At 36.9% G+C, this 71,591-nt stretch overlaps 2 protein-coding genes across 2 annotated transcripts; both read right to left on the reverse strand.

The window, feature by feature from the left end:
• Window positions 1–36,907: 36,907 nt before the first annotated feature.
• On the reverse strand, window positions 36,908–44,247 carry LOC141631685 (protein FAR1-RELATED SEQUENCE 9-like). Its single transcript, XM_074444323.1, has 4 exons — window positions 44,123–44,247; window positions 43,863–44,022; window positions 37,288–37,564; window positions 36,908–37,134 (listed from the first exon to the last, which is right to left on the reverse strand). The coding sequence occupies exons 1-4, from the start codon at window positions 44,245–44,247 to the stop codon at window positions 36,908–36,910; spliced, it is 789 nt and encodes a 262-aa protein (XP_074300424.1).
• Window positions 44,248–59,399: 15,152 nt separating this feature from the next.
• LOC141631687 (uncharacterized) lies at window positions 59,400–60,685 on the reverse strand. The gene is made up of 3 exons (XM_074444324.1): window positions 60,481–60,685; window positions 60,296–60,394; window positions 59,400–59,804 (listed from the first exon to the last, which is right to left on the reverse strand). Exons 1-3 carry the CDS (start codon window positions 60,646–60,648, stop codon window positions 59,400–59,402), a joined length of 672 nt encoding a protein of 223 aa, XP_074300425.1. The 5' UTR covers window positions 60,649–60,685.
• Between the last annotated feature and the right edge of the window lie 10,906 nt (window positions 60,686–71,591).

Genomic DNA, 71,591 nt, shown 5'->3' on the forward strand with positions numbered 1-71,591 from the left:
GACAACATTTGTAAATCTCTTACAGGTTCACAAGGGTATACTTCGTATATTTAATCAGTTGATTAACGTTTATTTAATAACGGTTGGCATGCTAGAAAGTTTGACGTTATTATCATACAGATGGCGGTGATCAACTGGTCCCTAAAGGTCACACCTATAGGACGTGTTTGAGAAATGTGGTTATAGAAATATAATTACATTGATGCCCAAAATGACTAAAAAGTTAGTCAATGTGTTGATGAGATAATTATATAATGAAAATTAAATAATATTAAGTTGAGACGAATTAACTGTCAATTCGTAAATTAAATATAATAAGTTATATTTAATTAAATATATATAATGTTAGCTTGGACGAATTAATCTGTTAATTTGTAATTAAATATAATCAGTTGTATTTAATATCAACAAGCTGAATGTGTCATAGTGGTAATAGTGAGGGTACACATACCAAGAGGTCATGGGTTCGATCCTCACTAGTTGACAATTCAACACATATTATATATTTTTGGAAAGACCAAAATAAGGAGAATTTTAGTCCTTATTTCGGTCAGCTTGGCCGAATATTAGGAGATTTTTGTCTTTCCTAATTGACTCTAAGTTTCGGTCTGTATAAAAAGAAAGGTAGAGAATTATTTCTACCCTAGTGCTTTTTCTTGACCTTGCCTTCTCTCTGTCATCACAAGAACACAAAAACCAACTAAATTTTACAGAAAATTTTAGATCGATTCTAGCATAATCGAAGGGCATATCACAGATCGTCTTGGGTGCAACTAATAGGCGAATATCAATTTTGATATTGTTCTTAGGCCATATTTGCTAGGACCGAAGGTTATTACTGAATCTTTTACTTTTGTTTATGTATTTTATTTTATGACCTTAGATCATCTTTGTTAAATCGTTATAATCCTTCTAAATTAAGGGAAGTATACAGATTATTTCCCACAAGGAGTGGCTACATGATCCGCGCATGTCCCTCGGGATTTACAAAGCTCTATTCAACAATTAAGAATTTTATTTACTAATCTACCCTTGCTTAACCTAATGATGTACCACTATATATACTCCATTTGTAATAATCAAGAGGGCAAGCTTCCTTAGATTAGATTAAGCCTTCATTAGGAGTTGATTAGAATGGATTAGTCTTTAATCTTTCCACAAATTACACATTAATCTTTCCTCAACAATTTCTCATACAATCTTAGATTTAGCTTGGTACTTGAATAATTCTTGGGTTTGTATTGGGGAATTGACAACTCTCCACCATTAATCAAAGGGTTTCTTCTATTGTTCTTCCGTTTCCTTTGTTCAATTCAAGTTGTTTACATTTGGATCTCTTAGGTATGTATTTGAAGATTAAGTGACAAGTCTTCATCTTTATTCAAGGATTCATCATTATTTATATTAATGTTTACTCTCCAAGTTGGTAATACTCTTAATCCCTTTTTATTTACTTGTTAATCTCTTGTTTATTGACTTGCTTAATCATCATGTTCACTTGTGTTGTGATGTTTGACACCATTGCTAGCATAATAATCATGATGATTAGTGAGTAGTCTCTTAACTAGGATTAGTGGGGGATTAGGGGAGTTAATCATGGGATAGATTTATGCTTAATTAGTTCATATGAATGCTTACTTATTGTTCTTAAACTTATGCACATCTCATGTTTGATGAAATGCTAGACTATGAAACCTTGCATTTTTTACCCATCTCTTATCTCTTCAATGAGCCTTGTAAGATATAAACCAACTCAAGCCTTATTAGACCATGCATATATTTGAATAGGGATAACCCAAGTTGACTTGTAGGTGTTTTAAAGTCTTAACCGACTCGGATCCGAGACGTAAGTTTCCCTAGGATTTGGTTTATCATGCATGTAGTTTAATAGGAAGAATTAAGTTGACTTGTAGGTGTTGTAAAGTCACAAATAACTCGGCTCCGAGACCCAAATATTCTTATGAATTATATGACATGAACTAACTTAATTCCAACAATAATAAATTGCTTGCATCTATATAACTCATTTATGCTATCTTACCATGATTCCCTTATGACCCCATGACATCTTAGTATCCTTTATTATTTGTTTACATCTTCATTTGCTTTATTGCTTGTTTTACTTTATCGCTTCCATTAGTTTAGAATTATCAAACCCAAATCAATTGTGACAACCCTTAGCACAACTACCATTAGATTGAATAATTTGAATACCCCCGTCCCGTGGATCGACCCCGACTTGCTTTCTATGCTAATAGTTGGGTATAAATGTGTTTGAGGGAGTACAACGACAGGTTCATCAAAACTGTCCAGGATACACTACACCCCTTACTCGGCCGAGTAGGCCATACTCGGCCGAGTACAAGCTTAGGAAATCCGTAGTATTAAAGTCTTCCCTCCTTAAAAATAACTTCGTCACAGAAATTCACACTATACACACAAAACAAGACGAACAAGCTCCCAACACAACCAACCAAATGACCCAAACATAGCTAAACTAACACAAAGCATCACAGAACATCACTAAACTGACTCAGGCTAACTCAAAAACAAACATGAGACCATCTCCTACCCCCCTAAAAAGACAACGGTTACGTCCCCGTAAACAATCATACCTGATAAAAAAGGGTGGGAAAACGCTCTCGCATAGCCTCCTCGGGTTCCCATGTGGCCTCTTCCACATTTTGATTAGACCAAAGCACCTTGAGTAAGATGGTCTCACCATTCCTTGTCTTGCGTACTTTGCGGTCTAAGATCTCTTTAGGAACCTCGGCAGAAGATAAGTTCTCATCAAGTTCAATGCTCTCAACCTCAAGCACATGTGACAGGTCGCTCACATACTTCCGGAACTGTGAAACATGTAACACGTTGTGGACTCGATCCAAAGCTGGTGGTAAAGCTAACCTGTAAGCCATCTTACCATCACGATCCAAAATCTCATATGGACCGATAAACATCTGGCTTAACTTACCCTTCTTCCAAACCTCATCACTCCTCGCATTGGTGACACTTTCAAAACGACTTTGTCACCCACTGCGAACTCAATGTCCCTGCGGTGCAAATCAGCATAACTTTTCTGGCGATCCTGAGCTGCTTTCATCTTTTGACGAATTAGCCGAACTTGTTCAACCATATCCTGCACCATCTGTGGTCCTTAAACCAATGCCTTTGCACTGTCATCCCAACAAACTAGACTCCGGCACTTCCTGCCATATAAAGCCTCGAAAGGTGCCATCCCGATACTAGTATGGTAGCTGTTGTTATACGAGAACTCTATCAAATTCAGGCTGTCCTCCCAACTTCCATCGAACTCCATGGCATAAGATTTCAACATATCCTTCAAGGTCTTGATAGTCCTCTCAGTCTGACCATCTATTACAGGATGAAAAGCTGTGCTCATCTTTAGGGTAGTACCCATCAATTCCTGCAACTCTTGCCAAAATTTCGATATAAACCTCGTATCTCGATTCGACACTATATCCTTAGGTATACCATGTAACCGGACCACATGTTTCCTGTAACTCAAAGCTAGATGTATCTTAGTCCAGGTATCCTTCATTGGAACAAAGTGAGCTGACTTTGTTAACCGATCGACGATCACCTAAATCATATTTTTACCTTGCTGTGTCCTTGGCAACCCCACGATAAAGTCCATAGAGATCGACTCCCACTTCCACTCAGGTACCTCTTGGACTGGGGGTAGATTTATGCAATGAAATGTTCCACCTAGCACAAAATGCTTCTGTTTTATTTCCTTGTGGTCTCCGTTGAATCTTACCTTGTGGTCTCCGCAGCTCACCCTTGACCCTCTGGCATGTCAAACATCTAGCCACGAACTCAACCACATCCCTCTTCATATTAGGCCACCAAAAAGTTTTCTTGAGGTCTCTATAAAGCTTGTCACCTCCCGGGTGAACCGAATAAGGAATACAATTAGCCTCTGACATGATTACTCTCCTCAAGTCTGCATCATCAGGAACGCACCATCTCCCATCAAAACGAACACTCCCATCTGTATGGATAGCAAACCTGGAAACTGTGCCACTCTCTACTCTCGACCTCCACTCTTGGATCTTAGGATCAAGCTCTTGTTCTCTCTTGATATTCTCATACAAATCTAGCTCGATCGTCAAATCCCCGATGGTATCCCCTTTTCGAATCATATGGATCCCCATCTTGGACATCTCATCCCTCAGCTTCAGCAAAGACATAGCTGTACACAGTGAATGAACACTCTTCCTACTCAAAGCATCTGCAACAACGTTAGCCTTACCCTCGTGATAGATGATCTCCATTTCATAATCCCCGATCAGCTCCATCCATCGGCTCTGTCGCATGTTAAGCTCTCTCTAAGTGTAGATATATTTCAGACTCTTATGCTCTGAAAACACCTTAAAGGTTGCCCCGTAGAGATAGTGTCTTCAAATCTTAAGAGCAAAGACAACTGCACCCAGTTCCAAATCATGAGTAGGATAGTTCTCCTCATATGGCTTCAGCTGCGTCGACGCATAAGCTATAACCTTCCCATTCTGCATCAGGACACATCCCAAACCATTCTTTGATGCATCAGTATATACTTCAAAGTTCTCGCAACCCTCTGGTAACGCTAGGATATGAGTTGTGGTCAAACGCTCCTTTAAGGTCTGGAACGCCGTCTCACAACTCTCATCCCTTCGAAAACTGGTCTCTTTCCTCATCAAAGCGGTCATAGGTCGTGCTATCGTAGAAATGTCCTTCACGAACCTCCTGTTGTAACAAACTAGCCCCAAGAAACTCCGAATCTCAGCAACATTCTTCGGTGATTCCCACTTGGTCACTGCCTCAATCTTGCTAGGATCCATGTACACACCGTTTTTGGATATCACATGACCCAGAAAAGCCACTTCCTCCTACCAAAACTCACACTTGGATAGCATGGCATAAAGTTGATTATCTCGCAAGGTCTGCAAAACTAACCTCAAGTGCTCCTCATGCTCTTCCTTAGTCTTATAGTTGACTAAGATGTCATCAATGAAGACGACCACAAACCTGTCCAAGAACGGACTAAAAACCCGGTTCATCAGATCCATAAACGCTGCTGGTGCATTCGTCAAACCAAAAGGCATCACTACATATTTTGACACGGCTGTCGCAACCCTATCAAAAATAAACCAAACGGCTCAACTAATAAATATAGTAGAGGTAAGTCGGGTATCGTACTCCACAGGGAGGATATTGTATCTACCTGCTATCTAAGTCTGTCACGGAAACAATTGGGTGTTTTTATTTGTTTTCTATTCAACTAAATGAGATTAAGGCAAGAGAAATAAGGCAATAAGAATAAAGAGAAATGAGTTGTGATCAAATAAAGAGAGGAAATGCTAGGATGTTTGTTAACTATGCTAACTAGTCAATTCAGTCATAAATAGCTCAGTCGGTCTAATGTGAGAAGGGTAAAGGAAAGGTCTTCTCGGTCCACTTTCTGCCCTAAAATACAACTAACTTAGCTCTCGCCCTCATTAGTGTAGTCTTACTGTTCATAACAGGTCTATTCATTCCAATCTCTCGATCTAGGTCTGAATTTAACCAAATTAACTGATTTAGAAGCGTGCACTCAACTAAACGATTACAATTATATTATTATAAAACAGTTCTCACAATCATACCAACTAATCTATTTACAACATCATCTATTCACTACCATGGCTCGGCTAATCCTAACATAGAGGGAATTAGCTACTCATGCTTATGATGAAACTAATAACAATGATAGATGAAATAGCATAAGACATGATATAAAGATTAAGAGAATGAAATTGCATAAACTTATAGCAACAATTAATTAAAACAGTAATTAAAAGACTAGTAATTAAGGATGCAAAAGATGAAATTAAATTAAGTATATAAAGAGTAGAGAAAGATTACAAAACTCGAGATCCGGCAAATGAACAAGGCAACGTAGCAAAAGGAGAGAAGAAAATCAAAGCAGTAATTAAGTTTCAGAGATTAAAGAGTGATTAAGAGATTAAGAGATGTTTAAAACCTAATTACGTCTTCCCTTATATAAGAAAGATATTTATTAACATAACTAAACTATTAAATAAGTCTACGCGAAATAAAAATCCCGTGTAAAATAGAAATCCACTTGATCGAGGAACTTCAAACACCTCGATCGAGCAAATCTCCAGCCAAATCCTTCGATCGAATAGAAAGCACGTTCGATCGAGGACCTTCAAATCAGCATACTTCGATCAAGTTCAGCACGGACTCGATCGACCATCTTGGACCACCATACTCACTCGATCGAACAGAAAGACTAGGAAAAGTCTTCGATCGACTGCTCAGCTACTGAAACAGCTCGTTTTCATCATTGGTTAGTTTTCGAGACTCCTTCACACTTCCCGAGGCATAGTACTTCTGCTCAGAACCTTCCATCTCCGTAAATGCATGCTAAAGGGACTAGAAAAGGCATGATTCCGCTACTTTCGGGTCCAATCCTACAATTAAGACAAACCAAACCAAAGTAGCCTATTCGGGGCATTTTGCAATACAAAACTACGAGAATGATACGGAAATGTGTGCAAAAGAGGCCAAAAAGGATTGTATAAAATGCATGTATCAAATCTCCCCAAACCGAACCTTTACTCGTCCTCGAGAAAACTAAATGCAAACTAATAGAATGGAAACGAAAGCTAAGAGCTAACTATAAGTAGTCCAATTAAACCAATTTAATGCAAACAAAACTAACACGTACAACCACAACAGTCAAGTTGAAACGAGTTGTAGGATGTTTGTAAATAAGATGAACTGTCGACCTTGCAACACCTTTAAAAATGGACTCTCACGAGTCACTCTTCTCTAATGAAACAAAGGGTAAGTATATATATGTAAGAGAAGAAGAGAAATAGCCACTCACCTAGAATACGACCCACATAGACATGCATGCAGCTAGTATGATAGACAATTCTAACTACCAAGCATACATTCTAACCAACAAGGTCCGTCACAGCCGAGGGCTTACAAAAGATATGGGAAAGTGAGGCGATAGGATAAGAAAAGGTAAAACAGTAATGGGAGTGTGAGGTAATAGTCAAGCTAGCTACCTAACGAAACCATACTAAACATATCCGATTCTCAACCATCTCAAGATTAAGCACAAGCTCCTCATGTTTTGGCACAAAACTTACTAACCAAACAACAACTAATCATAAAATATAGATAAGGCATAGGAGCAAAAAACCGTCACAAACAAACCTTTTTTTTCTCTTTTTCACACGGTTTTTTATTTTTTTTTTCTCATTTTCCTGTCCACGTTTTTCTCTTCTTCTTTTTTTCATGTTTTCAATTTTTTTTTTCAACAAACCTCCTTTTACTCTTTTCTACCAACTGCAAAACAACATAGAACGAACCAAACTCGGCACAATGAACTATATACTGCAAAACACACTAAACTAGCTTGACACGCAGGCTAAATTTGGATGTAGTTAAGGGCCAAAAGGCTAATTTGGCTAATGTAGAGCTAAATGGGTAAAAATGAAAGAAAGAGGAAAATTGTAAGCACCTCCCTGCATGTGACACCAACCACTAACCCGAATGTATGTAGGAAAAATTAATCGAATTTCATAAATGTGCAAAATAATGAAACATGTTATGCAAGGAGTATACTACTCTCAATTCCTACATGAACTGGTCATAAATGACACCAGCTATATGGCTCTAAAACTCAGAAATTTTTAAGTAGGTTGCCAAATTTATCAGGTCAGGTCTATTTGATCAGCTGTATTTTTAACATTAACTCGTAGAATATGCAAATGACAAAGCTAATAAAATGACAGTTTGTTGCAGGGCTTAAGTGCAATGATAAGTTATAGTGCAATATCCTCATTGAAATCTACCATTCCGACTCGACCTAAGTGCAAAAATAAGCGTGAGATATTTTGAAATTATTCGAAAATTTTGATTTTTATGGATTTTTCATTATTTTTTTAAAATTAAAATTCAGTGCAAGCAGAAATAAAGTAAACGTGAATGCAAAACAAATTTAAATGCAGAGTCAAAGGATACAATACCCTCCCCAAACCAAAGCGGACAACGCCCTCGTTGTCCTCCAGCATACACCAGCAGAATAAATGCAGAAATGGGAAAATTACAACCAATATAAACAAATGAAATAAATGAAATAAAAGAAATAAAAGCAGAAAATACTTACAATATATACGAACTTCCCCAAACCAGCCAGAAAACTGGGGAAGTGAGTACACCAGAAGCTACTCGTCAGCATCCTCCTCCTCATCAACCACCGTGTAGGTGGGATCACTCTTCTCCTCTCCTCTCCTCCTCTGGCAACCTCCAGCAGTGAGGTCAGCTCTGACCCTCTCCTCCTCTCAGCTGTGTCCTCCTCGCCATCAGGAACAGGATGCCCTCTCCGCATGTAGTACTCATATAGAGGGAACAAGGCATGTGCCTGATCCCGCTCTATACGAGCCACTTTACTTCACATCTCAAGAAGCAAAACGTCACGACGCCCTTGGTCTCTGACCTCAGGCGCCGCAAAAGGAGTAGGAGCAACAAAATTAGCCGGCAAAACCGGCTGGGGGACAGAAGGTTTAGGTGTAGGGGTCGGGGTAGGCGTAGGCGGGGACGTCTGCCTAGCCTGAGTCTGAGTCGGTGTGGACCCCTCACCGGCCTCCCCAACAGCAGTGGGAGGCCTCTTCCGCTTCTTAGAAGTGGGAGGAGCAAGAGTAAGGAGGTAAGAAGGTGGAGGTGGAGGCAACCTACCCGACACAGAAGTCAAGGGTAAAAGACAAGGCAGGTCGGGTGAAGGTAAGGTCACAGACATGGAACCACAAATCTTCCACGTCCGTTGGTCCTTTTCTAACCAAAACATGGCCAACATGGCCTGAATATCTATAGCATTGTCCCTATCTACATGTGTAAGGACGCGGGTAAAATCGGTGAAAAGGCTACGGGCGATGTGGGTCGCCAACCCGCCACAGGAAATCGGGCTTTTCACCTTCTGCCCGATAACGTTAAAATATTGAGCCATCAAGTAAGAAATGTTAAGGACAAAAGGGTCACCGCAGTCGATGTTCAAGTAACCCGCTAAAATCGACAACTCAACGTTGTTAACATTGTTAGGCTCGTGGCGTCCAAATATCGTCTCTCCTAGGAGATGTAAGAAGTAACGGGCTGGGGGAAGATGGACGTGAGGACGGAGCTTACTGTGAGGCTCCTGAGGACCGTCACTAGTCAAACATAACCGCCTCCCAAACTCAGCTAAGGTCCAGGTGAAGGTCGAGTTAAACAGTCTAAAAGAAACACAGGTACTCCCTGGGTCAGTCTTATAAGAAACGGGTGAAAAGGTGAAAGAGCTAAAAAATTCTAAGGTCACTTGTTCATAAGTTAGCTCTCTCATAGAGGTCAAACCCGACATCCCAGTCCCGTTTCATAACTGAGCCACGGGTTCGAAAATCCCCAATTTTTCCAATGAAGGCCGACACAAAAAATGTGTAGAAGTAACGTCACAATCCATCAATTGCATAAATCGAGTTAGATGAAGCGGGTTAATGAAACGTACCTATGGAAACTTTGGAAGAGAATCCAGTGAAGTGTCGGCAGTAAACCTGGTGGCGGTACGTTCAGCAGGACCCGCTTCCCTCCCCCCTCGTGAACCTGAACCTGAAGCAGCAACAAGCACAACAGCAGCGAGCCTAGGAGCTCGGACAGAAGGGGGTCTCTGTACTGCAAGGGTAGAGGACGTAACTGTGACAGCCGGTGTCGACACATCAGTGGTCGACACCGTGATAGGGACAGGCGCGACAGTAGTAACAGTAGGGTTAGTAACAGTAGCAGTGGTGGTGACAGTGGTGGTGGTGACGGTGGTGGCAGCAGGGACCATCGTCTTAGTAACAAACGAAATAGTAGAAGAACAAGAGGCAGAAACAGTGCTACTATCCATCCTATTAATCACAAGACAAGTTCTAAAATCAAAAGGCAATTAGGACAACCGATTCTTCCCCCAATTTCCCAAACCCGAAAACCCTAATTTCGAATTTCAAGAACAAAAACACAATTAAACAGTAAAGATTGGAGGAAAGAACTTACTTGTGACGATTACCCAACAGAAATTACAATCAAACCAACAAAAAGCACAAATCAATCAAGCTAAATCCCGATTTTTCGCAAAGCCCTAACCCCGCAAATAACTTCAACCTAGTCAAAATTTTAAAGGGCAAATAGAGGGGATTAGTTTAATTGATGTTAAGGATTTAACGTGGGTAATTAATTTGGTAGATTGGGAAAGAAAACAAGGGATTTGGGGTTGCTTAAGGGGTTTATCGCAAAAGAAAGGAAGAATAAGGGTTGACGAAATGAAGTAGAATAGGAAAAAGAATACTCCCTTGCGTGTTTATCACCTGGTGTTACTCGATCGAATGATTTGAGACCACTCGATTAAGAGCTTTCCTCGCCTTTTTACTCGATCGAGACCTTTGAAGCTGCTCGATCAAATGTTTCCTCCTTTTCCTTGGACTCTACTCAATCGAGAACATTGAGTTGTTCGATTGAGTACTTTGGCTCTTCAATTCTGCTCGATCGAGTACATGATAACTCGATCGAGAAACCCTTAAATATGACCATTCAATCGAGTACATTAGACCACTCGATCGAACGTTTTACCTAGGCAATTTGCTTGATCGAACACAAAAAAGGTCCGATCGAAAGCTTTTCCTTTGGCACGCATCCCAATGATCAACTATCTTCCCCAAACCTGCATTAAAAACACAAAAAATACTTTCCGAAAATACCGAATTCACAGCAGCAGTCTATATTCGGTCTTACAATAATTAAAACTAATTAATCTACGCTAATGTCTAAAGGCAACTAAAGTGTCTAAAAAAATCCAAATTACAAATTATTTTTACGACGGGACAGCTCCCTATTTATCTTCCGAAACACTTCAATAGCCCAAAAGAGGGCTTCTGACTGGAGGAGGTCCCTTCAGCATCGCGGACCGTCCTTCTTGATCTCCATGAACTTGAACTGGTTGAAGAAGAGTAATTTGCGTCCACATACGCCTTCACTTTCTTCTTTTCTTTGTTCCGACCTTTATCTTTGGCCCCATTCCCATCAGTGAGCTTGAATTTCATTGTACCTTTATCAACGGGATCTCCTATGTCTACTCCGCATATACCTGTAGCAATAGAAACGACAGAGTGGTCCTCTATATTGCTCTCAGACTGAGGCGGAGGTATTAAAATCGCAGCACATGATTCAATATTATCCATTGGAGGATTCGTGTCATGGTCAGTAGAGGTTAGTGCGTTGTAAGGTTGGACCTGCATAGGAGTCATGCGAACGCCGGACTGATAAAAAGTTAACTCTTCATCGCCCACCTGAAAGGTTAGAGGCTTTCCCCAACATCTATTACTGTGGAAGCGGTAAATAGAAATGGTCGTCCTAAAATAATAGGAGTGTAAGAGTCTTCGGGGATGTCCAAGACTACAAAATCAAAGGGAATAAAGAACATCCCGATCCTAACAGGTATGTCCTCTAAGACACCCAAAGGCCATGATAGAGTATGGTCGGCCATCAGCACAGTCATATTAGTATAATGAAATTTAGTCAAACCGAGTCTCTTAGCGAGAGACAACGATATAACACTCACACTAGCTCCCAAACCACATAATGCATTGTCAATTAAATGGGTCCCTATATGATATGGAATAGAGAAGCTACCCATGTCAGATAATTTAGGTGGAGTCTTATTTTGAATTAGGGCAGAGCCCTCTTCGGTTAAAGCCAATGTCTCGTAATCATTAATGTGCCTCTTACGTGTTAAAATTTCTTTCATAAATTTCATATAAGAGGGTACCTGGGTTAGCAGCTCGGCGAAGAGAACATTGACATGAAGGCTCTTCAATATTTCAGCAAATTTACCGAACTGTTGCTCGGCTTTCTTGTTTTGCAATCGCCTCGAGAATAGGACCGTGATGGGAATAGCTAGTCCTTCATTTCTTTTTGCCAAAGAATTCTCGTAATCAGCATCAGGTTTACTCGATTGAGTATCAATTCCTCTTGATCAAGTAACATTCTCAGCAACTTCACTCGATCGAGCATTTTTAGTCACTCGATCAAGAGTGCCCTTTTCAACAGTGCTCGATCGAGCAATATCACCATTCGATCGAGTAACTTCCACAGCAATTCCTCTCGATCGACCTCCAGATATCAAACGATCGAGTACTTTTCTTGGATTTAGCAATATTTCGCCAGATGACGACTGTTTCTGCACAGGAACTTCAACTTCCGGGTCTAATTTATCATTTTCAGTCGGCATTTTGGGTCCCTCATAAGAAAGACCACTCCTCAAATTTATCAAATTTACCGTCTCGTGATGTTTCTTATCAGGTTGGGACAGTAAATGACCCGGTTGCCTCGAAGCTTGATTGGTAGCTAGTTGAGCTATTTCTGATTCGAGTGACTTAATAGAGACATAATTTTGTTGGTCACTTTTCTGCAATTGGATAGTCAATAACTGTATCATTGATTTCAACTCAGCTACATCACTTACGCCACTAGAAGAGGCACCTTGTTGCGGTGGTGGAAAAGATGGAGGCTTTTGAAAGCCTTGTTGAGCGTTATGGGGTGGTACATAAGCTTGTTGTTGCTGCGGTGGAGGTGTCGAATTTAAAACATTTTGACTCGTCCAACTCAAGTTAGGATGGACTCCACCTTGATTGTTGTAATAGGATCCTCCTTGCCTGAATTGTTGAAAGGCAAAAACTTGCTCCTTCTCAGCTAGACAATCCACAGCAGTGTGACCGTCATTACCACCACATTTCTCACATGAAACGGTTTCTTGCCTAGTCAATAAGTGAACCGTCTGTCGATCTCCCGTAGCCTACAACTCAAGTTTATCAAATCTGGCATTCATGGCTTCCAGCTGAGCCACAAGTGCATCAACACTAGAAACCGTTCTAATGCCGCCTCTTGGTTTCCCATATTCAGCACAATGGGTGGCCATCTCTTCAATGATTTCCCAAACTTTGTCATCATCAATATTCTTCTAGAATCGACCGTTGACTGCAGCATCCAATATGGCACGGTGGTCATCATACAACCCATTATAGAACTGGTTGCATAAAAATCACTGATTGAAACCGTGATGAGGGACGGACCGAACCCGCTTTTTGAACCTTCCCCACGCCTCATACAAGTTCGCGTCTGAATTTTGCTTGAAACTTGTAATATTTCTCCTCAATTGATTAGTTCTCTGTAGAGGAAAGTACCTTTTGTAAAAAGCCAGGGCCAGGGTCTCCCTGTTGGTAATCCCAGCTGCAGTCCTATTAAGATTGGTGAGCCACTCTCCGGCTCCATCAGTAAGAGAGAAAGGAAATAGAACCTCCTTAATCTTGTCTTGCGTCACTCCCTTAGTAGGAATAGTAGAACAATAGTATGTAAAGACCTCCATGTGCTTTCGCGGATCCTCACCAGATACTCCATGATATAGATTTCTTTCAACCAAATTAATATAAGATGGTCGAATATCGAATATATTCCCATCTTCAGTTGCTAGGTTAAAAACTTTGGGAATAGAGTTAGTTGTAGGCTCGGAATGGCTCACAATGTTAGGCACCTTTACAGATTTGGCTGCAGAAATAGAAGTATCTCCTTTAAAAGACTGGTCTTCTGCAAATAGAAAGTGTTCATGATTAGGTTCAAAAGTACTAAAGGCTTCCTTTTGACAATTCTTTCTAAGCAAATTTTGTCTATAGCAAAAAGTACGCTCCGGTTCAGGATCAGCTGGTACTAATTCTGACCTGTTAGACCTGGGCATAAACAAAACTAGAGAAAATAAATAAGAACTGTCTCAAGGAATTAAAAATTCCCTGAGACTGCGACAAATGAAAAGAAGCAGATAAATAGGCTAATTGCCTCCCCGGCAACGGCGCCAAAATTTGACACGGCTGTCGCAACCCTATAAAAAATAAACCAACCGGCTCAACTAATAAATATAGTAGAGGTAAGTCGGGTATCATAGTCCACACGGAGGCTATTTTATCTACCTGCTATCTAAGTCTGTCACGGTAACAATTGGGTGTTTTGATTTATTTTCTAATCAACTAAATGAGGTTAAGGCAAGAGAAATAGGGCAATAATAATAAAGAGAAATTTGTTATGATCAAATAAAGAGAGGAAATGCTAGGATGTCGGTTCACAATGGGAACTAGTCAATTCAGTCATAAATAGCTCAATCGGTCTAATGTGAGAATGGTAAAGGAAAGGTTCTCTCGGTCCACTTTCTGCCCTAAAATACAACTAAGTTAGCTCTCGCCCTCATTTGTGTAGTCTTACTATAACAGGTCTATTCATTCCAATCTCTCGATCTAGGTCTGAATTTAACCAAATTCACTGATTTAGAAGCGTGCACTCAACTAAACGATTACAATTATATTGTTATAAAACAGTTCTCACAATAATACCAACTAATCTATTTACAATATCATCTATTCACTACCATGGCTCCCCTAATCCAAACATATAGCGAATTAGCTACTCATGCTTATGATGAAACTAATAACAATGATAGATGAAATAGCAAGAGACATGATATAAAGATTAAGAGAATGAAATGGCATAAACTAATAACAACAATTAATTAAAAGACTAGTAATTAAGGATGCAAAAGATGAAATAAAATTAAATATATTAATAGTAGATAAAGATTACAAAACTCGAGATCCGGCAAATGAACAAGACAACATAGCAAAAGGAGAGAAGAAAATCTAAGAAGTAATTAAGTTTATGAGATTAAAGAGTGATTAAGAGATGTTTAAAACCTAATTATGTCTTCCCTTATATAGGGAAGATCTTTATTAACATAACTAAACTATTAAATAAGAGTACACCAAATAAAAATCCCGTGTAAAATACAAATCCACTCGATCGAGGAACTTTAAACACCTCGATTGAGCAAATCTCCAGCCAAATCCTTCGATCGAACAGAAAGCACGTTCGATCGAGGACCTTCAAATCAGCATACTTCGATCAAGTTCAGCACGGACTCGATCAACCATCTTGGACCACCATACTCATTCGATCAAACAGAAAGGCTAGGAAAAGTCTTCGATCGAGTGCTTAGCTACTGAAAGAGCTCATTTGCATCATGGGTTAGCTTCCGAGACTCTTTCACGCTTTCCGGGGCACATATTGTACTGCTCAGAACCTTCCATCTCCATAAATGCATGCTAAAGGGACTAGAAAATGCATGATTCCACTACTTTCTGGTCTGTTCCTGCAATTAAGACAAACCAAACCAAAGTAGCCTATTTGGGGCATTTTGCAATATAAAACTACGAGAATGATATGGAAATGCGTGCATAAGAGGTCAAAAAGGACTATATAAAATGCACGTATCAAATCTCCCCAAACCGAACCTTTACTCGTCCTCGAGTAAACTAAATGCAAGCTAATGGAATGGAAACGAAAACTCAGAGCTAACTATAAGTTGTCCACTTAAACCAATTTAATGCCAAGAAAACTGACACATACAGCCACAACAGTCAAGTGCAAACAAGTTATATGATGTTTGTAAATAAGCTGAACTGTCGACCTTGAAAGACCTTTAAAAATGGACTCTCAAGGGTCACTCTTCTCTCATGAAGCAAAGGGTAAGTATATAAATGTAAGAGAAGAAGAGAAATAGCCACTCACCTAGACTACAACCCACATAGACATGCATGCAGCTAATATGATAGACAATTCCAACTACCAAACATACATGCCAACCAACAAGGTCCGTCACAGCCGAGAGCTTACAAAAGATATGGGAAAATGAGGCGATGGGAAAAGAAAAGGCAAAACAGTAATGGGATTGTGAGGTAATAGTCAAGCTAGCTACCTAACGAAACCATACTCAGCATATCCGATTCTCAACCATCTCAAGATTAAGCACAAGTGCCTTTTGTTTTGGCTAAAACTCACTAACTAAACAACAACTCCTCATAAACTATAGATAAGGCATAGCAGCAAAAAACCGTCATAAACAAACCTTTTTTTTTCACACGGTTTTTTCTTTTTTTTTTCTTTCCTTTTTCATTTTCCTGTCCACGTTTTTCTCCTTTTTTTTTCACTTTTTCAATTCTTTTTTTTTTCAACAAACCTCCTTTTTGTCTTTTCTACCAACTCCAAAACAACATAGAATGAACCAAACTCGGCACAATGAACTATATACCGCAAAACACACTAAACTAGCTTGACAGGCAGGCTAAATTTGGATGTAGTTAAGGGTAAAAAAGGCTAATTTGGCTAATGTGGAGCTAAATGGGTAAAAATGAAAGAAAGGGGAAAATTGTAAGCACCTCCCTGCATGTGACACCAACCACTAACCCGAATGTATTAAGGCAAAAAGTAATCGAATTTCATAAATGTGCAAAATAATGAAACATGCTATGCAAGGAGTATACTACTCTCAATTCCTATATGAACTGGTCATAAATGACACCAGCTATATGGCTCTAAAACTCAGAAATCTTTATGTTGGTTGCCAAATTTATCAGGTCAAGTAAATTTGATCAGCTGTATTTTTAACATTAACTCGTAGATTACGCAAATGACAAAGCTAATAAAATGACAGTTTGTTGCAGGGCTTAAGTAAAATGACAAGTTATAGTGCAATATCATCATTGAAATCTACCTTTCTGACTCGGCCTAAGTGTAAAAATAAGCGTGAGATAAATTTGACACGGCTGTCGTAACCCTATCAAATATAAACCAACCGGCTCAACTAATAAATATAGTAGAGGTAAGTCGGGTATCGTACTCGACAAGGAGGCTATTGTATCTACCTGCTATCTAAGTCTTTCACGGTAACAATTGGGTGTTTTGATTTGTTTTCTAATCAACTAAATGAGATTAACGCAAGAGAAATAGGGCAATAAGAATAAAGAGAAATGAGATTTGATCAAATAAAGAGAGGAAATGCTAGGATGTCGGTTCACCATGGTAACTAGTCAATTCAGTTATAAATAACTCAGTCGGTCTAATGTGAGAAGGGTAAAGGAAAGGTCCTCTCGGTCCACATTCTGCCCTATAATACAACTAACTTAGCTCTCGCCCTCATTAGTGTAGTCTTACAGTTCATAACAGGTCTATTCATTCCAATCTCTCGATTAAGGTCTGAATTTAACCAAATTAACTGATTTAGAAGCGTGCACTCAACTAAACGACTACAATTATATTGTTATAAAACAGTTCTCGCAATAATACCAACTAATCTATTTACAACATCATCTATTCACTACCATGTCTCCCCTAATCCAAACATAGAGGGAATTAGCTACTCATGCTTATGATGAAACTAATAACAATGATAGATGAAATAACAAGAGACATAATATAAAGATTAAAAGAATGAAATTGCATAAAATAATAACAAAAATTAATTAAAACCTTAATTAAAAGACTAGTAATTAAGGATGCAAAAGATGAAATTAAATTAAGTATATAAAGAGTAGAGAAAGATTAAAAAACTCGAGATGTGGCAAATGAACAAGGCAACGTAGCAAAAGGAGGAAAGAAAATCCAAGTAGTAATTAAGTTTCTGAGATTAAAGAATGATTAAGAGATCAAGAGATGTTTAAAACCTAATTACGTCTTCCCTTATATAGGGAAGATATTTATTAACATAACTAATGTAACACCCGCGGATTTCCCATTTTGACATTCAAAATTTATTAAACCGTTTGATTGCTTAATTTTGTATTTTTGAATTATTCAGTTTAATTAATTTTACGTTAAACACGATTTTTATAAAAGTAATATATAAAAGCTCGTTTATATAAAAATACGTATTATTATTAAATTATATTTTTAAGACATAATTTATATAGGAATATATGTATACGTATTTTGGTCGGACAATAATAGTGACAGTAATAATATTAGTTTCCGTCTCAAGTTAAAATAAACTCGAGACATTTTTCCGTCTAGCTCTAGACCGTTACATTTTACTTTGTACCTGCTTTAATCCGGACCAACCATTTATCGACAACACATCACACCCACCTACCTTTTTTTACTCTACTTTTATATTATTATTATTTTATATCATTAGATATTATTATTATTATTATTATATATTATTATTATTATTATTATTATTATTATATATTATTATTAATGTTATTTATTGTTGTTGTTTTCAAGCACCCGTCCCCACCCCCTCTTTCTTCTTTCCTCCTTTTGCATTTTCACCTACAAACAACGAACTCAGCAGCAACAACAAGCAACACCATACTCAACTCCATTTTCGCAACCTCAAACCCAGATTTCTCCTCCAATCCTCAACCAAACTCCATGATTTTTGTACCATTAGCTTCCCCTCCTCATTCTCCTTCTTTGTATGTAAGAAAGACAACATCTTGCCCTCTTTTTGTGTTCGGTCGTTCCTTTTTGGCACGATAATCCTTGCCAAATTCGTTTATGGTGATCTCTAGAAGCAAGCTTAGGCGGTTTTGAGTAGCTTTGAATCAAAACCGAGTTCGTTGAAAGAGATATAAGGTAACGGTTATAGGTTACTCGACAATGAGTCGATATTCTCGTCCTCCCTACTCGGTCTTTACTGCGTTTATTGTAAAGTCTCAACCTTTGTACGTTTTCTCATGTGTGGAGTTAATTTTGTTAAGCTTGTGGTCATTTTAGTTGGTTATTAGTCGTTCCCATGGCTTTTGTCACGGTTTTGTCATCTCCGGAACACGAGTTTTGCCTGTTGTCTTTTCGAATAATCCGTATGCTTTTCTTCCTGGGTTTTCTGAAAGTAGATGCAGGAAACTTGATGGTGTCCATCCATGTCCCTGTATGCACATCCCCGTCCCAAACCCCGAGTTGATTTCGTTTTAAAACGGAGTTGAATTAAGAACTTCTAATTACGGAATTTAAATCGTTCCTATGCTATTTCTGAACTCCATTTTGGAGATGAATTAAACGGTCCCTCAAATCTGTTTTCTTGCCTTACCTGCTTGCTAGGGTCGTCCCATGTATACTTGTTGTTTCTCCGCTTCGAAAACCCATTTTTGGTACGGTGGTGTTATGTTTTGGATGTAGTGCCCTACTCTGTTGCGCCCTTGTTTTGAGGACTGTTTCGTGCTGTCGTGTGGTGGCGTGAGAGCTGTCTTGGCCGCAGCTAAGGGCTGGCCACGGGTGGTAGTGGCCACAATATGGCTGCGGGATGAGTGGCCTCCACCATGACTCGGCAATGTCGAGTGTGGTCACAGTGGCAGGGCTTTGTTTCCTTAGTTTTCTCTTGCTTCCTTGTTATATGTTTGGGTGGTTATTATTAAGAACAATATGTTGGGCTCAAATCCTTATTTCTTTTGGGCTCAATTTCTTGGTTCATTTGGGCTCAAAATATTTAGTTGTTGGGCTTGACTTGTAGTTTTGGGCTGAGTGCATTCGGCGCTAATTTGGTTTATGTAAAATATTATTGATTCCCGCCTCGAATTCTATAACGTAATTCGTTAAAATCGTTCTTTCACATAATTATTTTGTTGGACTCATTCGATTTAGTTTGTTGGGCCCATTTGATTTTAGTAAATGGGCTAGCTATATTTGGTAATTTGGGCTAGTCATGTTTATAAATTGATTACCGCTGGTTGGTTTATTTAAAATAATATGAATTCTAGTCTCGTGTTTTGTGTAACGTAATCCGTTAAATGTCGCTCTTTCACATGGTCTATTTATTGGGCTTAACATGGTCTATCTATTGAGCTTGTCATCTTTATTTAGTTGGGTTTGACATGTTTATTTGAGTGGGTTTGTCTTGTTAATTTAATTGGATTTGTCTTGTTAATTTAATTGGACTTGTCTAGCTTGCTTGTTGGGCTAAGTTTGTTCTATTCATTGGACTTAGGTTGCCGCTCTCGTTGGCCGCACTGCAGAGAGTTGGTTACCATATTCTTTCGATACCTCTCTCGTTGGCCGTTCTGCCGAGAGTTGGATATCTTACTTTATTTACGCCGCTCTCGTTGGCCGCACTGCCGAGAGTTGGTTACGATACTCTTTTGATACCTCTATCGTTGGCCGCACTGCCGAGAGTTGGATATCTTATTTTATTTACGCCGTTCTCGTTGGCCGCACTGCCGAGAGTTGGTTACCATATTCTTTCGATACTTCTCTCGTTGGCCGTTCTGCCGAGAGTTGGATATCCTATTTTATTTACGCCGCTCTCGTTGGCCGCACTGCCGAGAGTTGGTTACGATACTTTTTTGATACCTCTCTCGTTGGCCGCACTGCCAAGAGTTGGATATCTTATTTTATTTACGCCGCTCTCGTTGGCCGTCCTGCCGAGAGTTGGATGTCTTATATGAGTAGTAAAGGTCTTGCTTGGTTATAGATATTGGTATCTATCTTTTGTGCCTCGTGTTGTTAGTCTTGGTCCTATCGGATACTAGAGGTGAGATGCAAGCCTTCTAGTTGCGATATGATCGCCGAGATTGATGTTCCCATCCGTCCTTATGGTGAGATGCAAGCCATAAGTATGAATGTGACTTTAGTAGCCACGTACCGTGCAATGTTTGTTAAGATGTTTTAAAAGTAACGGCTACAGTTTCTATTTGATCCCTTACTTGACTGCTTCACATGATTCGGATTCTAATCTTATATCTATGTTTTATTTCCTTGAATTACATGCTTTTGTATAAATGACCGTATTCTTGACTTTAATATCATTTAATTGTTTCACATGAATAGTTGATTCTTTATTATGGTAATGTTGATCTATCTTGTCTATCTCATTTAATTGTCGTGTTTAATTATAAACTTGATATTCATATCTTTTGTAAGTGTCTAACATGACTTACCTGTTTTAGTTCTTTGTTATGTTCGCTTTGACATATTGTGGCTGGGAGAACCTTGAGTTACTCCCCACTCACCGTGGCGTTCATGTTTACATGAATGACAGGTTGTGAAGATGCTTACGTGGGGAAGACGTGTGGGCTAGCGAGAACTAACCCCTTGGACCTTAGTTTGCTAGTTTAGAAACCCGTTATTTGTTTATTCGTGGGATATCTTTTCCCCGCTTTCTTGACTCGGGTTTTAATAACCTAAGCTTGTCTATTGTTGTCTTTGTTTCATTTCTTTTTTGGCACCCGCGTGTTAATCTTTAACTAGTAATAAAAAGTTTTTAAAATATCATAAATTTTCGCTTTAATTTATTAGTTATATTTTCCGCTTTATCGCGGGGTGTCACAGTTGGTATCAGAGCCTATGTTGCTCCCGACGCACACACGTGTACCCCAACTTTAAACTTGAACTTGACCTTGAATAATGAATGAGAGATGGGTAGACTTAAGGACCTAAGGTGGTAGTTTGTACTATGTTTGCTCCTTGTTAGGTTCTAACATGTTTGTTGATTGTCATTTAATAATTGTTGTGTCCTTGGATCAATGACCGTGAACTTACCTACATGAAGATCAAGATTTGGTGCCTATTGCTGAGGATTGAAGATTTTTCAACCTTTGAAGAATGCTTCCACTTCCTCGAAGGTGTTCCTCATTCTTTGTGTACCTTGCCCTGTTCTTTACTTCTTGATGCTTATTCCTTCTTCTAAATCCTCTTTTCTTTTCCTTGTAAGTTACTCTTGTATTCCCTAACTTGTCCTTTGTTCCTTGCTAATCCTCCCGTAACGCCTTTTTATAGTACTCTTTCTTTTGAGAAATGTTGACCTTGGTTAGAAATTTTGACTTTTGAGGAGATTGTTTGTGTTTGACCCTTAATCCTGGTTTTGAGAGGATTTGATGTTTGATAGACTTAGGTAGTGTGATGAGGCATACTTGATGGTTCTTATACCTAGATCCTTGATAGAGTGAGTATATTTGATTGGTGGATTTTGTGTGTCAAGTTTGAGTTGCATTGATTACTAAGGTTATAGAGCTTGGCTTTGTTGTTTATGTTTGGGATACTAGTGCTTAGTACTTGACCTAAGGTGCATGAAATTGAATGGTGGATTTGAGGATATATGATTGACTAAGTAAGTCGAGTTTTGGATTGGCTTCCATAATCCCTTCGGATATGAGGGTTTGATAATGTGTACCTTACCATATGATAAATGCTAATTATGGGATTATTAGTTGGTCTAAGTGAGTGATCTTGATTACTACTTGATGTATGGAATCAGAGTGAGACTAAGCTACGTTGTTGGGAAATCTTAGCGCTTGTTTTAGTAGCTAGAAAGGATAATGTTATGGTTGACACTAGTTGGATATGAGTATAGCTTTGTTGGAAACTTTGACCTTAATCTTGTGGAAGTTGTTTCTGGATGTTTGAGGATTTGGAGTGATGAGATCACACTTATAGTGGAGTACCTTGTTTCACGGAATTGCTTAGGATGAAGTAACATGAGTGTTTTGAGGAAATCCTTGGAAGTGTTGTGATTATGAGTTTTGTTGTTAGGAAGCTTTCAGAACCGTTAGGGATGATGTTGTTATTTGGGATTCGAGTATTTGGCGTTTCCTTCTTGTCTAATTCCCTTCTTCTTTGGCCATAAGCGTTATCGTTCATACCTCTCTTCCTCACTTCATGTTGCTCCTCCCTTAAGTTTGATGCTAGTGACCTATAAAAACTCTACCCTTGACATTCTTATTGTTTTGACTTCAATCCTTGCCCTATGAAATTCATCATAGCTCTTTTGATTAGTTAAGTTTGAATCCGTTTTGCATACTTGTATCTATGAAGTCAAAGTTACATTATTTTTGTTCAATTTCTAAACTTTAAAGCTACCAGTTTTGATTCGGTGTAAAAGTTTATGTTACTTTTGCAAACCTTGCCTATTTTAAGGGTTTGAAAATGAAAATTTGATTTAATTCTCCTTCTGTTCCTTGAGTGTAGACTTCTTTAACATGATTTTAATTGCTAAACCCGAAATTCCTTTAAATTTTATACAACTCCTGTTAACTTGGATCTATTTTAAATTTCTTGGTGAAAGTTTAATGTTATATTCTCAGGAATTTGACTCCTTTTTGAGTTTCAAAGTGAAACTTTTATTTCTATTTTGGCTTTTGCAAAAGAAAATTTGTATTACATTTTCTTTTGATTTTAACGTTGATAGGATGTTAGAACTCGTTATTGGAGACGTTTGATAACTTGTTCTACGCTTGTCGGCGATTGATTTTTGTTTTAAATCTGTCTTTGACTTGGAAAGTTAGCGTTCTTGTGTGCACGACAAGAGCAATTTCATTCCATGAATGAGACTTATACTTTTGAAAACTCTTCATTAATGTTTTTGAAAGTATTTTGATTTTTAATTTATACCAAAAATTTACCCTTAAATCTGGTTCTGTCGGAAAATTTTAGTTGAAACTTTTGAAAGAATTTTAATTCTTACAAGTGAGTAGCCTTTTAAATGATTGGTTACCAATTCCAAAAAGCTATGTTTTATTTTTATAATCTCTCATTTCTACTTTCAAGTTTCGAGGACGAAACTTTTTAAAAGATGGGGTGATTGTAACACCCGCGGATTTCCCATTTTGACATTCAAAATTTATTAAACCGTTTGATTGCTTTATTTTGTATTTTTGAATTATTCAGTTTAATTAATTTTACGTTAAACACGATTTTTATAAAAGTAATATATAAAAGCTCGTTTATATAAAAATACGTATTATTATTAAATTATATTTTTAAGACATAATTTATATAAGAATATATGTATACGTATTTTGGTCGGACAATAATAGTGACAGTAATAATATTAGTTTCCGTCTCAAGTTAAAATAAACTCGAGACATTTTTCCGTCTAGCTATCGACCGTCACATTTTACTTTGTACCTGCTTTAATCCGGACCAACCATTTATCGACAACACATCACACCCACCTACCCTTTTTTACTCTACTTTTATATTATTATTATTTTATATCATTAGATATTATTATTATTATTATTATATATTATTATTATTATTATTATTATTATTATTATATATTATTATATATTATTATTAATGTTATTTATTGTTGTTGTTTTCAAGCACCCGTCCCCACCCCCTCTTTCTTCTTTCCTCCTTTTGCATTTTCACCTGCAAACAACGAACTCAGCAGCAACAACAAGCAACACCATACTCAACTCCATTTTCGCAACCTCAAACCCAGATTTCTCCTCCAATCCTCAACCAAAATCCATGATTTTTGTACCATTAGCTTCCCCTCCTCATTCTCCTTCTTTGTATGTAAGAAAGACAACATCTTGCCCTCTTTTTGTGTTCGGTCGTTCCTTTTTGGCTCGATAATCCTTGCCAAATTCATTTATGGTGATCTCTTGAAGCAAGCTTGGGCGGTTTTGAGTAGCTTTGAATCAAAACCGAGTTCGTTGAAAGAGTTATAAGGTAACGGTGATAGGTTACTCGACAATGAGTCGATATTCTCGTCCTCCCTACTCGGTCTTTACTACGTTTATCGTAAAGTCTCAACCTTTGTACGTTTTCTCATGTGTGGAGTTAATTTTGTTAAGCTTGTGGTCATTTAAGTTGGTGATTAGTTGTTCCCATGGCTTTTGTCACGGTTTTGTCATCTCCGGAACACGAGTTGTGCCTGTTGTCTTTTCGAATAATCCGTATGCTTTCCTTGCTGGGTTTTCTGAATGTAGATGCAGGAAACTTGATGGTGTCCATCCATGTCCCTGTATGCACATCCCCGTCCCAAACCCCGAGTTGATTTCGTTTTAAAACGGAGTTGAATTAAGAACTTCTAATTACAGCATTTAAATCGTTCCTATGCTAGTTCTGAACTCCATTTTGGAGACGAATTAAACGGTCCCTCAAATCTGTTTTCTTGCCTTACCTGCTTGCTAGGGTCGTCCCATGTATACTTGTTGTTTCTCCGCTTCGAAAACCCGTTTTTGGTACGGTGGTATTCTGTTTTGGATGTAGTGCACTACTCTGTTGCGCCCTTGTTTTGAGGACTGTTTCGTGCTGTCGTGTGGTGGCGTGAGAGCTGTCTTGGCAGCTGCTAAGGGCTGGCCACGGGTGGTAGTGGCCACAACATGGCTGCGGGATGAGTGGCCTCCACCATGACTCGGCAATGTCGAGTGTGGTCACAGTGGCAGGGCTTTGTTTCCTTAGTTTTCTCTTGCTTCGTTGTTATATGTTTGGGTGGTTATTATTAAGAACAATATGTTGGGCTCAAATCCTTCTTTCTTTTGGGCTCAATTTCTTGGTTCATTTGGGCTCAACATATTTAGTCGTTGGGCTTGACTTGTAGTTTTGGGCTGAGTGCATTCGGCGCTAATTTAGTTTATGTAAAATATTATTGATTCCCGCCTCGAATTTTATAACGTAATTCGTTAATATAGTTCTTTCACATAATTATTTTGTTGAACTCATTCGATTTAGTTTGTTGGGCCCATTTGATTTTAGTAAATGGGCTAGCTATATTTGGTAATTTGGGCTAGTCATGTTTATAAATTGATTAACGCTGGTTGGTTTATTTAAAATAATATTAATTCTAGTCTCGTGTTTTGTGTAACGTAATCCGTTAAATGTCGCTCTTTCACATGTTCAATTTATTGGGCTTAACATGTTCTATCTATTGAGCTTGTCATGTTTATTTAGTTGGGTTTGACATGTTTATTTGAGTGGGTTTGTCTTGTTAATTTAATTGGATTTATCTTGTTAATTTAATTGGACTTGTCTAGCTTGCTTGTTGGGCTAAGTTTGTTCTATTCATTGGACTTAGGTTGCCGCTCTCGTTGGCCGCACTGCCGAGAGTTGGTTACCATATTCTTTCGATACCTTTCTTGATGGCCGTTCTGCCGAGAGTTGGATATCTTATTTTATTTACGCCGCTCTCGTTTGCCGCACTGCCGAGAGTTGGTTACGGTACTCTTTTGATACCTCTCTCGTTGGCTGCACTGCCGAGAGTTGGATATCATATTTTATTTACGCCGCTCTCGTTGGCCGCACTGCCGAGAGTTGGTTACCATATTCTTTCGATACCTCTTTCGTTGGCCGTTCTGCCGAGAGTTGGATATCCTATTTTATTTACGCCGCTCTCGTTGGCCGCACTGCCGAGAGTTGGTTACGATACTCTTTTGATACCTCTCTCGTTGGCCGCACTGCCGAGAGTTGGATATCTTATTTTATTTACGCCGCTCTCGTTGGCCGCACTGCCGAGAGTTGGTTACTATACCCTTTCGACACCTCTCTCGTTGGCCGTCCTGCCGAGAGTTGGATGTCTTATATGAGTAGTAAAGGTCTTGCTTGGTTATAGATATTGGTATCTATCTTTTGTGCTTCGTGTTGTTAGTCTTGGTCCTATCGGATACTAGAGGTGAGATGCAAGCCTTCTAGTTGCTATATGATCGCCGGGATTGATGTTCCCATCCGTCCTTATTGTGAGATGCTAGCCATAAGTATGAATGTGACATTAGTAGCCACGTACCGTGCAATGTTTGTTAAGAGGTTTTAAAAGTAACGGCTACAGTTTCTATTTGATCCCTTACTTGACTGCTTCACATGATTCGGATTCTAATCTCATATCTATGTGGTATTTCCTTGAATTACATGCTTTTGTATAAATGACCGTATTCTTGTCTTTTATATCATTTAATTGTCTCACATGAATAGTTGATTCTTTATTATGATAATGTTGATCTATCTTGTCCATCTCATTTAATTGTCGTGTTTAATTATAAACTTGATATTCATATATTTTGTAAGTGTCTTACATGACTTACCTGTTTTAGTTCTTTCTTATGTTCGCTTCGACATATTGTGGCTGGGAGAACCTTGAGTTACTCCCCACTGACTGTGGCGTTCATGTTTACATGAATGACAGGTTGTGAAGATGCTTACGTGGGGGAAGACGTGTGGGCTAGCGAGAACTAAACCCTTGGACCTTAGTTTGCTAGTTTAGAAACCCTTTATTTGTTTATTCGTGGGATATCTTTTCCCCGCTTTCTTGACTCGGGTTGTAATAACCTAAGCTTGTCTATTGTTGTCTTTGTTTCATTTCTTTTATGGCACCTGCGTGTTAATCTTTAACTAGTAATAAAAAGTTTTTAAAATATCATAAATTTTCGCTTTAATTTATTAGTTATATTTTCCGCTTTATCGCGGGATGTCACAACTAAACTATTAAATAAGTTTACACGAAATAAAAATCCCTTGTAAAATAAAATTCCACTCGATCGTGGTACTTCAAACACCTCGATCGAGCAAATCTCCACCCAAATCCTTCGATCGAACATAAAGCACGTTCGATCGAGGACCTTCAAATCAGCATACTTCGATCAAGTTCAGCACGGAGTCGATCGACCATCTTGGACCACCATACTCACTCGATCGAATAGAAATACTAGGAAAAGTCTTCGATCGAGTGCTCAGCTACTGAAATAGCTCGTTTTCATCATTGGTTAGCTTTCGAGACTCCTTCACGCTTCCCGAGGCATAGTACTTCTGCTCAGAGCCTTCCATCTCCATAAATGCATGCTAAAGGGACTAGAAAAGGCATGATTCCACTACTTTCGGGTCCGTTCCTGCAATTAAGACAAACCAAACCAAAGTAGCCTATTCGGGGCATTTTGCAATGCAAATTTACGAGAATGATATGGAAATGCGTGCATAAGAGGCAAAAAAGGACTATATAAAATGCACGTATCAAAGCTTTCTTGGGAATATCCTCATCTGCTATCCTCAACTGGTGATAACTTGACCTCAGATCGATCTGGGAGAACATCCTTGCGCCACTCAGCTGGTCAAACAGATCATCAATCCTAGGCAAAGGATACTTGTTCTTCACCATTGACACGATTGAGCTCCCTATAGTCGATGCATGGCCTCATGCTCCCATCTTTCTTCTTCACAAACAACACTGGTGCTCCCCATGGTGACACACTAGGCCGGATATACCCCTTGTCTAACAGATCATGTAACTGTTTCTTCAACTCTTCCAGTGCTTTAGGTGCTATACGGTATGGTGCTTTAGATATTGGACCTGTTCCCGGTTTAAGCTCCACATTGAAGTCAATATCCCTCTTTGGTGGTAACCCCGGTATCTCATCTAGAAAGACATCACTAAACTCTCCCACCACATGTATATCAGAAGCTGTCAGTTGTTCCACGCGTTGATCTCTCACTTGGCATAGAATCAAGGGACACTTTTTCCTCAAACATGACTTTAGTGTCATTACCGCGATAAACTTACACTTAGGCCTCACCACAAACCCCTTATAAGACATCCTTATACCCAAAGGACCCTTTAAAGACAGTTTATTTTGTCGGCAATCTATCTTAGCATCATACTTACCCAACTAATCCATCTCGACGATGACCTCAAACCCATCCATAGGAAACTCTAGCAAGTTGACCGGTAAGTCTACCCCTCCAACCAACATGGACACATCCCTATACAACTTGACACATGACACCGACTCCCCAGAAGGTATAAACACATCATCTTTTACAAGCTCAAACTCCCCCAAACCCATATACAAAGCATGGCCTCTAGACACAAAAGAGTGTGTTGCCCCAGAGTCAAACAAAACAAAAGACGGTGTATTATGAACAAGAAAGGTACCGGTAACTACATGAGCATCATTCTCAGCTTCCTGCTTACCCATCATGAAGAGCTTCCCGTTGCTTTTCTGACCTCCACCTTGGACCGAGGTTTTAGAAGTACTCGGCTTTGCTGCCGAGTTCTGAGTCGTACTGTTGTTCGGGAGCTGATAAGATCCTCCATTATTGTGGTTGAAGCCTCCATTGTTGTTCTGCCCTCCACGGTTACCCCACGACCTAGATGGCCTGTTGCTAGCAAAACTCTGACTCGGACCCTTTGAGAAACTTCCCTGATAAGCTCCCGAGGCTCCTCCAGCTCTGGCACTACTACAGTCATACCTCTTCTGGCCTATTCCCCCACAGTTGAAGCAAGTAAGATTGGAGTTATCACTAACACTCCGTCCCACCCCTACCCTATGGTTGCGATCCTCCAGAGAACCTAGCTCCTCCTGAAAAAGCCCTTGACTGGCCAAATTTGCCCTTCTTGTGGCCCGAATGGTTGCTACTCCCACCCTCTACTTTCCCCTTCTCAGTAGCGGCTCTCTCCGTAGCTTCCTTGGATAGGTCCACTAACCTCTCCACTTGCCCAGCCCTCAAGTACACATCCTTCAGATAAGTGATAACCCCAGCTGGTAACCTGTTCATGATCTTGGGTGCCAATCCCCTCTCGAAACGGAGAGCTAAACCCCGCTGCCCTAGCTGCATGTCCTCAACATAACGTGACAACTCAAGGAACCGGTGATAGTACTCTATGACCATCATATCATCAGTCATGGTAAAGGAATCGAACTCGGATCTCATCTTGTGACGGATGTGTTTCGGCACAAACTGTTCCCTCAAAGCGCTCTTCAAACCCGACCACGGTATAGCACTGAGCCCCTCATCCTTGTAGTAAGCTTTGGCATCTTCTTTTACATTTTGCCACCACACTGCAGCCTCACCCCTTAGGTAGTACACTACCTGCTCAACAGCTAACTCCGGCGGACACTTCACCACTTCAAGGAGACTCTCTATCTCACGGTGCCAGTTATCGAGCAGCTTAGGTTCCCCGGTGCCCTCATAAGTTGATGGGTTGAAGTGGGCGATGATAGTGCTCAGGTGGGTAGCATCCACCGGTTTCTCAGCCCCTTACCCACATTCTTAAGAGCTTCAAGGAGTCCATCCTACTGCTCGATCATACGAGCTACCTCATCTGTGGTCATCTCGGATGCTTGAACATACGCGGCAGACCTCTTCGGTGGCATTTTGAGCTGATAAGAAGTAAGGAAACATAAGCACAAAGCCTACGGCTCAAAATAAACATGACCTTCCGCCGAAAAAGCACTCGGCCGAGTATGGTGAGATACTCGGTCGAGTATGGATTACTCGGTCGAGTATCACTAATACTCGGTCGAGTAGTCCACTCCAGTAGCCAACGTCAGAAACACAGAAAACATACTCGGTCGAGTATGTATGATACTCGGTCGAGTTTGCTCTACTCGGTTGAGTATGATCTGCTAATCGGTCGAGTAGTCACAACCAGAAGCTACTGCTTCGTACACCTCAAACAACACTCAGTCGAGTGCCTGGTTACTCGGCCGAGTACCCCCTACTCAATCGAGTACCCGCCCTGCTCGGCCGAGTCATGCCAAAAACGAGTTACTACTACCATAAACATACTTTACATATCCTTTTCTACCAAGCTATATACGATATGTCGCTACCCTTTTTGAAAGCCACATAATAAATACTTAACATCCCAACATACTCCATGCTCAAAGTTTAACATCAACAAATTCTCGATACATCTTTCAACTACTATCACGTTCCACTTCTTTTTCATCATTTCATCCAACCATGCACAAGATTCAAGTTACAAGTACAACACACACACACACATGACTCGACATACAACAGTTTTCCCCCATGTGACCGGCTTGATATTGTAAGGGCCTTAATGCGACTTTGGGACGTCTCCCAAGTCTTTACGGTAGCTCCAAACAACTCTCCCCGAATTCATTTTATTTAGACTCCCTAAGTTCACTGGGTTCATTAGTTTTATGTGCCAGAATCGTCGCTCTGATACCACTTTGTGACACCCCCACATACCAAGGTGCCTTACCAGACCACCCTAGTATGAGAGACCGTCACCATCTTGGTTGCCCGAGGTCAGCATATCAAAGTTAACAATCCAAACACAATTATTAAAGTATAAATGATTAAAGTTTACATGTTCTCCAAAACCAAAACCAAAGTACAACTGTGAAAGTTAACAACTAGAAATGAAAGCAAAGTCTCTTGATGGCGGAAGCTAGACACGAGTGATGACTCCCCATGACTGCCCCATAGCGAGAGAACTTCATCACCTATTATAATCTGATCACCATCCCCGAATGGATCACCAAAGATTTTATAAAACAACAACGGGGTCAGTTACTAAATAATCAAAGTAAGGCAAGTACAAAACGCAACCAGCTGATCATCATCCACCTCCAAACTCCCGATTTCACATAGTAACCGACTACACACCAAGGTGTGTACCCCTGCCAGATTATCCATCGCAACAGGTAATCCTCGCCGCCAGTGGGGGACCGCAGCCAATCCCCACCTAATCCCCGCTCATCAACGAGCGATAACCTTGTTCATTAATGTGCACATCACTTTCTATGGAGGGTTCCATAGAGGGCAAAACTAGGGCGTGAAGCCACTCCCACAAGTGACTCCACTCAACAACCATCACCATAACCATACCAACACCAACGCTCCAACAATGATCAGTAGACAATCAATCGTACATATACAACACAATCTCAAATCAATTAAACATGATCTGAGTAGGGAAACCCTACTTTAGCACAACTGCAAAGAGACATAAGCAAGGCAATCTAGAAAGGCTCCTCTATGAATTCTTCACCTATCAACAATCACAAAAACTCCAATTACCACATGCATCACCCATTTTCCCCCAATTCATAAATCAAAGCAAACCCTAAAAGATAATCAAAGAACTAATGAAAATCAAGGACTTACCGACACCGATGATAGAATGAAAGATGAACAAACTTGCTAACAATCACACACTAGGGAGAGATTTGGAGAGGATTAGAGCGTCGTTGAAATGTTTAGGTTTTGTAAAAAGTGATTAGACACTGATTAACGTGTTTTATATAACTCAAATCATCTCTAAATCAAACCGCAGAAATAACACCCGTCAGACCGGATACTCGGTCGAGTATAGAGTATCCTCGGTCGAGTAACGTCTACTCGGTCGAGTATTCCACATACTCGGCCGAGTGTTCCTGGGCAGTACACTGTCCAGGATACACTACACCCCTTACTCGGCCGAGTAGGCCATATTCGGCCGAGTACAAGCTTAGGAAATCCGTAGTATTACAGCCTAAATTTCATTTGACCTTTTATTCTACAGTAGAGCTAAATGAGGCATTTCGGGGGGGTTCCAGGTGAGGATTTTGGAACTGGTGATATCGGAGGCCCTTCTAAACCAACCGTTCCTGCGGCTGTTGGTGAAATATATGTCCCCCGGAGTAATCTGGACCACCACCCCTTCTTATTTCATTCAAGTGAGCACATGCAGTGCATGGATGTGGTCCTTGAGAATCTTGGTTGTACCATTAATTGTGGGGTACCCATGCCCGAGCAGGACTTTATTATGGCAGATCTGCAGCGCAATAAGAATTTATTCTGCACTGTTTTTTGTGTGAGGAAAGATGTCCTAGAATACGTTTTTAACAGATCAGAATCTTTTTTAAAAGGGTGAGTCTATTAACTTCGATGTCAAACATAGTGATACTGGGAGCATTCTGGAGCAGTTTATAAGTCGTTGTATACATTTTTGCCTAATAAAGTGTTTTTTGTAGGGAACAATTGGCAGTATTTACCGACTTTTTTTCGTGTCACGGGAAGACATGTTAACCCTCGAACCTGGATAGGAAGTTATGTCTTCTGTTATTGATTGTTGGTGCTTACTAATCAATACAACGATGTATGACCAAACTGCAACAGTTGCATCCTCTCGTTGTTTCTTCGGGCTTAGTCACACCATACGTGTCCTATCCTCACTCAATTCTATTTGTATAGTTTTCACTTTAATTGTAACGTAAGTGTGTAACTTTAATAGCACTGCCCTTTGTTTGAACAGAGTGCTGCCCTGGATATTTGGAACGCCAAGAAGAAGGGAATAGTTCTTGAAAGAAGAGTTGACATCTGGTCTGGGTGGGATGCTTAGATTCAATCCTGTGTGTCTCCATTTCAACTTCATTTGATATGGTAAGTGTAAATGTGATCATATGGAAAGTGTAAATGTGATTAAATAGAAAGTGTAAATGTGATCATATGGAAAGTGTAAATGTGATTAAATAGAAAGTGTAAATGTGATTAAATAGAAAGTGTAAATGTGATCATATGGAAACTGTAAATGTTATTAAATAGAAAGTGTAAATGTGACTAAATAGTAAGTATAAATGTTATCATATGGAAAGTGTAAATGTTATGGAAAGTGTAAAGGTGATTAAATAGAAAGTGTAAATGTGATTAAATAGAAAATGTAAATGTGATAATATTGATAGTGTAAATGTTATAATATGGAAAGTGTAAATGTGATGATATAGATAGTGTAAATGTGTTTACAAGCAAAGTCTAAATGTGATTAAATAGAAAGTGTAAATGTGATTAAATAGAATGTGTAAATGTGATGATATGAATAGTGTAAATGTTATATTATTAAAAGTGTAAATGTGATGATATGGAAAGTGTAAATGTGATGATAGAGATAGTATAAATGTGATCATATGCAAAGTGTAAATGTGAACTATTGTTAAGTGTAACTGTTGTAGCTTTGTTCTCACAAACTCCAGGTCTTCATCCCGATTTTACCTGGCAATAATGATCATTACAGCTGTGCTTGCATAAACTTCGCATCTGAGCAGATAAAGTATCTGGACAACCGTTATTACGATGATGATTTTGAAAAGCTTCCATATTTTGGAATTGCGCGTCTTGCGGTAATAACGATAAACAGTATTCATAAATTAACTTTAGTGTATATGTATTCTGGAAATGTAAATGTTGTATTTAAATTGACTATTTTTTTTTTAACTTTACAGTGTGATCTAATGGGCAAGTTTCTGTAGTCTAAAGGGATTGCCAAAGGTTCAAAGGTCGGCGGGTTTAATTTTGTCAATATAGAATTTAAATGGCAAGGTACGAGTTATTCGAGGTTTGACTGCGGAATTTACATGATGATACACATGTTGTTTTTCTGTGGGAAACCTTTTTTACTGTGCCTTAGGGGTGAGGGACGTTATTAACCTCATCCGGGCTGAAGTTGTCTCGATCCTTGTCCTGAGTGACCTTAATAAAGTGAGGGAAGACGTGCGGCAAAGTATATCCCAATTCAAGGAAACGCATGCTCATGTTCTGAATCCGGGCTCGAATGCTGCTCAGAACCGGAGTATGGACGATGAGGAAGAGATTACTAACAGTAAGCGGCCCCATATCTCAAACCCACCCCCTAACCATGAATAAGGAAGCCCCATGGTCACACCTGTAGTCATACTTGTGGAAGGGAGCCCTGTGGTCATACCTCCACCCGTGCAGTTTTCAGGAAGCCAACCCATGTCAGCCGTGAGGAGCCGCCCTCGGGGCGGGGGGGATGGTCTGGGATGCTCACTCGGTTATGGGGCTGCTGGTACTCAGACTCTTGTTGTCTCCACCTTCTTATGAAACAATCAAGCTTTGGTCAGGGGTGTATGATCGTATCGAAAGCATGTGGTGGACTATTGCTTCTTAGATGACCACAACTTTGAAAATACGTTAGTATCTCTCAAAATGTTAAAACGTGTTCAATTAATTACGATATTGACGTTTTAATCAAATTCTATATTTAATTGATTACTATACGTGGGTTTCACTGCAGCGAATCAATATCTTGGTTCAATAGGCATGTTGTGCTATGCCGGTCAAACATTATGTCCATGCTTCCTGAGGTTGTTATGTCGCCAGTTGTGATTGAGTCCTGGGCTATGTTGCTCAACCACTTGGAGTCGGCAGAATACTTACTTCCAAGGATGGCCTTCTTTGGGTTACGTCATATGGTACACCCCCCCAAAGCCTAAAAGTCATACATTAATTTCCTGGTTATTATGTAGTCTCAGTCACTTCTGTGAACAGGAGTGTATCATGCAGCTGTTTGATATACCTGAACCAGGTTCACAGTCTAATACCATTAATGATCGGCTGTACCTAATTTGGGATACCTTCATCCGGGATTGTGATAAAACTTTCAACCTGAATGCTGATTTTATCTTCATACCTGTCAACATTGGTGGGCACTTTTCATGCGTATGTCTAAATTTCATAGCGCAGATGGTCGATCTCCTTGACTACCAACCTCATCCCAACTGGGACCAGTCTTGAATGTGCAAAGTTACTCGTCTAGTTGTAAGTCTGATGCCAATAAATCACATTCGAATAGGATGAACAATATATTGTTTATTTAATTTTACGTGCTTTCATTGCAGGCATCAGCTATGAGCGATTATTTAGATGCTAGAACCGTCGAAAGGGGATACCACATTACTAGCTTTAAGATTCGGCAAATCCCGTTCAGGCGGCAAATACCCCTTCCTAACATAACAGAATCTGGGATATTCAATATGATGTATATGCTGATGTACGAGGGTGAACCTTTTGAGCATCCAGACTAGGAGAGGAAGAGGAATCGACGGTACTTGGTAGTCGAGTTTGTGGCGACCCTTGTACTAGCTGACATAAATATCAACAGAGACATTTTTATGGCGAAGGTGAACAAGTTTATAGCTTGAAAAGATGAATTATGGGGGAAGTTACAAAAGAAGCGCAAAGTGAAGAATGTTTTGGGGAAACAATAAACCATTTGTGGACATGTTATCGTTTTTTTTTTTTTTGTGGTAACAAACTATTCGTATTTTGGTGTAAATGTTGAAGCTATTGTCTGTAATGTTATTGGTCTTTTGTGGACATGTCAATCAGTTGTTATGATAATTTACAATCAATTGAAATTCATTTTTAGTTTCGTTTAGATGAAAGTGTTATTGAAAGCGTAGATGTGGTCAGATAGGAAGTGTAAATGTGATTAATTGGTAAGTATGAATGATATCACTCTGGAAGTGTATATCTGTCATACATATGAAAGTGTTATTGAATGTGTTAGGAAAGGTTAGATGTGATTACATCGCAAGTGTAAATGTGACGATATTCAAAGTCTAAATGTGTCATTCACATGAAAGTTTCATTGAAAGTTAAATGTGGTCAGATGGGAAAGTGTAAATGTGATGAAATGAGAAGTATAAATGTTATCACACTAAAAGTGTAAATGTGTCATTCACATAAAAGTTTTATTGAAAGTTAAATGTGGTCAGATGAGAAAGTGTAAATGTGATGAAATGGGAAGTGTAAATGTGATGAAATGGGAAGTGTAATGTGATGAAATGGGAAGTGTAAATGTTATCACACTGAAAGTGTAAATGTGTCATTCACATGAAAGTTTCATTGAAAGTTAAATGTGTTCGTATGGGAAAGTGTAAATGTGATGAAATGGGAAGTGTAAATGTTATCACACTGAAAGTGTAATTGTGTCATACACATGAAAGTTTCATTGAATGTGTAAGGAAGGGTTAGATTTGATTTAATCATAAGTATAAATGTTACTTCAAATAACATTGTCAATTCAAATAAGTTCATGGAACACAATGTTTGGAAATCCAATAAAATAGAGACATTTTGGTCTTATGATAGTGTAACTCTGACGCTTTCACTGGGTAACTTTGTTACTCAAAGTTACACCAACAGTAGTTGAAAGTGACGCTGCCATGAGACCAATTCCTAATCCCTCGTTCCAGTGATAGCACATCAAAGTTTAAAGTTACACATTCAAAATATAAAAACTGCATTATCACTGTTGTGACGTCTATTGTTCTTGTGATTCCAGATCTTCCTCCTCCTCTCCTGCATCTTCTTCTTGGTCAGACGACCCCTCGCACAATGGTGTGTGTTCTGAAAAGGGGTTAGGGCAGTTCCTCTTGTCGTGATTTGTCATTCTCTTGCAATTCTTACACTTGCGTTTGGGTTTTCTAGCCAAGGCCAGTGCTTTTGCTTTGGTTGACAACATTCTTTTACCGCTACCCTTGTTTTTTGAATTCTTAGGTGGGATAATCGTCACCACCTCACTGGCCGTACAATGCAAAATTTTCTCCATTTGTTGATTTTTATTCAACACTTCCTCTAACGATGATAGATTATCCTTAAATCCCCTAATTATAGCGGAGAAGCATTCAACATCAGTCACACCTTTGCCTCGAAGGAGCCCTACGGTCTGATGAACCTCTGACCACATTATTGACATTGCAATTTATTTTCCATCCATGATTTCCATGTTGTCTGTCCCTTCACCATTACAATTGAACATCCTTAATCGGAGACACTCTTTCGTCCATCTTTTTATAACATAATCGTCTGGTATAATCTTCATCCCATTTGCTGAAAAAATCCATATTATATGGCGGCATAGGATGCCGGTTCTTTCAAACATTGTACAATTGCAGCTTGCTTTACGTTTACCTGGGTCATCAGTTAAGGCTATCATGTAAGTGTGAATGTTACAAATAGTGTAAGTGTAAATTTGTTTTTATTGAAGTATATGTAGAATGTAAGTGAAAATGTCATTACATGTAAATGTCTAATGTAAATGTAAATGTAAACGACAAAAAGTAATTAGTAATCCTTAATTACCTGGACTGTATGCAACTTCAAAATTCTTTCCCCTCGACGAATCTTTGACAGTAGTTACCTCTAGCTCATCTCTCTGAGTGAAACCTCCGGTTCTATATGTATCAATTGAGTATATGGCCTCTTCCTTGAAGGTGTTGAAAGCTGAATTGGTGTACACCTTTACACCATGACTCTCTAACGCCGGATGTGTTGATGTCTTTGGGTACGAGTGCTTATCATTGTTGTCAAGCTGCTTTTGTGTATGTCTTTGTTGGTCCATAGAGCTCTCAAAAAGAATCTAAAACTCAACCAATGTTCCAGACTTATGCTCAAACCTCTTAAAAAAGCTATTTTTGCTCTCTGATCTTTGAGTCGTCCCCATAACAGACGCTATCTTTAAGTCTCTGCAATGTGCCATCACCCACTGTCCCCTTAAAGCATATGATACGTGCATTTTATATAGTCCTTTTTGGCCTTTTTATGCACGTATTTCTATGCTATTATCGTAGTTTTATGCTATGAAATGCCCCGAATATGGTACTTTGGTTTGTTTTGTTCTATTTGCAGGAATGGACCAGAAAGTAGTTAAATCGAGCCTTTTACTGTCCTTTTTGCATGCATTTTGAGGAAGAGTGAATTTGGAGCGGAAATATTGCTGTCTCGGGATGCGTGAAGCCATTTCGGGAGCTAAAAAGACAAGTCAAAGCTGAAACTAACGAGATTATGAGCTGCTGAAGTTAGATATCATTCGATCGAGTACTTTACTAGTCGATCGAGTGGTTTTGGATAACATAAATGTTCGATCGAACACTTTACTTAGTCGATCGAACAGTGTCTATTTAGTGTTTACTCGATCGAGTAGATTTTCTACTCGATCGAAAGGTTTGAGTCTGATTCTGCTCGATCGAGTTGTTTTGAATCACTCGATCGAGTGGTTTCTCTTATGGGCATGGGCTCTTTGCTTTATTTCGTTATTAGGTTTAATAAAATCCTCTTTCCTATAAATAGGAAGACGATAGAACAGTTTAGGAGCTCTCTCACACACCTCTTATGATTCTAATACACTGTTTTCGTTACTTTTTGCCCTGCTTCTCATTTTCCGGATCTTTTCCACTGTAACATTCTTTCTTTCTCTTTTATCTTTTATTTAATTAATGGTTATTGTTCTTCTACCCTTTATTCTTGTTCTTCCCTTTATTTATGTCTAGCTAATTTTGCAACTTGGATTAGGTGATTCGATGAATGAATGTTAATTGCTAATTAGGTTTATAGATTTGTCGTTGTTGTTTTAGTCTATGTTGTTAATCACTACTATAATTGTATCCTGCTAGTTGAGTCGACACAACTAGCCTTTTAACATTGGTAAGCCTTGACCTAGACCGGAAGGTTGGAAGGGGTGAGACCTACAGTGAACAATAGGATGCTTTAGTGAGGACGGAAGTTTAGGTAATAGCATTTTAGGGCGAATTGAGACCGGAAGGAGATATTCGTTGCCCCTTAGACCGACACATCGACTAATTTGTGACCTTAGCTGCGATTGACTGATAGTCATCGATGACCCGAAATCCTAGTTTCATTTCTCTTACTGTTAATCCCTCTTTTTATTTCCTCTTGCCTATATCTCAGTAGTTTAATTCAATCATTTCAAACCCCCACACTGTGACATCAGACAGACCGAGTAGATAAGTGAATAGTGACCGCCTCCTTGTGGAGATCGACCCTACTTACCGCTGACTTCTGTTAGTAGTAGCTAGGTATTTATTTTTTGTACTGAAACGACGGTATCAAATTTTTGCGCCGTTGCCGGGGACGCAATTATTTATTTACTTGTTTTTATTTTGTCTGTTTTTAGCCTCAAGGAATTTATTCCTTGAGGCCATTCTCGTCTTTTTTCTTTAGTGTTGTTTTGATAGGTCTTACAGGTCCTACCTAGACAGTTCTAGGTAAAAGATCGTCAAAGGGAAGGCTTGAGTACCTTTGACCCATCACCTATGTTTTATTATATGGCGCAACAGGTGATTTACTGTGGGAGATGTGGTGCTGCTGAGCACAATGCAGCTAATTGCATGGCAGAGAACGACGAGGTCTACGCGTTCAAGCAGCATAGACGAGCTAGTCAACCTTTTGTAGTTGTGCCGCCATATCTGCCCTATCAACGAGGCTACCAACAGCCTCCATTTATCTGGCCACCACAACAAGAAGCTCCTCCTCCTGATAAGCAGAAAGAAGAGATTGCTGAGTTGAAGTCTTTATTGAAGGCACTTGCACTCAAAAGGCAAGAATATGATAGACAGGTTTGTGCGCAAATTGATGAGCTCGAGTCTGAAATAGCTCAGCCAGCCGCTGAGTCGAAAATTAGGTAACTAGAGGAAGCATGCGTTACCTACGCAGAGAGTGGTTTTTCCCATGAAGAACCCGTGCTACCTAATGCTCATGACTGGGATGACTCGGATTGCGAAGTTCTATCAGTTAGTGACGCTTCAGACGAGGATTTTAGCACTGCAGAGCAAAAATCACTCGATCGAGTGAAATATATTGTTCGATCGAGTGAAATATCAGAAGAAGTGTTCGATCGAGCAGAAAATTCTACTCGATCGAACAGCTGTTTAGAGGGAGTACTCGATCGAGCTATTCCAAGTGCTCGATCGCGTGATTATCAAGTGGAAAGTTTCCGATCGAGTAAAAATTCTGCTCGGTCTGGTAGTTTCGCCAGCGAGAGCAATGATTTGTTACTTGGGTTCATTTTAGACGACAATTTTGATGACGACAATGGTTATGGTGAGTCTCCCCTTTTCAAAGCCGAGCTAGATGCGCTTGAGGTTGTGATTTACGGGACGGTTTCCACAGAGGAGGCAGCTGAGTCAGTGATTGCTCCTAACACGGATGAGGTAGTATATTCTTTTGTCAATGATTCCGACATTGAGAGCAACCAACCCGAGGTAGTAGACGATAATTCTATTATTTTTTGTTTAAATAGTACATTCCCCCATTCGACTCATGCTTTGTATTTTAATACTATACCCCCTCCTAGTTGGACGAGTAATTTAATAGTTTTTCACCGTACTTATCGTCACAAACTTGTTAATCTGAAATGGAGCCCTAAATCATTATTAATTGCTCCTGAGCTCCTTTATTTTATTGACAAATTTAGGAGCTCTCATAGGAAATTTGTTAGGCTTAAACAGTTGTACATTTTAATTTTCTATATCTTTATTCCATTATGGTGCTACTTATGCTCTTGTGTAGCACATGCGCAGGTATATGATCTCATGCTAAGGGCTTTGAGCTGTTTTGATTGTGACTAAAAAGAGCAGCTGGATGAAAAAGAAGGTCGAGATAGGACCTGTCTGAAACTAGCGCTACCCGGGAGGTAACCCGGAGTTTTTTTTATCTTTAATTGTTTTCGAACATTACATTTTATTTCAGTTTTAGTTTTAATAAATGGTCTTCGTACCATAGACTATTCGTCTAAGCTTATTTTGTTAGTTTTGCAGGCTATTTTTATGCGTCTTTGCAGGAATCCACTGAGGATGACTCGATCGAGTACTTTTTGTACTCGATCGAGAACTTTTGCTGCTAATTTCACTCGATCGAGTATTTATTCTACTCGATTGAGTACCTGCAAAGAGAGAAGTCTTCGATCGACCACTATTCTTCTTCGATCGAGTGCTTTTGGACGCCCAATGCTTGGATTTGCTTCTTGTGACGGTGTTTGGCAGCTGTTTGCGGCCTCCTACGTTGCTGGCTGGTTTGGGGAGGTCCCTACTTCGCATATTCTTGTAAGCTTTTCCGCATCTCCACTCTCTCCTTTTCAGTTTGCATTTTCTTCCCTTATTTTTGAGTACAATGAGGGCATTGTACGGTTCAGTTTGGGGAGGTTATGCATCCATATTTGTGTCTGCATCTCGTCTTTATTTGCATTTCTGTTATCACATTTAATTTCTGTATGCATTGTTGTTTATTTTTATAAAATTCAAAAATTCCAAATAAAAAATTGAAAAATTTCGAAAAATTCAAAAATTTCACGTTTATTTTAGCATATAGGTTGAGTCGGAACGGTATATTTCTATGATGATATTGCACTGAAATTGTCTTTTTGCTTAAGCCCTGCATTTAAACTAATTATCTTTTTAGCTTTGTCTTTTTCTATACCTACGAGTTAATGTTAAAATTTAGCTGTACGAATAGACTTGACCTGAAAATTTTGGCAACCTACTTATAATTTCTAAGATTTAGAGCCGTATAAACTGGTGTCATTTATGACCAGTTTCATGTAGAATTGTGAGTAGTTACTCCTTGCATAGCATGTTCATCAATTTTCACGTATATGAAATTCAATTGCTTGTTGCCTGCATACATTCGGGTTAGTGGTTGGTGTCACATGCAGGGAGGTGCTTACAATTTCCCTTTCTTTCATTTTTACCCATTTAACTCCACATTAGCCAAATTTGCCTGTTGACCCTTAACTACATTCCAAATTTAGCCTGCCTTGCCAAGCTAGTTTAGATTGTTTTGCGGTATATAATTTATTGTGCCAAGTTTGGCTTGTATTTGATGATTAGGAGTTAAAAAAAAAGAAGAAAAAAAGAGAAGGGAACCGTGGAAAATAGAAAAAGAAAAAAGAAAAAAAAGATGTTGTTTGATGAGACGGTTTTGCTCCTATGCTTTATTTACATTAATTGAGGAGTATTTTCAGTTCGGTTTGGTGAGTTTTGTGCCAAATGAAGGGCACTCATGCTTAATCCTATAATTGAGTTGGGAATGGATGTTGTTATATGGTTTGTTTAGGTACTAGCTTAATCACCTATACTTCCACATTCCCATAAATGTTCTTGCTTTTCTTGCCCATTGCCTCACTTTACCATATTTTTGTAAGCCCTCGGCTGTGACATGACCTTGTTTGGTTGGAATGTATGTACGGTAGCTAGAATTGTCTATCATATTAGTTGCATGCATGTTTAAGTGGGTCGTAGTCTAGGTGAGCAACTATTTTTCTTTCTCTCTGACATATATATGCTTACCCTTTGCTTCATGAGAGAAGAGTGACCCGTGAGAGTCCATCATTAAAGGTCTTGCAAGGTCAACGGTTCAGCTTTATTATAAACATCCTATAACTCGTTTGCATTTGACTATTTGCTATAAGTGTTAGTTTGCTTGCAGTAAATTGGTTTAAGTGGGCGTTTGTAGCTAGCTCTGAGTTATCTTTTCCGTTCCATTAGTTTGCATTTAGTTACTCGAGGATGAGTAAAGGTTTGGTTTGGGGAGATTTGATACGTGCATTTTATATAGTCCTTTTTGGCCTTTTTATGCACTTATTTCTATGCTATTATCGTAGTTTTATGCTATGAAATGCCTCGAATATGCTACTTTGGTTTGTTTTGTTCTATTTGCAGGAATGGACCAGAAAGTAGTGAAATCGAGCCTTTTACTGTCCGTATTGCATGCATTTGGAGGAAGAGTGAATTTGGAGCGGAAATATTGCTGTCTCGGGATGCGTGAAGCCACTTCGGGGGCTAAAAAGACAAGTCAAAGCTGAAACTAACGAGATTATGAGCTGCTGAAGTTAGATATCATTCGATCGAGTACTTTACTAGTCGATCGAGTGGTTTTGGATGGAATAAATGTTCGATCGAACACTTTCCTTAGTCGATCGATTAGTGTCAATTTAGTGTTTACTCGATCGAGTAGATTTTCTACTCGATCGAAAGGTTTGAGTCTGATTCCGCTCGATCGAGTTGTTTTGAATCACTCGATCGAGTGGTTTCTCTTATGGGCTTGGGCTTTTTGCTTTATTTCGTCATTAGGTTTAATAAAATGGTCTTTCCTATAAATAGGAAGACGATAGAACAGTTTAGGGGCTCTCTCACACACCTCTTATGATTCTAATACATTGTTTTCGTTACTTTCTGCTCTGCTTCTCATTTTCCGGATCTTTTCCACTGTAACTTCCTTTCTTTCTCTTTTATCTTTTATTTAATTAATGCCTATTGTTCTTCTACCCTTTATTCTTGTTCTTCCCTTTATTTATGTCTAGCTAATTTCACTGCTAGGATTAGGTGATTCGATGAATGAATGTTAATTGCTAATTAGGTTTATAGATTTGTCGCTGTTTTTTTAGTCTATGTTGTTAATCACTGCTATAATTGTATCCTGCTAGTTGAGTCGACACAACTAGCCTTTTAACATTGGTAAGCCTTCACCTAGACCGGAAGGTTGGAAGGGGTGAGACCTACAGTGAACAATAGGATGCTTTCGTGAGGACGGAAGTTAAGCGAATAGCATTTTAGGGCGAATTGAGACCGGAGGGAGATATTTGTTGCCCCGTAGACCGACACATCGACGAATCTGTGACCTTAGCTGCGATTGACTGATAGTCATCGATGACCCGAAATCCTAGTTTCCTTTCTCTTACTATTAATCCCTCTTTTATTTCCTCTTGCCTATATATCAGTAGTTTAATTCAATCATTTCAAACCCCCACACTGTGACATCAGACAGACCGAGTAGACAAGTGAATAGTGACCGCCTCCCTGTGGAGATCGACTCTACTTACCGCTGACTTCTGTTAGTAGTAGCTAGGTATTCATTTTTGGTACTGAAACGACGATATCAGCATACGTGTCCGCAAACCAATCATTGGCACCAAGACCATGAGCTTCAATAATTTGATCCCAGATAGCATCAAATTCTGCTGCTTCAAGCTCCTCGCCCCATATAATTTCATTAACTTTCCCCATGAAGTCAGAATAATCACTCCTAGACACACCAAACTTAATGGGCACTTTGTTCATTATATGCCACATACAAAACTGATGCCGCGATGTCTTGAAAACAAGAGGGAAATATTTGATAATACCCGGGTCCTGATCTGTAATTATGTATTCGGGTTCCTTCCTCCCCCATTGCATGTAAAAACCGGTTGAAAACCCAATTAAATGACTCATAATCTTTCCTTACAATTAGAGCCCCACAGAACGTCATTGATCGTTTATGGTGATCCACACCGGTGTACGGTGTGAAAACCATAGAATACTTATTTGTGGAGTAACTTGGGTGGAATGACACCGTATCACCAAATATCTTGTAGTTCTCTCAGGCAGTACTGTCTGCCCATATAGCCCTACGTAGGCTGCCATCATCGTCAATATCGTAGTCAAAGTAGAAACCTATTCTTGTTTCAGTCATTTCCTTAAAATAGCCTACGAACAACTGACCATCACGTTCATGAATGAAACATTAAACATCCCTATGGAAGTTCTTAAAATCATTTAAGCTTACTCCAATGTTTTCGAAACCATTCACGTGTTCTTTGCAGATTTTGTAGGTCCTTGTTGCTGCTATCTTCAGCTGTCAATTAATTGTTGGAATATGTGTCCTCCGACAATAATGCGATCACAACTATCGATCATGATGATCACATGTTTAAGTCTCATTTTAAGAATACATGTGGGATGTAATATTTTACAGTCAACTGGTCCACACATATCGGTAATGATTGGCTGACTAGAGTTTGACATTACTATCGTGCGACGGTGGTGATTAGTTGATCCCCTTAGGTCATACCTAAAGGGTGACACTCTTAATTGATTATTTAATTATCGTATGTTGATACGGGTTAATTAAATTGCTTAAAATTGACGGACAATTTTGTGATTATTATTGACGTGTCTTATTGTAATTCGATTAAATAAGATACGGTCTAAGTAATCAAATTGTTTTATTACTTAGATAAAATTATTGTTTACGAAAAAATTGAAACTGAATGAATAATTTATTATAAATACAAGACGTTGTGATTTATAATTGATAAACCGTTTTGGTACAAGTAATTATGAACTACTAAGTCGATTTTGTACATGACTTATTTTTATTAATACGTTGATTTTTATTATGTTAAAAATACATTACAATTACACATGACTAGTAACATGTGACAATTGACAAATGACAAATATAAAATGGACCTCCCATTTTATATAAGTGCCGAAAATGGAGGGAGTATTAGGTTTAAATTGTGTTAATTATTTTTAAGTGGAAAACATGATGATTACAACCTAATATAGCCATGCATACCTATGATTTCTTGGGTAGAAAAACTTGCTCATGCATTGGGCATCCTCCTCCCCGCCGACCGGTTTTAGCATGGTAAAAGCCAGGGGTTTTTACTCTATTTTTCTAATATACACTACAATTACTAGTGTGTGACATTCATTCTTTTATCATCTAAAACTTATAGAAATTTTAGAGAGATAATTACTCCATTTCTTCCCTTCTCTTGGCCGAATAAACAAGAGAGCATAATAATATTTTGGGTCAATTTTTAGTAAGATTAATATTGTTCTAGATCTAATAATATTAGTCTTTTAAAAGGTTAACTTGGGTATAAACTTTTGGGAGGGATTCTATTTTGGATCCTTGTTCATCCATTATAAGGAAGCTAAAGAACAAGTGAGAAGAAGAACTCATTTGTGCCCATATATCCGAAATCCCATAGTAAGAAAGACGATTTCTTCTCTACTTTTGTTCAAGTTTGCATGCATAAGACCTAGTTTTAATTTTATGACTAAATTAAAATGTCACATACGTGGAATTAGTGAATTCTAACAAGCGGTATCATGAGCCTTAGGTTGTTTGCATGCAAATCGGTTTATAGTTTTTCCGAGTTATATGATTAACATACAAAACTAATTAGTTTGGATTTATGAAGATAAAACTTAAAATAACTTTGCATGTTAAAAGTTTCTGGTCCTAAGTGGTTTTTAGGACATTTTGGTTTATTTATGGATTTTATTGTTCATTTTATACAATATTGGCATTAAAATGTGATTTTTATGATAAAAATGTCATTTTTGGACGAAAATTAGCTAAACTTCGACTTTTTCAGTGGTTTTTGAATATATTTTCACATATATTATCTAATAATGGCCTGTAAATTTTCATGATAAAATGAGTTGTTTTGGTCGAAATATGGATTTTTCAAGTTAAAATCGTATTTAAATGGGTAAATAGGTTAATATGAGTTATATTTCGAATCTGGTCATGGAAATTTATTATGTTATCACAAGCAATTTTACAAGATGTGTGTAAAATATTTGGCTATAATGAAGTCTTTATGCATGATTTATGAATTTTGATGAAAAATCACATAAATAGTGACTATAATTAGTAATAATGCTAAAACATACTTCATGACTAAAGGAAAAAAGTCACATGTTTCATTTTATCATATATTTCAGATATAAAAGTGAAAAGTTGATGAATATAATTTTTCTCATATTTTTATGGTCATAATTGTTAAAACCGATAAACAGCAACATTGTTTTTCTCGATAAATTTTCGAAATTTTTAACCTAAGTTCTGAACATTATGAGTGTCATGGTATTTTTCCAGAATATTCATGAGTTTAAATTTCAAATTTTGAAATTATTTGAAATTTTTATGATTTAATTTGAAGTTTATAGCAATTTTGTAATTTTTACGTCCATTTATGAACAATATTAAGAAATCTAGGTTAATTATTGTCAAAATGTAAGTGGAGACTAATTTTGAGTCCTAAGATGTTTAGGGTAATTAACTTGTACGTAAATATGAATTTATTTAATTATTGTGATTTTAAAAGGTTAAATAGCGCAAATCCGTAAAAATCGATTAATATACGATATTGGCTCTTTAAAGGCGATTTAGCATAAAATTGACCATGTTCATACATATTATAATGCTGAATTTTATTTATGATTGTCATATTTTAATTTTATGTAATTTTTGAATTATGTAATTTTACTTAGTATGGCCTTAGTTTTAATTGATATTACCCGAAATGTATGGGAATATCGATTCGGTTGTAATTATTGTGATCTCGTATCACCGTTTTGTAACTTAATAGATTTTTTTTTTATTTTAATTACAAATGTATAATAGGAAATTATGTAATTCATTTTGTAATTTATTTATTCCGGAGTACCTTGAAGACGGTGCCACTCGAGAAGGCGATCCATCAAAGAAAGTGTTGCCTTGAAATGCGTGCCAAGACCGAAGTTCAAGGGACCAAAGGAGTTGGTTTCTGAATTTGTAATAGTTTATTAGATTTACTATTTTAGGAAGGCCATACTAGGATTTTTATTTTTATGCTTTGCATTTTATTTATATGTTGCATGCATCGCTAAATCGCCATAACTAAATATGCATTTTAAATCGAGTAAATCGACCGTGTCAATTACAATTATCGTAGTTCACCGCTTTAGTTCACTTAAAACATGATAGATAATAAATTGACATGACCTCTCGCTAAAATTAACAATTGAGACCGAGCCTTACCAAAAAGTAGAAACCATGAAAACCTATTTCGTGAGGGAGTGCACTCGGCCTTACCGGGGTACAAACCTTGCTACGTAGGGGACGTGGGTGATAAATGTCAACCCACCGAATTTATAAAGATAAGGGTTGTATTCGGCTTTACCGATGCCCAAGTTGATGTAAATTTGGATCATGGACACATTTATTCGAAATTTGGGTTGAATTCAACAAAAGTATTCTCGACGGTTGTCGGATGTGTTTCGGGCTAAAGATAAATATTAATGTAAATTTATCGACCAAGAGTTCTAAGAGTAGAATCGATTAAAGAGTTAATCCACCGAGTTATATTAATAAGGGTTGTATTCGGCTTTACCGATGCCTAAGTTAATATGAATTTGGGTCTTGGAATCATTTATCAAAGTTGGGTAGAGGTCACAAGATAAATGCAATAAAACTTGTTTAAATTAAAATTTTACGAGTGTTATTATTATTTTAAAACGACAAGTGTTTTATTCCTTCTATTTTGTTTTGTAGACCACTTTTATTTCACATAACAAATGGCCGCACCAAACACCAACGCCGCACCTCTCACTAATGTTTCATGGCTCCGATCCTTCATGGATCGTAGTAAACTTGAAAAGAATGGGTCAAATTTCTCCGATTGGGATGCCCAACTCAAATTAGCCGCCCAAGGTGACGACAAGCTTCGTTACCTCACCGAGGCCTCTCTACCCGAACCTAATGCTAGGTCAAGTGCCGCCACTAGGGAAGCATATGAGGCTTACCACAAAGAGTCCGCCGCTATGAAAAATGTGTTGATTTTTGCTATGGAGGCGGATCTCCAAAGGAGAGCCTTTAAAATGGGCACCGCTAATGAAATCTATTCCAAACTTGTGACAATGTTTTCACAAACATCGAGGATCGTCCAATATGAGGTGGCCTCGGCATTCTTTCATCTCGATTTTAAGGAGGGCCAAAAGGTTAGCCCTCATGTGCTCAAATTGTTGGAGCTAGTCGAGACATTGAAACTTCAAAAGGTTGAAATCCCCAAGGAGCTCATTGTTGATAGGATTCTTCACTCCTTATACAAAGTCAACTCATATGTACAATTCCGGGTGAATTTCAATATGCAAGACAAGGATGTGTCTCTTGAAGAGTTGCAGAAGTTACTTGTGCAAGCCGAAAGAGACATGGGGCTAAATGTTAACCCACCTAAGGATGTGCTTAATATAAGCACTAAGAGAAGCGGGAAGTTCAAGAAGAATGGGAAAAAGGGTAAGAGGCAAGCTCCCATGTCCACCAAGGCTAAGACTTTTGAAGCTACAACTTCCAAAACCAAGAAGGGTCCTCTTGATAAATGTCATTATTGTAATGGTGTTGGACATTGGAAGAGGAATTGTTCCAAGTATCATGGTGACATCAAAGATGGAAAGATCACTTCAGTAGGTAAATGACTATCTTTTCTTTTATGTTTCTAATTCAACTATGGTATTTTGATACAAAGTTGTGATAATGTATCCCCTTTTTATTGTAAATAGGGCCTCCTCCAAGCAAAGACAAAGGAAAAGAGAAGCAAGCTTGAGAAATCATGAAGGAGCTAGGAGTTGCTACCGATGAAGCTTGGCTTTTATTGTCTTTATTTCAATGTTATGAATTTTTAGAACTATTTTGATTTCCGTGTTCGACATGGAAATGGTTGATCCTTTATAAACAATAGTTGTATTTTGGATTATGGTGGCTTGGCTTGCAACCTAAGTCACCCCTTTTATCGTATTTATTTGTTCTAATAATTCGTCTTTATATGCTTGCATATAGAAACATATGATCATCTATTTAAAGTGATCCAATAGACAATTATAATAATGGGATTTATTATATGTCCACAAGCTTGAAGCTTGTGTATGATCAATTATAAAGTGATGTTGAGTTGATGAACTCTACTAAAGGAATGTAAATTACCAAGTACACTCATCAAATCTAAAATCTATTAGTCAATCTATGAGATAGTCCTCCTTCTACTTTAAAATCATCGCTTGTGTCTCATAAGCTATCTTTGAATATCTAGTGTATTTATTCTAAAGATAGAGTGGGAGAAAAATGAAGACACATAGGATACAAAGAATAATTTGTATGCTTGAGTAAATGAGATCTACGAAAGAAAGAATGATTTGTATACCTAAATAGATAGTATACAAGAATAGATGAGATATATGTTCTCGAATAGATGAGATCTACATGACAAAAGAGACCAAGTGAAGTAATTAAAAGAATATGTTCTTAAGATAACTACACGAGGAGACCAAAAGAAAGTTTTGATAGAAAATGACTAAAGAAGATAGAAAATGAGTAAAGAAAAGTCTCAACAAGACATTTTAAGTTGGGCTATGACCTACATATAAATAAGAATTTCAATATTGATATTTACTTAAGAGCCTAAATGAAACAAAGTTGCATCCTTGAAATTAAATGAGATTTATGATTAAAAGTTGCAAAGAAAGATATGCCGATGTCTACAAGAGCTAAGTTAATTGTTAACCACGCTAGTGTCATTACTTAACCTCATTATGAAAATGAAATGGTTAAACCTTCTTCCGAAAAGGGTATTTAGAGAAGGACGTGTATTAAATGGGTTTTCACATTTAAATAATGACATTGCTACACATCATTATAAAAATGAATGAGTTAGAGATTAAAAATCTCTTTCCATAAGTTTAAGATTGAAACCTTTTCAAAATAGGTATTTTGAAAGGATATGTTGGAAACATATATGGTTTTATCTTAATAACTTGGCAAAGCAAAATGTATTTCAATTCTTGAAATGTTTCGATTGAGTAGTCAATTACGAAACATGTGGAATTGAGTGGGAGTTTTAAATTATCATGTGAAGACATGAAATTTAGTGGGAGCTATCATCTTGTAAAATTTATAACTCATTACTCATTGAGAATGACGAGCTAGTACTATCCTTCACAAAGAAGTATTTGAGTTTTCAATTCTGAATGAAAATGGACTAAGATGAATCCAATCACATCATGGGATGTTGGATAGGCATTGAGACACGTACATCAAATCAACGAGGAACGTAGGTTATTGATATCGATGAAAATGGAATTACCGTAAGCAGTCATGGTCATTCATTGAACCTAATAATGGTTGATCACATGATTAAAAATTACTAATGTTTCCGCCATTAGAATAATCATGCACATGTCCAATAATGAATCATATGCTTAAGAGCATGATGAGTCATTGGTAAGCCATAGAAGAATCGTCATGAATTCTCGAGAATAACTAATGAGCTATTCTAGTGTTTGACGGAACACTCTGTTATGTGACAAGAAGTTGCACATAGTGAAGTTTTAAAACGCGTAAGGATTTAAAAAATCCTAAGCTATTCAACCTAAAAAGAGAAATAAGAAGTTTGAAAAGATACTTGTTATAGTAAGAAGTTACTCAAAACTAGTATTTTCAAAATTTGTTAGGACTTATGAGAAGTGCTAGGCTAATCATCTTGACAATTGTTGCAAGATCCTACAAAACATATACCTGGTACATTATGAGTTGGAAAAACACTTGACCAGTGCAAGTTATATCATCCACCACAATTCGTTGGCAATGTGATAAACAACAAGAAAGTTCTTTCAAGATAAAGGACCTAAAACTAGGTTGGGAACCTAGATGTGTACTTGGTAAGGTTCATGCTATGAGAGATAACATTAATATAAAGGAAAGTGCAATACGAAAAGTATAAACACATGGACACATGGTATGTTAAACTTTTATTGTAATCAACAAGTGTTTTCACACTTATATACATCACAAGGTAGTAATATGGTATTGACTACCCGAATATGATGTCCACATTTGTCGTTTGAGTTATTATTAAATCACCAAGCACTTTGTTATATCCAAACGGGTTGTAGAGACAATTGAACCCCGTTAAAGTGAACATGGATTAACATTGTATTCGCCCATAGTCACTTACATGAGGTGATGTCTCGAAGTGACTAGAGTGTGATGCGATTGATGGCAAGTTCAAGTGCCATGGAGTCATGTGAGATGACTAGTCGATCACATAGGCAGACTGTTAGGAACACTTTGTCGGGCTAATGACCGCTTATAGAGTTCTGCTAAATTTATATAGCCTGGTCGTGGCGAGAGCTACTATAGTATTCGAATGAGTCGATTCTTTTGACTAAAGACTGTTCGCCTAAGGTGGCACAGTTTCAGATTAACTTTGATTTATGTTACTACGACATTTGTAAATAGGGTCAAATGGGCATATTTTGGGTTATGATGGATGTGGCTAGTCAAAGGGAATAAGTACGATAGGAATTGTCCACCCCTTGTCAGGGTTATAACAATATCTCAGGGCCACTCGAGGAGTAATGAACTGGAAATGCGTGGCCACGCTCGGAAGGTATCTATGGTTGATAATTCCGATCAATCAGTTATTCTCCAGATCGAGGAAACCACTCTCGATATGATCACTTGCAAGTACGACCTGAAAGACACCTTGCATTGAGTGGGAGATAGTAATAGGACAAGAGAATTGGTGACGCACACTTGTCGAGGACAAGTGGAAGATTGTTGGAATATGTGTCCTCCGACAATAATGTGATCACAACTGTCGATCATGATGATCACATGTTTAAGTCTGATTTTAAGAATACATGTGGGATGTAATATTTTACAGTTAACTGGTCCACATATATCGGTAATGATTGGCTGACTAGAGTTTGACATTACTGTCATGCGACGGTGGTGATCAGTTGATCCCCTTAGGTAATACCTAAAGGGTGACACTCTTAATTGATTATTTAATTTATCGTATGTTGATACGGGTTAATTAAATTGCTTAAAATTGACGGACGATTTTGTGAGTATTATTGACGTGACTTATTGTAATTTGATTAAATAAGATACGGTCTAAGTAATCAAATTGTTTTATTACTTAGATAAAATTATTGTTTACGAAACAATTGAAACTGAATAAATAATTTATTATAAATACAAGACTTTGTGATTTATAATTGATAAACCGTTTTGGTACAAGTAAGTATGAACTACTAAGTCGATTTTGTACATGACGTATTTTCATTAATACGTTGATTTTTAATATGTTAAAAATACATTACAATTACACATGACTAGTAACATGTGACAATTGACAAATGACAAATATAAAATGGACCTCCCATTTTATGTAAGTGCCGAAAATGGAGGGAGTATTAGGTTTAAATTGTGTTAATTATTTTTAAGTGGAAAACATGATGATTACAACCTAATATAGCCATGCATACCTATGATTTCTTGGGTAGAAAAACTTGCTCATGCATTGGGCATCCTCCTCCCCTCCGACCGGTTTTAGCATGGTAAAAGCCAAGGGTTTTTACTCTATTTTTCTAATATACACTACAATTACTAGTATGTGACATTCATTCTTTTATCATCTAAAACTTATAGAAATTTTAGAGAGATAATTACTCCATTTCTTCCCTTCTCTTGGCCGAATAAACAAGAGAGCATAATAATATTTTGGGTCAATTTTTAGTAAGATTAATATTGTTCTAGATCTAATAATATTAGTCTTTTAAGAAGTTACCTTGGGTATAAACTTTTGGGAGGGATTCTATTTTGGATCCTTGTTCATCCATTATAAGGAAGCTTAAGAACAAGTGAGAAGGAGAACTCATTTGTGCCCATATATCCGAAATCCCATAGTAAGAAAGACGATTTATTCTCTACTTTTGTTCAAGTTTGCATGCATAAGATCTAGTTTTAATTTTATGACTAAATTAAAATGTCACATATATGAATATGTTAAGTAATGGAATTAGTGAATTCTAACATTAATAACATATATGACATATATAACGAGAATGGATTTATTGAATAAGTATTGACAATGATGATATATTACTAACCCTGAGTTCAAAACGATTATCATCTTGTGATAATCTATTATGTTGAACGACAAATTCTGGAACTCTCTGTCCTTATGTGAGATAAGCTCGTGATTGTGATCCTCGTGGAATCGGTCAATTAATAGAACACCATTCTTCATATATAGTCTTATCCTCGCTTTACACCCCACTCTAGTGACTCTGGTCTTCCTCTGTGAATTCTCTCTAACTAGTCCGTCACTATGTTCTTTATTTGGCGCCTTGTGAGCGAAACCTTCTCGATTGCAAACAACAACCTTTGACTTTATCTCTCCACCACGCCAGTTTTTCGTTGTCTACCTACGCACGTCAAACCCACAAGCAATGGCGTATATCTTATAAAATTTAAATGCGTCCTCAATCCCCCGAAACTCCTGTCCGATGTACGGTGTAAACATCTTTTCAACCTCCTTGCACAATTCCTGCCTGTCAGGCTGCACTCCATTTTTGTTAAGTGAATCTGTAAATAGGACATGTCAAAACAGTTCACAGAGTGTAAATGTTAAATGCAAGTGCAAGCGTAAATATTTTAAGATATGAAGTGTAAGTGTAAATGTCATCAAATATGAAGTGTAAGTGTGAATGTTTTAAAACAATCCATTTAGCTGAGAGTGTAAATGTAAAGAGAAGTAAAGTGTAAATGTCAAATGCAAGTGTAAATGTTTTCAGATACGAAGTGTAAGTGTGAATGTTTTTAAAAACTCCATTTATCTGAGAGTGTAAATATAAAGAGAAGTAGAGTGTAAATGTCAAATGCAAGTTTAAATGTTTTCAAATATGAAGTATAAGTCTGAATGTTTTTAAACAATCCATTTATCTGAGAGTGTAAATGTAAAGAGAAGCAAAGTGTAAATGTCAGATGCAAGTGTAAATGTTTTCAGATATGAAGTGTAAGTGTGATTGCTGGTAGAAGTGGAAGTGTAAATGTCATCAGATATGAAGTGTAAGTGTGAATGTTGAGTATAAGTATAAGTGTAAGCGTAGATGTGTAAGTGTAAATGTCAAAGGTAAGTGTAAATGTCCCAAATATGATGTGTAAGTGTGATAGTGGAAGTGTAAATGTCCAAAAGTGGAAATGTAAATGTAAATCTCCCAAAATCTAAGTGTAATGTCATCAGAAATATAGTATAAGTGTGATGTTCTAAAAGTGTAAATGAGCAATATCAGTGTAAATGTTAATAGATGTGAAGTATAAATGTGATGGTCTGGCAACAATTATTAATTTTTTAAATACTTCATTAACAATGTAAGTGTAAATGATGTCAGATTTGAATTTTGATTGTGATGGCCTTTAATTTGCATAGTTTAATACGTACAATTTTGATTATGAAAAATAATCAGAAGTGAAAACTAGAACAATCTAAATTAAGTTTCATATAAAAACTCAAAACTGAATCAATGAGACCTCATTTTCATACGTTGTTAGAACTGAAAGAATAAGACAGTGTAAATGTAAATGTAAAGATAAGGACAGTGTAAATGTGATGGTATGAATGTGTAAATGTAAACGTTGTCAGATAAGGACAATCAAAATTAAGTTTCATATGAAAACTCGATACTCAAAACTGAAATCTAATCTTCGTTTAAAACTCAGCATAAAATTTCAAATGTGCAACAGTGATATTATTTGTACAATCTTAAAATATTATTTGTACGATCTCAAAACACATAACAAACATTAAACGGAAAATATTATTTCTACAATCTTCATATGAAAATGGTGAATGTAAACTATAAATCAAATTCAAGTGCCAGTGTAAATATAAATGTTAAGATAAGCACATTGTAAATGTGATGGTCTGAAAGTGTAAATGTGATGGTCTGAGAGTGTAAGTGTAAATGTTGTCAGAACTGAAACTTGCATAGTCTAATACGTTGAAAACTAGAACAGTCAAAATTCAGTTTCATATCAAAACTCGATACTCAAAACTGAAATCTAATCTTCATTTAAAACTCTGAACAAATTTACAAAGTGTAACTGTGAATTATTCTTTCAAAAGTAATGATAAGCTACATTCAACTGAAAATATGAAAACGGTGACTGAAAACAATAAATAAAATGAAGAAATACCATGACATGAAGATTATACATTCAACTGAAAATATAAAAATGGTGACTGAAAACAATAAATAAAATGAAGAAATACCATTGATGCCATCTATTATCTGCATGTCTGTGATGAGTTACAGGTTTTAGAGAGAATTGTAGCTGAATTTTGAGCGTGGAATAGAGAAACTTAGGTTTAGAGAGAAGAATAGTAGATAGAAGGTGGATGAAGAAGTGTGTCAAGAAAGGAATTAGGTTGGTTTTAATAGATAGTACACAGAGGATATATAAATTATCACATTAGTCCATTACTAGGGAAGAACAATAATAAGACAAAGTGTGCCTCTTTCCTATCTAACCTTTTCCCTTTTTTTCACGTACATTTTCTAAACAAACTCAACCTTAGATGTTGTCAATCTAAAGGTCCTTATAAGGACTTAAGGACTCAAAATATCCAATGGACTCATAAGAACTCCTCTCTCTCTCTCTCTCTCTCTCTCTCTCTCTCTCTCTCTCTCTCTCTCTATATATATATATATATATATATATATATATATATATATATATATATATATATATATATATATAGGGTCTGTAAAGTCGAATCAAATACGGTGCGAACCATACGAACTACCCCAGATACACATGGTATTACTACTAGATACACATGGTATTACTACTGGATACATGTGTATCTAGTAGTTATACGAAGTGATATATATATATATATATATATATATAGGGGTCGGGTGCGAACTGAAGTACGGTGCGAACCATACGAACTACCCCAGATACACATGGTATTACTACTAGATATACATGGTATTACTGCTGGATACATGTGTATCTAGTAGTTATACGAAGTGTATCTAGTAGTTATAGGAAATGTATCTAGGGTGGTATTTTGTGTATCCATTGCCGCCACCATCACCACTGCCCCCACAACCAACACCGCAGCGGCCACCACAACAACCACTATCGACAAACACCATACCTCCACCACTCACAACCACAAATGATGCATTCATCACTTCACTAATAGGACACACCACCAGACCACCACCACGACTGATCCCACATCACCGCCAACCCCCACGACCACCACCGACCCCACATCAAGTTACTCCGACGAACTTTCCCAACTCCATAGCCTCCCTGCTCGTTCTTCTCTTCCTGTTTCGTCACCTACCCCCATCAAAACTACCACCGCACCACCAATTCTCGCCGACGACAACCGATAATACGTCGACGACATCACCAGCAAACTGGACCACCATAGCTCGGTCACGCGCCTGAATGACCACCGCAAATCTCATTTTTTTTATAAACACTGTGATTAAATCATAGATCTACGAAAAACTAAGACGAATTTCAAAAAATTAATCACACTAATGACATTGTTGAAAGATTTCGAATCAAAATGAGCTTATAATGACTGAAAATGCCCTTAATTGTAGTGGTGGTGGCAGTGCCGCAAGCAGGTCGGCGACGAAGGAGACGATGCACAGAGGCAAGGGTGCAAGAGGGAAAACGATTATATGAAGGGAAGAGAGAGAATAGGGAGGATCGCCGACAAGGGATCAGGCCGGTCGTCTCTGCCAGTGTCAGGTGGCTGGCGTTTGTTGGTAGTTGACTGAGGTGAGATAGTGGATAAAGAAAGTTGGGTTTGGGGATTCATAGCAGCGACAGTTGTATTAGTTAATTTTGCTTGACTTCTACTATTGATTTGTTTAATCCATCAGTAGTCAAATTAGTTCGTAAGTTCGTATGGAAGTGTTAATTCATACAGGATCCTATTTATATATACATACATATATATATATATATATATATATATATATATATATATATATATATATATATATATAATAAGGATCAATTGAGTCCTTCCATTTTTGTTGAGTCCATAAGTCCTCTTTAGAGCCATTAGATAAGGGAGATGGATGGTTGAGATTAAAACCCAAAAATGGTGAATAATTCACTAATTTAACACTCTCTCACTCTACCCTCACTAATCCACCTAATTAAAAACTAATTCACTATATATAATTTTTTTTCTCACTCACTTCTCTCTTATCTCACACAATATCATTCCTCTCTTCTCTCTTAAAAACAAAAATAGTACTCTCCTCTCTCCCTTTCTCACTAACACCGACAACCGCCACTTTTCCAACGGCCTCCTTCCCTCCACCACTCATAACCACCACTCCTCTCTTGTTTGGATCTGCCGCCCACCTCTGTCCGTCACCCACAACCACCACGAAAATAGCCAACCATCATAACCACCCTCCCCAACACCAGGTCTACAAGCACAAACAACATAAAACAAAAAAAAGCACAAAAGTTAAGATCTACAACCCCCGACACCACCACCACCACCACCACGCACCCCACCTCCACGCACCTCATTCACCACCTTTCTTCACCCACAACCTTCTCTTCGGATCTATCGCGGAGCCCACCACCACCCTACCGCCAGCCATCCTCTTCACGCCACCGCCGTCACTCTAGCACTACTCTCCACGACAACCACCACCACCTCATCTGTTGCCTCACGTCTCTTACCTCACCACCTTCCCCCGCTTCCTCTCCTCCTATGCCACGGCTACCGCCTCCTCTTCTCATTTTTTTTTTTCAGAATTGAGAAAAAGGTGGTTGTTATTGTGGTTGAGTTTCCCTTTTTCCAATCTTCACTCAATCATTTCGGTATTATTGGGGCATTGAACTTCCATGTTCATCCGCTTTGAAGTAATTTTCTTTCTTAATTAGGGTTTTGTGAGTGTTCCTTTTTTTTCCTTTTTTAATTGGTTAATTTTTTTTACTATGTTTTATTAATTTATCCAGATTGTGCTTTGTAAATTGTTATCCATATTATGTTATTCAAATTAGTACCCAAATTAACTTAGATGTTTGTCACTGTGTTATTCATAAATGTTGTTGTGAGGTTGTTTCTCACATTTCATTCAATTTTTTGCACAGTTGAATTTCATTATTGCGAAATTCCTTGAATGAGTAGCATAATTTCTAACATTAAATTCTTAATTTTATTAGTTTTACAATATGTGACTGTAATGCATTATTTTTGTGTTACTGTGTTATTTTGATACTCTTATTTTGTGAAAGCTTAAATATTTTGAAGTGTAACTTTGAATACCTGCAAGTGTAACTTTGATATTGTGAATACTTAAATATTTTTCTTTTAACACTACAAGAAAAAGGCCTATTTGCAACGGACCAATCCGTTGCGAAATAACCCTAATTCGTTGCTTATATACAGTTTGCAACGGATATTCGTTGCAAACTGATGTGTTGCTTATATGGCGTTGCAAATGAAAAAATATGCAACGGATTGGTGTTGCTAATTTTTATGCAACGGACGTATATTATTTGCAACGAATGATCCGTTGTTTAAATGAGGTCTACGTGGCACCTGTTTGGTCAATTATGAGACGGATTTCCGTTGCAAAAAAAATGTTTTCCGTTGCATAGTAGAGGGAAAAGTAAACAAATTGACTTTTTAAATTAATGGATAGCCGTCACAAAACCTGTAATTTCCGTTGCAAACACAAATGCATTGACTTTTTTAATTAATGGATAGCTGTCACAAAACCTGTAATTTCCGTTGCAAACACAAATGGGAGATTCAAGCATTCCTGCATCCATTTTCCTCCATTTCATTACGATATCAAACAATTAAACAATAAACTTTAAAGAAGCCAACAATATAGAAACTTGGAATTGTTCATTTAGCAAATTTAAAAGAGTACATACATTGAAAACATCCTAAAAAAAATCCATACGTAATTTGCTAAGCAATTTCGTTGTCTAGCTATTATGGAGTAATCTAGCTAATTAGTTGGGATTGATGTCGAGTTGCCACTTCCACCATCATCATTGAAGTCGTCTCGATTTTGGAACTGGTTGCTATCACAATTTGGGTCAATGTCAGACCCAAACTTTGCTTGTAGAAACGCCTCCATTCTTTGTACTTTGTCTTGAGCACTTTGTTGCGGGCTCGGTTTAACATTCTTGCTCACAAGTCGAGGTAGTATTCCGGGAGAATAATCCTGGTCGATATTGTTGGACTCTCTACTTCCAATAGCCGAGCGTTCAAAGTAATGCTCGCGTGCGGCTCCAGTACCAAAAACTAACCCCTTCTTATTAAAGCCGCATTTTTCAAGGTAGATTTTATCTTTATTGATATCCGTTTCACCTTGAGATTGAAGGGCACTAATTTCTGCCTCAATAGATACCTGGAACATAACGGATAACTGAATCAGTTAAGACAATCCAACCTCATCATGTCCATTCCTTATTCTGAAGGCGGGGCTCTATATGCTCTAGGTTTAATGAACACTAATCATGGGGTGGGCATCAAACCATTTCTTCGTGATAGCCTACGCAGTACTAATGTTGAGGTGTGATATTTATTTTTAAGGATTTACTATTTAGTGTCATTTTGTTTGGTTCATAAGTGGAGTTAAATATGTGGGAGGCTAGAGTTTACATGATTTAAATTCCTACACTACAGCTAAACCATCATAACATCCAAGCCTACACTACAGCTAAACCATTATAACATCCAAGCCTACACGAATCTGAAGCCTACACTGCAGCTGAAAGTTCAACACCATCAAACCACAAGCCTCACACATCCCTCCATTGTATTTCAATACTCGGGTTGGAATCAAAGACAACCAGCAAGACGAAGTTTCAAAATCATTTAAAAAAAATCAAAACTTACAACGTAATCTTCAGCTTTCTTTGAAACGTATCCTCCCGTCTTCTTCATTTTTGTTGCTTTCAATAACTCAATTGCAGGTGGGTAATCTCCTCCATTAGCCTAAACATGGTAACAAATTTAGTTTAACACGCAAACACTGAAGGAAATACCATAATTGAACTTATAATGATAAATTTGTTACTTACTAATTTCTCCATCACTAGTAGAGAATTCATTCGGCCCATGGTATGCGTTCCTAAAGCTTTTCCACCTTCTGCATTTGATTTGCGATTGGCCTCTGCTTGAGCTGATTTTTGTTTCCCTTCTTCGGACTGTCTATCAAATAGCAATTCAGCATGGAGTGCATCACCCATCCATTTCGGCTACTTATTTACGGCCCAACAAACCATGGTCCTTAGCCGTGTTTTTAAGAGTTTGGTAAAATAACCCTTGGTTGGAGGATTCACTTACTTGATTTCGTAACCATTGTGCAAATTCTGATTCGAATTTATTCCCTAAATCAGTGACAGAAAGATGAGGATGTTGTTTACTTAGAAATTCCTTAAACACCTTGATCATCACATAATGAATTTATAATTTTAATCACTATACAAATAGTAAGTTTAGTTTTAACATGAAAATTAAAAGTTTGAAATCAATTATTTTACTTACGTTTCATAAGGATTCATTTTCTCACAATTACTTAAAATGTACATGTGAGCAGATTGGTATTCTTTGTCATCAAGATATCTCAGATGGCACTTCCCCGAGGGTTTTCCCATATGATCTTGAAAAAGTTCAGGTAAATTTGATTCAGGCTCAACTTCGTCACAAACATCGAGTTTTTTGGCTTTTGTGTCTATATGCTTCTCATAGTAGAGTGAACAGGAATTTGAGATTTCTTCAAGTAAATAAGCGTTGCATATGGAGCCTTCGACCCGTGCTTTGTTACCAATTTTTCGTTTCAAATGATTAAGAAACCTACGTGTTAAGTAACTGTATATAAGATTTCAAATTTTTGGTGCATTTATCTAATATAAATAAATAAAAATCAAGGTGTCAATGATTACCTTTCAAAAGGGTACATCCATCTATATTGTACTGGTCCACCAACTTTGGCTTCGTAAGGCAAGTGAACCGGTAAATGTTCCATGGAATTGAAAAAATACGGTGGAAATATTTTCTCTAATTTACACATGATCTCAACAATATTATTTTCTAGACGTGTCATGTTAACTTTATCCATGTTCAATACCTATTTTACAGGAGTGTATCATGATGCTGATAGGAATATCCGAATAGGGGACACAGTTCGATACTATCAAGGATAAATTGTTCCTACTATGGGACTCATTTATTAATGACTGTAATGAAACTGTCAACTTGAACGTTGATTTGCTCTTCATACCATTCAACGTCTCTGACCACTATGTGTGTGTATGTAAAAACTTCAAAGGTGAGACGATTGATCTCCTCGACCACCATCACCATCCTGATTGGGATAAGTCTGATGTGTGCAAAGTGGCTCATGTAATTGTAAGTTGGATGCCAATATTTAACATAAAGTTTACGAATTTTACATTATTTATTTTATTTGATGTACATCCTGTTATTTGCAGCCTTTTGCCATTAGTGACTATTTTGATTTAAGAGACGTGCCCGGAGGTTACAATATCACTCATTTTCAGCAACAACAGATCGCATTTAAGCAGCAGACCCCAGTTCCTAGCAAGATCGAGTCTGTGATCTTCACCATGATACATATGCTAATGTATGAGGGTGTCCCTTTTGATCATCTAGGCCTGCAGAAGAAGGTGAACCGTCGTTATTTGGTAGTCGAGTTGGCGGCGACCCTTGTACTAGCTAACATTAATGTCAAGCGTCATTGTTTTTTTTTTGGAAAAGGTCGACACTTTTAATGCTGGGAAAGAAAAATTACGGGAAGATCCACAAAGGAGACACAAAATTAAGCAGCTATTAGCAAAAAAAAGTAAATCATAATTCAGTGCTAATTGGGGACAATGTTATTGGTAAATCTCTATAAAGTTCCAACTGATAATCAATGTAATCACGTCCCTCTGTAACTTATGGTATCAAACTTTTGTTGGAATATATGTCCTCCGACAATAATGCGATCACAATTGTCGATCATATTGATCACATATTTAAATCTCATTACAAGAATACGAAAGGGATAATACATTACATATATAGTCAATCGTCCACACATATCGGTAATGATTGGTCAAGGCTAGAGTTTGACATTACTGTCGTGCGACGGTGGTGATCGATTGATCCCGAGGTCACACCTAAAGGACGATTCCCTTAATTGAAAAGGTTAATTAATTGTATGTCGATACAGATTAATTAATTCCTTAAAATTGAACAAATTATTGTCATAAGAGAGGAAAATGACATCTTATTATAATGTGATTAAATAAGAATTTATTTAGTAATTTAAGAAGTTATATTACTAAAATTAATCGGTGTTTGCGAAACACGCGAGATGAGAATGATAAGTTAGTCATAATTACAAGATGTTGTGAATTATACTAACTAGTATTTAAATGACCATTTTATGTGAAAGTAATTTTGAATTACTAGTCAATTTGTTAAATATGATTTATATAATTTTTAAATGATATTTAATTTGTTAAATATGCATTTTAAATTAAAACATGACATAAGACATGTCACATGTCACATGACATACAATTGTACAATTGACAAAAATAAAATGGACTCCATATTACTACATATAAACCGAAATTTGTGGGCATTGGTAGAAGTTTTGTCCTTTTCCATTTGTCTTATTCATTCATCTAAAATGCTTGATAGTGACATGACTATGGACAAAACCTTACACAATTGGTCTTGTGAAGAGAGAGAGAGAGAGAGAGAGCCTAAAAAAAGGAAAAAGAGAGAGAGCCTAAAAGCTCCCTACCCCCACCGGTTTTATGCATGCTTAATTAAGAGTTTTCTCTTAATTTTTCATTCATTCTCTTATGTTTAAACAAAACATAAACTTCTCTCTCTTGTTCATCATAAAATCAAGTTTTATGGATCTAATGTGCTTAAATCAATAACTAATAATATTAGTAGTAGTATATGAGTATTAGTAATCAATTTTAAGGTAAACCACATTACAAATATCTAGTACATGTTAGTTTGTGGATTTTGTGATAGTCTTGGGTGCTACTAATTGGAGGGCTTCTATTTTGAAGTCATGAATGTTCATCCATTATTGGAAAGCTCAAGAATTAACAAGAAGGAGATGTTGTTGGTGCCCATATGATGACCGAAATTTATATGGTGAGAAAACGATTTTCTTATCTCTTCTTATTTAGTTTGCATGCATAAGATCTAAATTAATTTTATGACTAACTTAATTTGTAACATATATGAATATGTTGTATAATGAGATATAGATTTCCAACAAGCGGTATCATGAGCATTAGGTTGTTTGCATGCAAATCGGTTATTGTTTTTCCGAGTTATACGATTAACATATAAAACTTATAAATTTGTGTTTATTATGATATATCACGTAATTTATTATAAATGTTAAAGTTTATGGTCCTAAAATGTTTTAGGATATTTTGGTTTAATTTTTAGATTTTATTGTTCATTTTATATAATAATGGCATTAAAATGTGATTTCTATGATAAAAATGTCATTTTTGGACGAAAAATAGCTAAACTTCGAATTTTCCAGTGGTCTTTGGATATGTTTTCAAATAAATTATTTTTAGATGACCTGTAAATTTTCACAATTTTTGGAGTTCTTATGCTCGAAATATGGATTTTTCATGATAAACATCGAATTTAAATGAAAAATGGGTTAATATGAGATAAATTTCGAATCTGGTCATAGAAATTAAATATGTTGTCACATGCAAGTTTAAAAGATGTGTGTAAAATAATTGGCTATAATGAAGTCTTTATGCATGATTTATGTTTTTTTGATGAAAAATACATAAATAGTGACTTAATTAGTGAATAATTGATAAAACATACTTCATGACTAAGAAAAAACGTCACATGTTGCATTTTATTACCTATTTCAGATCTAAAATTGAAAAGTTGATAAATATAATTATTCTCATGTTTTTATGATTATAATTGATAAATCCGATAAACCGCAACATAGTTTTTCCGATAATTTTTCGAAATTTTAACCTATATTTTTGAACATTATGAGTGTCATGGTATTTTTCCAGAATGTTCATGAGTTTAAATTTCAAATTTCAAATTTATTTGAAATTTTTTGTGATTTATTTGGAGTTTATGGCATTTTATTGTAATTTTGAGTCCATTAATGAACAATTTTAAGAAATAAAAGTTAATTATTTTCAATATGTTCGTGGAGACTAATTTTGAGTCCTAAGTTGGTTAGGATAATTAACTTATGCATAAATATGATTTTATGTAATTTATTGTGATTTTTAAAGGTTGAATAACGCAAATCCGTAAAATCCGTTTAATATACGATATTGGCTCCTTAAAGGCGATTTAGCATAAAATTGGGCATGTTCATACATATTATAATGCTGCATTTTATTTATGATTGTCATAATTTTATTTTATGTAATTTTTGAATTATGTAATTTTTTTTACTTAGTATGACCTTAGTTTTTAATTGGTATTGCCCGAAATGTATCGGAATATCGATTCGGTTTTAATTTATTGTGATCTCGTATCACCGTTTTATAATTTAATAGAATAGTTTTATTTTAATTACAAATGTATAATAGGACATTAAGTAATTTGTTATGTAATTTATTTATTTCGGAGTTCCTTGAAGACGATGTCACTCAAGAACGAAGGCGATACATAAAGACGGTGTTACCTCGAGATGCGTTCAAAAACCGAAGTTCAAGGGACCAATGGAGTTGGTTTCCGAATATGTAATAGTTAATAAGATTTTCTATTTTAGGAAAGCCATACTAGGATTTAATTTATGCTTTGCATTTTATTTATATGTCGCATGCATCGCTAAATCGCCATAACTAAAACGTGCATTATCATTATATCGAGTTTATCGACCGTGTCAATTACAATTATCGTAGTTCACCGCTTTAGTTCACTTAAATTGTGATAGATAATAAATTGACATGACCTCTCGCTAAAAATAAACAATTGAGACTTAGTCTTACCAAAAAGTAGAAACCATGAAAACCTATTTCGTGAGGCAGTGCACTCGGCCACACCGGGGTACAAACCTTGTTACGTAGGGGAAGTGGGTGATAAATGTCTATCCACCGAATTTATGTTAATGAAGAGTATTTCGGCACACCGTGCCCTAAGTTGATATGAGTTTGGATCATGGACACATTTATTCGAAATTTGGGTTGAACTCAACGAAAGTATTCACGACGATTTCCGGATGTGTTTCGGGCTAAAGATAAATATTAATGTAATTTTATCGACCAAGAGTTCTAAAAGTAGAATCGATTAAAGAGTTAATCCACCTAGTTATATTAATGAAGGGTATTTCGGCACACCGTGCCCCAAGTTAATATGAGTTTGGATCTTGGAATCATTTATCATAGTTGGGTAGAGGTCACTATGTAAATGCTTTACTTGTTATTTACAAGTATTATTATAACGATGAATGTTTTGTTTTCATTATTCCGTTATCATATTGTTCTATTTCTTTACCACAATTCATATAAGATATCATTTCGATTTTGATTTAAATCTCCATTAAAACATCGTAACTAAAGACAAATATGAATTTGCTTCTAAAAACTCAGATGAACCATTGCTAAGGATCTCTTGTAAAGAGTATAGATTAAAGTTATTCATTATCAAACAGGTTTTTGATTCTTGACTATGCACATCTACTTACAATGGATTGTTTGAACATGCTTAATTGAGTTAAGTACCTTGAAATGATAAATTGTTTTGGTAATTAAATTTGTTAGAAATCGTAATTGGCCAAAATAACGCAACCACTTCAATGAAATTTTTAAGACTAAACAAACGAATGAAGAGTAGTCTTCATGAAATTCAATTTTGCTTCTCTAAGCAAAGATTCATTGAAATGAGTGGGAGCATTCTCTTAAACCGTTAAGAAAAGGATAAGGTTTTAAAGAAGTAAATTTAGAATGGAATTGATACAAGGTAATGTTAAAAGTAAAGTTACTGAGAATAACGATACTAAACCTATCAATCCCGACCGATAAAGTTTCCATTGTCTTAAATGTTGGACACTAGAAAAGACACTACCCCAAGTTGTTAAAGAATAAGCAAGTTAGTTGTGAGACATCTAATAAGACTTATTTCTTTATTTATTTGATTGACATAAATTTTGCTAGTACTACTTCGTCAATATTAGAAACCAGTGGTGGTTTTCATCATTGTACTTGATACATAGGATGATTAGAATATGACGACTAGCAACAATGATGTTGAGAGATAAGGTCATTGTATACTCAATCTAATTTTTGAGTTTAAAGTTGTACTTAATTGTGACTATTAAGTGCATAAACTCTAAATAAGAATATAAACTTGTTAAGATACAAAAGAGGTTTCACATTTTTGACCCTATACACCGTGATTTGATGTATGGCCAGCCCATTATCAAGGTGATTATATTCTAAACCAAACTAGAATGATATATCATGAAGATGATACAAGACTCAAATTGGTAACCCAAGATTAAACGTTGAATTCTAAAATGATGAACGCAAAGAGTTATCGAGTACTCTTGAAACCATTAGATTGTTAATGGTATATGCGTATCTTGTATTCAAAGAAAGATGTCTCGTGCCTTTTGGTTGAAAAGGAGATCGAGGTTGTAAATCATTGATCCAAAATAGGTTGATCATTTAATTTTACCAACGATTTAAGTTAACGTTAATATGTTCACTTAATAAGGTAAATAGAGAAATCTTTGAAGAAGTTCAAAGAGTTCAAGGAATCAAGATTTAATCGCGATGGGATTATCAAAGTGAAGACTTTGATATAAGCCAAAAGAAATGTGATATAGTATCACAAGTTAATCTCTCTTAACACACATTATGGGATAATGTGTGATTGGATAAGAATTCAAACGCTATTCGATATGGTTTGGACTTCAATCAAGTTACTTTGAGTTACTTGATCCTTTTGGGGATTTTATATTTTGTCTAAATTACTTTTCCACTAAATCTAAAACGAATCATATGAGATATGAAATGGTAGGGTACCATGTTTGTAAGTTTTCAAAAGAAACAAATGCTCATTTTCCTTATTGTAATCACGAGTACAATGAGTTTGTGGCTCGTGAAGCTGTCTTTCTAAAATACAGTTTATTTCTAGAAGACAGAGTGGGAGAAATTAATCAAGAGCCACAAAAAATGTTATGTCACAAGAAACTGGTGTTTCTTGGCTACATGAGACGTTTTGTGTAAGACGTTGTTTCTTCAAAACCTAGGAGGTTAAAGTCATCACTTGTTGAAGATGATGAGTTAGTGTTACTTTTAAGAAAGTAAAGAGCTTCCAACTTACAAAGAAATTGTTTGATTCAAGTTGATTACTTCTGGAAAGTAATGAACATATGACTTACATGAGAGTGTTTAAGTCACAACTCAATACAAGGCTTAGAGCCATGAAAATCCGAAATAAAAAGGCTTGATTAGTGACAAAGGGTTTTTCACTAATAAAGAGAGATTTCAAAACTTGATTGGTGGCAAAGAGTTTTGCACTGGTTGAAATGCTTAAGTCTAATTGGATCTTCTTAGGGATTGTGTTTCATTATTATATATATAGCGAGTGAATCTAAAACCCACTTCTTTAATTAGAAGGAATGTATTAATACATGTCTTGAGTTTTGTAGATTCTTGCAATCCTAAGATAATGTGAAACTTAAGAGAGGGTCTTAAGTAGGACATCAGTGAGTTGGAATCAATGTTTTGATCATGTTATAAAACTTTTTTCGATAAGTCGAGAAGTTGTGTTTATACATGGAGTTTAGTGGGAGTTACGGAAATTTTAATTAGTCTTATATGTGGATGACATATTGATCATTGAGAATGTTTTAAGACTTTCGGAGTAATATAATACATTTTGAATATCCGGTTTTATGGCGATAAATCCACATGATATTAGCATCAAATAAGAAGTCTTATGTTGATAAGATTCATGATTAGTTCAATCGAGTTGAACATATTTGGTTGATTCCATTTGCTTCCGCTGCCGGATCAATTAAATAAGTAATGATGTATAACACTTCATATGCTTTGAGTATGATGAATTGTTTTATAATCGAATTTAAGTAATAAGTTACCAAGTAAGCCATAAATATTACCCTTAAGTGCTTGCAAAAGCATTAAGGATATAATGCAAAGTGTTTTTGATGCAGTTTTGTGTAAGGGTGTTACACAAGTGACAATTGACAATTGACATTGCGCATGGTTTCCGACAAAATCATAATCAAAACACATTAAGATGGTTAAGATACCATTGTGGCTATGTTATTTAAGAAATAGATTTTCCAGAATCGTTCTAGGCAATAAAAAACAATGAGAAATATTTACAACGGAAATTGAGTACACTTGCAAACATGAGATGTGCAAGAAGGATGAGTCCTGCACACTGTGAAAACAGTGGGAGCTATTCTAAGGCTAGAGGGCCTATGTCTTGATTGGATCTCGACACGTACTCAGAAAGTTTTGTAATGCAAATGTATACATTACAAAGGAAAACGAGTATGTAGTAAGGTTGAGTAAGGTTCAAGAAGTTGATAAAACCTACTAACCAAAGCCTTCTTATAGGCTTAACATGATGAGTCATGTCATTTCAATTGGATTGAGATTAATAACTACATATAAGATCAAATTAGATTATGGAATATGAAATAGTAATCAGGTATTGACTATTCATATGTGATAATCACATTTGTCGTTCGAGTTTTTAAGCTGAAAAAACTCCTTTTATACTTTGTTACATCCAAACGGGTTGTAGAGACAATTGAACCCCGTTAAAGTGAACCCGGATTAACATTGTATTTGCCCATAGTCACTTGTATGAGGTGACGCCTCGAAGTGACTAGAGTGTGATGCGATTGATGGCAAGTTCAAGTGCCATAGAGTCATTTGAGATGACTAGTCAATCACATAGGCAGACTGTTAGGAACACTTTGTCGGGCAGTGACCGCTTATAGATTTCTGGCAAATTTATAAAGCCTGGTCGTGGCGAGAGCTACTATAGTATTCTAATGAGTCGATTCTTTTGACTAAAGACAGTTCACCTAAGATGCCACAGTTTCAGATTAGCTTTGATTTATGTTACTACGACCTTCATAAATGGGGTCAAATGGGCATATTTTGGGTTATGATGGTTGTGGCTAGTCGAAGGGAATAAGTGCGATAGGAATTGTCCACCCCTTTGTCAGGGTTAAAACAATATCTCAGGGCCACTCGAGGAGCAATGAACTGGAAATGCGTGGCCACGCTTGGAAGGTATCTATGGTAGATAAATTCCGGTCAGTCAGTTATTCTCCAGATCGAGGAAACCACTCTCGATATGATCACTTGCAAGTACGACCCGAAAGACACATTCCATTGAGTGGGAGATAGTAATAGGACAAGAGAATTTGTGACGCACACTTGTCGAGGACAAGTGGGAGATTGTTGGAATATATGTCCTCCGACAATAATGCGATCACAATTGTCGATCATATTGATCACATATTTAAATCTCATTACAAGAATACGAAAGGGATGATACATTACATATATAGTCAACTGGTCCCCACATATCGGTAATGATTGGCTGGCTAGAGTTTGACATTACTGTCGTGCGACGGTGGTGATCAGTTGATCCCTTGAGGTCACACCTAAAGGACGATTCCCTTAATTAAAAAGGTTAATTAATTCCTTAAAATTGTCGTGCGACGGTGGTGATACAGATTAATTAATTCCTTAAAATTGAACAAATTATTGTCATAAGAGAGGAAAATGACACCTTATTATAATGTGATTAAATAAGATTTTATTTAGTAATTTAAGAAGTTATATTACTAAAATTAATCGGTGTTTACGAAACACGCGAGATGAGAATGATAAGTTAGTCATAATTACAAGATGTTGTGAATTATACTAACTAGTATTTAAATGACCATTTTATGTGAAAGTAATTTTGAATTACTAGTCAATTTGTTAAATATGATTTATTTAATTTTTAAATGATATTTAATTTGTTAAATATGCATTTTAAATTAAAACATGACATAAGACATGTCACATGACATACAATTTTACAATTGACAAAAATAAAATGGACTCCATATTACTACATATAAACCGAAATTTGTGGGCATTGGTAGAAGTTTTGTCCTTTTCCATTTGTCTTATTCATTTATCTAAAATGCTTGATAGTGACATGACTATGGAAAAAGCCTTACACAATTGGTCTTGTGAAGAAAAAAAAAGGAAAAAGAGAGAGAGAGCCTAAAAGCTCCCTACCCCCACCGGTTTTATGCATGCTTAATTGAGAGTTTTCTCTTAATTTTTCATTCATTCTCTTATGTTTAAACAAAACATAAACTTCTCTCTCTTGTTCATCATAAAATCAAGTTTTATGGATCTAATTTGTTTAAATCAATAACTAATAATACTAGTAGTAGTATAAGAGTATTAGTAATCAATTTTAAGGTAAACCACATTACAAATATCTAGTACATGTTAGTTTATGGATTTTGGGATAGTCTTGGGTGCTACTAATTGGAGGGCTTCTATTTTGAAGTCATTAATGTTCATCCATTATTAGAAAGCTCAAGAACTAACAAGAAGGAGATCTTGTTGGTGCCATATGATGACCGAAATTTATATGGTGAGAAAGCGATTTTCTTATCTCTTCTTATTTAGTTTGCATGCATAAGATCTAAATTAATTTTATGACTAAATTAATTTGTAACATATATGAATATGTTGTATAATGAGATAAAGATTTCCAACAACTTTTGTGTTCAATCTGACATCTGTAACTTATGTATCAAACTCGTGTTAACAAACTGGTATCAAATAGAATTTTATTATCAAACAATTCCAAATGTTCTATTCAAACATTCAAGTTATCAAGCAGAATTTTGTTATCAAATTGTAAGTTATTAAATTTCAAGTATTAAGTGTTATGAAACAATTCAAACTTATTAAAGTGTAACTTTGACGTTTGACAGTGTAACTTTTAAGTTTTGTCATTAGAACATTTAATTTAAAGTTACACTGTTAAAACTTCAAAGTTACTGTTAAAGAATATCAAGTTACACTCAAAATTAATCAAGAGTTACTGTTTAACCCTTTCACATTACAACGTTTCAATGTAAATTCAA

The sequence above is a fragment of the Silene latifolia genome, chromosome Y, assembly GCF_048544455.1.
Source record: "Silene latifolia isolate original U9 population chromosome Y, ASM4854445v1, whole genome shotgun sequence".
Taxonomy (NCBI): Eukaryota; Viridiplantae; Streptophyta; class Magnoliopsida; order Caryophyllales; family Caryophyllaceae; genus Silene; species Silene latifolia.

Bases quoted from the DNA above. Each gene is read 5' to 3' on its own strand.
- LOC141631687 (XM_074444324.1), bottom strand. From the start codon at position 60,648: ATGGGTGATGCACTCCATGCTGAATTGCTATTTGATAGACAGTCCGAA. The intron at 60,395-60,480 runs GTAAGTAACAAA...TACCATGTTTAG, and splicing joins TACTAGTGATGGAGAAATTA to GCTAATGGAGGAGATTACCC. The intron at 59,805-60,295 runs GTAAGTTTTGAT...GTTATGTTCCAG, and splicing joins AGAAAGCTGAAGATTACGTT to GTATCTATTGAGGCAGAAAT.
- LOC141631685 (XM_074444323.1), bottom strand. From the start codon at position 44,247: ATGACGTTCTGTGGGGCTCTAATTGTAAGGAAAGATTATGAGTCATTT. The intron at 44,023-44,122 runs GTATTATCAAAT...TGGTGTGTCTAG, and splicing joins AATTACAGATCAGGACCCGG to GAGTGATTATTCTGACTTCA. The intron at 37,135-37,287 runs GTAATTAAGGAT...CTTACATGATAG, and splicing joins TGAAGTTGCATACAGTCCAG to CCTTAACTGATGACCCAGGT.